General features: G+C 43.3%; 3 protein-coding genes across 13 annotated transcripts; 1 reads left to right on the top strand and 2 right to left on the bottom strand.

Moving 5' to 3' along the window:
- Positions 1–7245: 7245 nt before the first annotated feature.
- Positions 7246–9461, bottom strand: LOC149980680 (galactose-specific lectin nattectin-like). Its single transcript, XM_090185623.1, has 5 exons — positions 9392–9461; positions 8955–9049; positions 8042–8176; positions 7468–7606; positions 7246–7313 (listed from the first exon to the last, which is right to left on the bottom strand). The coding sequence occupies exons 1-5, from the start codon at positions 9459–9461 to the stop codon at positions 7246–7248; spliced, it is 507 nt and encodes a 168-aa protein (XP_090041749.1).
- Positions 9462–25879: 16418 nt separating this feature from the next.
- Positions 25880–30014, bottom strand: LOC110513992 (galactose-specific lectin nattectin). The gene is made up of 7 exons (XM_090185622.1): positions 29659–30014; positions 28579–28660; positions 28170–28436; positions 27576–27670; positions 26774–26908; positions 26184–26322; positions 25880–26033 (listed from the first exon to the last, which is right to left on the bottom strand). The coding sequence occupies exons 2-7, from the start codon at positions 28646–28648 to the stop codon at positions 25966–25968; spliced, it is 774 nt and encodes a 257-aa protein (XP_090041748.1). The 5' UTR covers positions 28649–28660; positions 29659–30014; the 3' UTR covers positions 25880–25965.
- A 17742-nt stretch (positions 30015–47756) lies between these two features.
- On the top strand, positions 47757–62061 carry LOC110513230 (arfaptin-1). 11 transcript variants are annotated; one of them, XR_016483494.1, is made up of 9 exons: positions 47757–47968; positions 50001–50096; positions 51557–51596; positions 53432–53538; positions 53991–54212; positions 56082–56239; positions 56391–56565; positions 57344–58453; positions 58614–62061. XR_016483494.1 is itself a non-coding variant. In XM_090185693.1 (8 exons), the coding sequence occupies exons 2-8, from the start codon at positions 50010–50012 to the stop codon at positions 57509–57511; spliced, it is 957 nt and encodes a 318-aa protein (XP_090041819.1). In that variant the 5' UTR covers positions 47757–47968; positions 50001–50009; the 3' UTR covers positions 57512–62061. The 11 variants fall into 11 exon arrangements, 6 of the variants coding, with proteins under 6 accessions (XP_090041819.1, XP_090041822.1, XP_090041824.1 ...); XR_016483493.1 differs by having other exon boundaries at positions 57344–59172; positions 59206–62061; XR_016483495.1 differs by having other exon boundaries at positions 57344–59352; positions 59413–62061.
- Positions 62062–72089: the final 10028 nt, after the last annotated feature.

Raw genomic sequence — 72089 nt, 5'->3', positions numbered from 1 at the left:
CAACTACACATACAGCCCTAATACTACTAACACAACTACACATACTACTAATACAACTACACATACAGCCCTATACTACTAATACAACTACACATACTACTAATACAACTACACATACAGCCCCATGCTACTAATACAACTACACATACAGCCCTATACTACTAATTCAACTACACACACAGCCCTATACTACCAATACAACTACACATACAGCCCCACTACTAATACAACTACACATACAGCCCCATACTACTAATACAACTACACACACAGCCCTATACTACTAATACAACTACACATACAGCCCTAAATTACTAATACAACTACACACACAGCCCCATACTACTAATACAACTACACACACAAATCAAATCAAATCAAATCAAATGTATTTATATAGCCCTTCGTACATCAGCTGATATCTCAAAGTGCTCTACAGAAACCCAGCCTAAAACCCCAAACAGCAAACAATGCAGGTGTAGAAGCACGGTGGCTAGGAAAAACTCCCTAGAAAGGCCAAAACCTAGGAAGAAACCTAGAGAGGAACCAGGCTATGTGGGGTGGCCAGTCCTCTTCTGGCTGTGCCGGGTGGAGATTTTAACAAAACATGTTCAAGATGTTCAAATGTTCATAAATGACCAGCATGGTCGAATTATAATAAGGCAGAATAGTTGAAACTGGAGCAGCAGCACAGTCAGGTGGACTGGGGACAGCAAGGAGTCATCATGTCAGGTATTCCTGGGGCATGGTCCTAGGGCTCAGGTCCTCCGAGAGAGAGAAAGAGAGAAGGAGAGAATTAGAGAACGCACACTTAGATTCACACAGGACACCGAATAGGACAGGAGAAGTACTCCAGATATAACAAACCTACCCTAGCCCCCCGACACATAAACTACTGCAGCATAAATACTGGAGGCTGAGACAGGAGGGGTCAGGAGACACTGTGGCCCACTCCGAGGACACCCCCGGACAGGGCCAAACAGGAAGGATATAACCCCACCCACTTTGCCAAAGCACAGCCCCCACACCACTATAGGGATATCTTCAACCACCAACTTACCATCCTGAGACAAGGCTGAGAGTCACTCAACCCACTCAGGTGACGCACCCCCTCCAGGGACGGCATGAGAGAGCCCCAGTAAAGCCAGAGACTCAGCCCTATAGTACTAATACAACTACACATACAGCCCTAAATTACTAATACAACTACACACACAGCCCCATACTGCTAATACAACTACACACACAGCCCCATACTACTAATACAACTACACACACAGCCCCATACTGCTAATACAACTACACACACAGCCCCATACTACTAATACAACTACACACACAGCCCCATACTACTAATACAACTACACACACAGCCCTATACTACTAATACAACTACATATACTACTAATACAACTACACACACAGCCCCATACTACTAATACAACTACATATACTACTAATACAACTACACACACAGCCCTATACTACTAATACAACTACACATACAGCCCTAAATTACTAATACAACTACACACACAGCCCCATACTGCTAATACAACTACACACACAGCCCCATACTACTAATACAACTACACACACAGCCCTATACTACTAATACAACTACACATACAGCCCTAAATTACTAATACAACTACACACACAGCCCCATACTGCTAATACAACTACACACACAGCCCTATACTACTAATACAACTACACATAGAGCCCCATACTACTAATACAACTACACACACAGCCCCATACTACTAATACAACTACACACACAGCCCCATACTACTAATACAACTACACACACAGCCCCATAGAACTAATTCAACTACACACACAGCCCTATACTACTAATACAACTACACACACAGCCCCATACTACTAATACAACTACACACACAGCCCCATACTACTAATACAACTACACACACAGCCCTATACTACTAATACAACGACACACACAGCCCTATACAACTAATACAACTACACACACAGCCCTATTTCTAATACAACTACACATTCAGCCCTATAATAATAACACAACTACTCAAACAGTCCTACTACTAATATCAAATCAAAAATCAAATGTATTTATATAGCCCTTCGTACATCATTTGATATTTCAAAGTGCTGTACAGAAACCCAGCCTAAAACCCCAAACAATGCAGGTGTAAAACAATACAACAACAACACACACAGCCCTATACTAATAACACACCAACACACACAGCCCCATACTACTAATACAACTACACATACAGCCCTATACTACTAATACAACTACACATACAGCCCCATACTACTAATACAACTACACATACAGCCCTATACTACTAATACAACTACATACACTACTAATACAACTACACATACTACTAATACAACTAAAAATATAGCCCTATACTACTAATACAACGACACACACAGCCCCATACTACTAATACAACTACACATACAGCCCTATACTACTAAGACAACTACACATACAGCCCTATACTACTAATACAACTACACATACTACTAATACAACTACACATACAGCCCTATACTACTAATACAACTACACATACAGCCCTAAATTACTAATACAACTACACACACAGCCCCATACTGCTAATACAACTACACACACAGCCACATACTACTAATACAACTACACACACAGCCCCATACTACTAATACAACTACACACACAGCCCTATACTACTAATACAACTACATATACTACTAATACAACTACACATACAGCCCTATACTACTAATACAGCGACACACACAGCCCCATACTACTAATACAACTACACATACAGCCCTATACTACTAATACAACTACACATACAGCCCTATACTACTAATACAACTACACATACTACTAATACAACTACACATACAGCCCTATACTACTAAGACAACTACACATACAGCCCTATACTACTAATACAACTACACATACTACTAATACAACTACACATACAGCCCTATACTACTAATACAACTACACATACAGCCCTAAATTACTAATACAACTACACACACAGCCCCATACTGCTAATACCACTACACACACAGCCCCATACTACTAATACAACTACACACAAAGCCCCATACTACTAATACAACTACATATACTACTAATACAACTACACACACAGCCCTAAATTACTAATACAACTACACACACAGCCCCATACTACAAATACAACTACACACACAGCCCTATACTACTAATACAACGACACACACAGCCCCATACTACTAATACAACTACACATACAGCCCTATACTACTAATACAACTACACACACAGCCCTATACTACCAATACAACTACACATACTACTAATACAACTACACATACAGCCCTATACTACCAATACAACTACACACACAGCCCTATACTACCAATACAACTACACATACAGCCCCATACTACTAATACAACGACACACACAGCCCTACTACTAATACAACTACACACACAGCCCTATTTCTAATACAACTACACATACAGCCCTATAATAATAACACAACTACTCAAACAGTCCTACTACTAATATCAAATCAAAAATCAAATGTATTTATATAGCCCTTCGTACATCATTTGATATTTCAAAGTGCTGTACAGAAACCCAGCCTAAAACCCCAAACAATGCAGGTGTAGAAGCACAGTGGCTAGGAAAACCTCCCTAGAAAGGCCAAAACCTAGGAAGAAACCTAGAGAGGAACCAGGCTATGAGGGGTGGTCAGTCCTCTTCTGGCTGTGCCGGGTGGAGATTATAACAGAACATGGCCAAGATGTTCAAATGTTCATAAATGACCAGCATGGTCAAATAATAATTATCACAGTAGTTGTCGAGGGTGCAGCAAGTCAGCACCTCAGGAGTTAATGTCAGTTGGCTTTTCATAGCCGATCATTCAGAGTATCTCTACCGCTCCTGCTGTCTCTAGAGAGTTGAAAACAGCAGGTCTGGGACAGGTAGCACGTCCGGTGAACAGGTCAGGGTTCCATAGCCGCAGGCAGAACAGTTTAAACTGGAGCAGCAGCACGACCAGGTGGACTGGGGACAGCAAGGAGTCATCATGCTAGGTAGTCCTGAGGCATGGTCCTAGGGCTCAGGTCCTCCGAGAGAGAGAAAGAAAGAGAGAAAGAGATAATTAGAGAGAGCATACTTAAATTAACGCAGGACACCGGATAAGACAGGAGAAGTACTCCAGATATAACAAACTGACCCTAGCCCCCCGACACATAAACTACTGCAGCATAAATACTGGAGGCTGAGACAGGAGGGGTCAGGAGACACTGTGGCCCCATCCGATGATACCCCCGGACAGGGCCGAACAGGAAGGTTATAACCCCACCCACTTTGCCAAAGCACAGCCCCCACAACACTAGAGGGACATCTTCAACCACCAACTTACCATCCTGAAATAATGCCGAGTTTCGCCCACAAAGAGGGGGGGGGGCACCAACCCAGTAATACAACTACGCACACAGCCCTACTACTAATACAACTACACATTCAGACCTACTACAAATATAACTACATATAAAGCTATATACTAATAACACAACTACACATACTACTGTTGCTACTAATTGTACATTAACAACATAGTAATACAGTTTTATCAACTAATCAACTACTCAACTAATCAACTACTCAACTAATCAACACTTCCTTTCAAAAACAATTGTCTTCTTGATCCCGTTAGCGGGATCATTTCCGTCAACATCCGCTGAATTGCAGCGGTCCAAATTTAAATTAAATTACTAAAAATATTTCATTTTCATGAAATCACAAGTGCAATATCGCAAAACACAGCTTAGCTTGTTGTTAATCTGACGTGTCAGATTTCAATAAAGCTTTTCGGCGAAAGCATTCCAAGCGTTTATGTAAGGACATCTCTCTCAGTAGACAAAATATTACAAACAGCTAGCAGCCAAGTAGATTGGTCACGAAAGTCAGAAAATCAATAAAATGAATCGCTTACCTTTGATGATCTTCGGATGTTTGCACTCACGAGACTCCCAGTTACACAATAAATGTTCCTTTTGTTACATAAAGATTATTTTTAAATCCAAAAAAAATCAATTTGGTTGGCGCGTTATGTTCAGAAATCCACAGGCTCGAGCAGGTCATGACAGGCAGACGGAAATTCCAAATAGTATCCGTAAAGTTCGTAGAAACATGTCAAACGTTTTTATAATCAATCCTCAGGTTGTTTTTACAATAAACAATTGATAATATTTCAACCGGACTGTAGCTTTTTCAATAGGAGAGAAAAGGTACGAGATACAATCTGCTCGCGCATGCAAAACTCTGAGGGCACCCAGCCATCCACTGAGGCGATGTGATCTTTCTCGCTCATTTTTCAGAATAAAAGCCTGAAACTATGTCTAAAGACTGTTCAGACCATGTGGAAGCCATAGGGAAAGGAATATGGTTGATATCCCTTTAAATGGAGGGAAGGCATGCAATGGAACAGGGAGCTTTCAAAATAGAAGGCACTTCCTCTTTGGATTTTTCTCAGGTTTTCACCTGCAATATCAGTTCTGTTATACTTACAGACAATATTTTGACCGTTTTGGAAACTGTAGAGTGTTTTCTATCCCAATCTGACATTATATGCATATTCTAGTTTCTGGGCCTGAGAAATAGGCAGTTTCATTTGGGTTCATCCAAACATCAAAATACTGCCCCCTACACTCAACAGGTTAAAATAACATCAAATTGATCAGAAATACAGTGTAGACATTGTTAGTGTTGTAAATGACTATTGTAGCTGGAAACAGCTGATTTTTTAATGGAATATCTACATAGGAGTAGAGAGGCCCATTATCAGCAACCATCACTCCTGTGTTCCAATGGCACGTTGTGTTAGCTAATCCAAGTTTATCATTTTGAAAGGCTAATTGATCAATTGAAAACCCTTTTGCAATTATGTTAGCACACCTGGCCTTCTTTAGACTAGTTGAGTATCTGGAGCATCAGCATTTGTGAGTTCAATTATAGGCTCAAAATAACCAGAAACAAAGACCTTTCTTCTGAAACTCGTCGGTCTATTCTTGTTCTGAGAAATGAAGGCTATTCCATGTGAGAAATTGACAAGAAACTTAAGATCTCGTACAATGCTGTGTACTACTCCCATCACAGAACAGCGCAAATTGGCTCTAACCAGAATAGAAAGAGGAGTGGGAGGCCCCGGTGCACAACTGATCAAGAAGACAAGTAACATTAGAGTGTCTAGTTTGAGAAACAGACACCTCACAAGTCCTCAACCAGCTTCATTAAACAGGACCTGCAAAACACCAGTCTCAACGTCAACAGTGAAGAGGCGACCCCGAGATGCTGGCAGTCATTTACAACATTAATCTACACTGTATTTCTGATCAGTGTGATGTTTTTTTTTTTATTGCAATTCTATCAACTGTATTTCTACAATTCATTTCCAGGAGGAGAAAGGAAAACCAGTGTGCTAATCTACTACAGACTCTCTGAGTTGGCTGTAATATAATAATAGCTGTAGACGAGGCTCCAGCTGAAATATCAACTTCTCTTCATTCATTCTAATACATACTATTTTACTGGTGTTGCTTACCTCTCCACGCTACTCCTCTCCTCCTTTCTGTCAACTATAGCAGCCCACTATTCTGTCATTGAATACCAGCAACAGTTGTGTGTGTGTGTGTGTGTGTGTGTTTGTGTGAGTGTTTTTAGGACTGATGAATGACCACCAGGTGGCAGTATTTGCTCATAGAACCACTAATGTTCAGTACATTATACCATTAACCCTGACCCCATTCTAAATCTAACTTACATCCTATAGGATATCTGACACGATTTTACAGGTGTACGAAATGTGTGTAAAGCAAATTTAAAACATGAATCAATATTTTTCATCCCCTCATTGACCTTTAAACATGAAGAAGATAGTGATGATGATGATGATGATGATTAACATCAATTGGTCATCTCTGATTTGACTTTGAAAATGTAGAAAATAATGACGATAACCAAACGTGTTACAAAAAGTGAAAAGCAACTCTTTAACATTTATTTTTTACCAAAGATGTTATTTACTTCACACTACAGAGTTTAATAGTTGGATCCAGCTGGTGTTTTGTTTTTTTGTATTAATGATCACTGAACAAAAGGTAATACTGTGCCTTTTATTTAAAACAATCTCATATGCTTTAGAGAGCTTCTCCAATGTTGTCTCTCCCAAAATGTGGACATCAGCGCTTTCTGGAACACAGGAAGGGACGTTTGTACCAGCAAGGGGCATCGTTCTGACCGCGAGAAGCTGGGAACGAGAGAAACACAGAGAGGTAGGTGTTATTTTTGTTTTATAAATATGTAGCTAAAAAAGGAACAAATTCCCTTTAAGATGTATTTTCCTAGTATCCAAATGTTTGATGTATAATGAGCAGGAGACTAGTCTGGTGACAGTATTGTACCTCCATAGTTCATCTCCATGCAATGCTCCCGGCTGTTCGTGTTGTCTTTCACAACAAAGTGGTCAGAGTTAGAGGGTTGACCCGGGGCCCAGTTCTGGTAGTTAAACCTGGACCCGTCGCTCCACAGCCAGAGACCCTCCTACAGAGCACACAGGACGATGCATCACTAGCAGACAGTAAACACTATATATACACACTGTAGTTACTGTCTTTAAAGAGGCAATCTGGGAATTGGGTAAAAAGCTGAGGGATGGGCCTGGAGAAATGTAACCACTCAGATTCCTAGACAGAGTTATGGATACCATGACTGACCATCTATGTGATAAGCATGAGACTGACCATCTATGTGATAAGCATGAGACTGACCATCTATGTGATAAGCATGAGACTGACCATCTATGAGATAAGCATGATGTAACCATGGCTTGAAGCTAGACAGTGTTTGTAATATTAGGTAACAAGCTTTGAAAACAAACGGATCTGTGGGTTAAACCAGGCCTTTATAGGTTCTATTCATAAAGAATCAATGCATCCTATATGTTTTCAGGAGTGTTGAACAGACGGTGCTTCTGACCTTGATGGCGTCGTTGGCTCCTATCCAGGTACGCTGGACTTTCCTGGTACTATTCCTGATGACAGACTGAAGGAAACGATACTGGGGAAGGCTGTGCACTGATGCCAGGTTACCTCCTAGGAGCAAACATTTCCTCTGGAGAGAGACAGAGGGGAGAAAGAGAGATGAGAGGGGGAGTGGTGAGAGAAAGGAGAGTGAGAGAGAGAAAGAGACAGAGAGGGGAGAGAGAGAGAGAGAGAGAGAGAGAGAGAGAGAGAGAGAGAGAGAGAGAGACAGAGAGAGAGAGACAGAGACATGGAGACAGAGACAGAGAGATAGAGACAGAGAGACAGAGACAGAGAGATAGAGACAGAGAGACAGAGAGACAGAGAGAGAGACACAGAGGGGAGAAAGAAAGAGAGACAGAGATGAGAGGGGGAGTGGTGAGAAAGGAGAGTGAGAGAGAGAGAGAGAGAGAGAGAGAGAGAGAGAGAGAGAGAGGGGGGGGGAGACGGAGAGAGAGAAACAGAGAGAGAGTGAGGGGTGGGGATAGAGGGGAGAGAGAGACAGAAAGAAAGAGACAGAGATACAGAGAGAAAGACAAAGAGAGGGGCGAGAGAGACAGACAGACAGACAGACAGACAGAGAAGGGAGAGAAGGGAGAGAAGGAAGAGAAGGGAGAGAAGGGAGAGAAGGGAGAGAAGGGAGAGAGAGAAAGAGAGATTAAACCTACAGAGTTGACTTACAGAGTCAACCTACAGAGTCAACTGCAACCCTGTACGACCCCCAGACAGGGATGGAAATAGCATCCCCTCTAGTCAACTATAGTGCTTTTCAGACCAGGCTTCTAGAAAATGTGTCCAACTAGCATAAGATGCAGGTAACATCATGCACACAGATCATCTCAATTTATGTACAGCAGACATCCAGGTACCTCTGCCTCTGGCCATGTGGTCATGATGGGGACGTAGTGATAGCAGTGTGTCGAATCGCTGGGCCAGCCAGGTGGGCAGGCTCTACGATCACAGTCTGTAGGGGGGAGATATCACAATAAATAACATTATGAAATGGTTAGTTCCCACCACAAAATCAAATTAGTCAAAAGTAACGCTGTCTCTGCTAAAGAGGGAACCTTTAAATTTCAAACTGATCGAACCGGATTGAATAGAGATTCAGAACTATGAATCCACAACAGATCTATATAGAATTATATTTTAGCGAATCTGACGGGAGCCCCAACCAGGAGCTCGGGGGTCCGGTGACTGTCGAGCCAAAACCTAGGTCACTGGGTGTTGGGTTAAGGTCGCGACAATAACATCAAATTGCATCTGATGAGTGTGAACAGGTCAACAAAACCTTCGGTCAGAATACCTCTCCTACCCCTTGCATCCCCCAGAGCAAAGACAGCGCTGAGAAGCAGAAGAGTGGTCAACATCGCCATGGGGATTGTCTCCTGGGGGGGGGGGTGGGGGGGGGCAGAAAGAGAGGGACAGAGAGTGAGAGACAGAGAGAGAGAGACAGAGAGTGAGAGACAAAGAGAGAGACAGAGAGAGAGAGACAGAGAGAGAGAGAGAGAGAGAGAGAGAGAGAGAGAGAGAGAGAGAGAGAGAGAGAGAGAGAGAGAGAAAATTAAGAGAGAGAGACAGAGAGAGGGACAGAGAGACAGAGAGAGACAGACAGACAGACAGACGCCATCAAGACACGTTCAGTGAGAAAACTCTGTCCTGGGGACCCCAATTCATGTGTACTAGGCTAATCTACTGTAATTAGTATTCCTTGAATTCCTGAGCACAACAGTTCCTAAACTCTGTCCAAAACGTTCACCCATTTGTGTCCCTAGTACCGAGTTTCCCTATGTAGTGCACTACTTTTGACCAGAGCTACATATAACCAGGGCCCTTGTCTAAAGTAGTGCTCTACAAAGGGAATGGGAGGTCAGTTGGGATGCAGTCAGGTACAGTATTGAATGAACAGATGTTGAAATCTCACCTTCTGAAGTCTTCAGTTGTAGCTTCACTTCTTCAGAGATCTTCAAAGGTTTTCACTATTTTCTCTCTGTCTGTCCTGCCTGTGAGTTGACTTCTAGTCTCTCTCTCTCTCTCTCTCTCTCTCCCTCTCTCTGTCTCTCTCTCTCTCTCTCTCTCTCTCTCTCTCGCTCTCTCTCTCTCTGTCTGTCCTGCCTGTGAGTTGAGTTCTTCCTCTCCCTCCTCTCCTTTTTAAGGACCCATCCAGTCAGACCCCTCCCTCTATTTTTCTATCTCTCTCTATCATCCTTTAACTTGAATGGCATTTAAATTAACTTCCTGAATTGACTGTGTACCGGGAATATTTAAAACAAATAAAGTGCATAATCATTTTAGAGATTAAAACAATATTCATCATATTTAAAAATGTGTTACCTTTCTGTAATACACACGATTTCCACTGTTCTGTTTGGGACATTTGGGTTGATTTCCACTCTTCTGTCTGGGACATTTGGGTTGATTTCCACTCTTCTGTCTGGGACATTTGGGTTGATTTCCACTCTTCTGTTTGGGACATTTGGGTTGATTTCCACTGTTCTGTTTGGGACATTTGGGTTGAAGGTCACTAGAATTGAATCAGAATGTTATGGGTTAAACTCCAATCTGTTGATAGTGATTGACGCCAGACTGGAAGGAACAAGGACAGAGGACCCTGATTATTATTGTAGTATCAAAACAGCAGGCGGCAAATTAACTCACTGCTTTCTGTTTTGACTTTTTACAAGCAACTTTGTGAAGAAATAGCTGTTTCTGGTGAATTGTAAATGGAAAACATGTCCACAACTGTCCTGATAATTTGGTCAATATATCCGAAACTCAACTGAAAAACCAACACTCTGTATTACTTAAAACCTTTGGTCTAATGCAAACAGTTCAGAAAGTTACCTTTAACTCAATTTAAATGTCATAACCCACAAATCTATTTGTGTGCCCTTCACCTGTATCCCATCTGTCATTCAGCATGATCACCTGTAGCCCACCTGTCATTCAGCATGATCACCTGTATCCCATCTGTTATTCAATATGATCACCTGTATCCCATCTGTCATTCAGCATGATCACCTGTATCCCATTTGTTATTCAATATGATCACCTGAATCCCACCTGTTATTAATCATGATCACCTGTGGCCCACCTGTCATTCAGCATGATCACCTGTATCCCATCTGTTATTCAATATGATCACCTGAATCCCACCTGTTATTAATCATGATCACCTGTATCCCATCTGTTATTAATCATGATCACCTGTAGCCCATCTGTTATTCAATATGATCACCTGTATCCCATCTGTCATTCATCATGATCACCTAAGGCGGATCTGTAATTCATCATGATCACCTGTATCCCATTTGTTATTCAGCATGATCACCTGTAGCCCATATGTTATTCAGCATGATCACCTGTATCCCATCTGTCATTCAGCATGATCACCTGTATCCCATCTGTTATTCAGCATGATCACCTGTATCCCATCTGTCATTCATCATGATCACCTGTATCCCATTTGTTATTCAGCATGATCACCTGTATCCCATCTGTTATTCAGCATGATCACCTGTAGCCCATATGTTATTCAGCATGATCACCTGTATCCCATCTGTCATTCAGCATGATCACCTGTAGCCCATATGTTATTTAACATGATCACCTGTATCCCATCTGTCATTCAGCACGATCACCTGTATCCCATCTGTCATTCAATATGATCACCTGTATCCCATCTGTTATTCAGCATGATCACCTGTATCCCATCTAGCATTCAGCATGATCACCTGTATCCCATCTGTCATTCAGCATGATCACCTGTATCCCACCTGTTATTCATCATGATCACCTGTATCCCATCTGTTATTCATCATGATCACCTGTATCCCATCTGTCATTCAGCATGATCACCTGTATCCCATCTGTCATTCAATATGATCACCTGTATCCCACCTGTTATTCATCATGATCACCTGTATCCCATCTGTCATTCAGCATGATCACCTGTAGCCCATATGTTATTCAGCATGATCACCTGTAGCCCATATGTTATTCAGCATTATCACCTGTATCCCATCTGTCATTCAGCATGATCACCTGTATCCCATCTGTTATTCAATATGATCACCTGAATCCCACCTGTTATTAATCATGATCACCTGTATCCCATCTGTTATTCAGCATGATCACCTGTATCCCATCTGTTTTTCATCATGATCACCTATAACCCATCTGTCATTCATCATGATCACCTGTATCCCATCTGTCATTCAGCATGATCACCTGTATCCCATCTGTCATTCAATATGATCACCTGTATCCCATCTGTTATTCATCATGATCACCTGTATCCAATCTGTTATTCAGCATGATCACCTGTTACCCATTTCCAATCTGTTATTCATCCTGATCACCTGTATCCCATCTGTTATTCATCATGATCACCTGTAGCCCATCTGTTATTCATCATGATCACCTGTATCCCATCTGTTATTCAGCATGATCACCTGTATCCCATCTGTTATTCAACATGATCACCTGTATCCCATCTGTTATTCAGCATGATCACCTGTTACCCATTTCCTGTTATTCATCCTGATCACCTGTATCCCATCTGTTATTCAATATGATCACCTGTATCCCACCTGTTATTCATCATGATCACCTGTATCCCATCTGTTATTCATCATGATCACCTGTATCCCATCTGTTATTCAGCATGATCACCTGTATCCCATCTGTTATTCAGCATGATCACCTGTTACCCATTTCCAATCTGTTATTCATCCTGATCACCTGTATCCCATCTGTTATTCATCATGATCACCTGTAGCCCATCTGTTATTCATCATGATCACCTGTATCCCATCTGTTATTCGGCATGATCACTTGTAGCCGGTCTGTTATTCATCATGATCACCTATAGCCGATCTGTTATTCATCATGATCACCTGTATCCCATATGTTATTCATCATGATCACCTGTTTCCAATCTGTTATTCAGCATGATCACCTGTATCCCATCTGTTATTCATCCTGATCACCTGTATCCCATCTGTTATTCGACATGATCACTTGTAGCCGGTCTGTTATTCATCATGATCACCTATAGCCGATCTGTTATTCATCATGATCACCTGTATCCCATCTGTTATTCAGCATGATCACCTGTATCCCATCTGTTATTCATCATGATCACCTGTATCCCATCTGTTATTCATCATGATCACCTGTAGTCCATCTGTTATTCATCATGATCACCTGTAGTCCATCTGTTATTCATCATGATCACCTGTAGCCGATCTGAAATTCAGCATGATCACCTGTATCCCATCTGTTATTCAGCATGATCACCTGTATCCCATCTGTTATTCATCTTGATCACCTGTATCCCATATGTTATTCATCATGATCACCTGTATCCCATCTGTCATTCAGCATGATCACCTGTAACCCATCTGTTATTCAGCATCATCATCTGTATCCCATCTGTTATTCATCATGATCACCTGTAGTCCATCTGTTATTCAATATGATCACCTGTATCTCATCTGTTATTCATCATGATCACCTGTAACCCATCTGAAATTCAGCATGATCACCTGTATCCCATCTGTTATTCAGCATGATCACCTGTAGTCCATGTGTTATTCAATATGATCACCTGTATCCCATATGTTATTCATCATGATCACCTGTATCCCATCTGTTATTCATCATGATCACCTGTAACCCATCTGAAGACTTGCTGTTGTGATTTAGTGAATAAGGACCAAGATCTTCTACTCTGAGACTCTTTGTGAATAAGGGCCAAGATCTTCTACTCTGAGACTCTTTGTGAATAAGGGCCAAGATCTTATACTCTGAGACTCTTTGTGAATAAGAGCCAAGACCTTATACTCTGAGACTCTTTGTGAATAAAGGTCAAGATCTTCTACTCTGAGACTCTTTGTGAATAAGGGCCAAGATCTTCTACTCTGAGACTCTTTGTGAATAAGGGCCAAGACCTTATACTCTGAGACTCTTTGTGAATAAGGACCAAGATTTTCTGCTCTGAGACTCGTTGTGAATAAGGGCCAAGATCTTCTACTCTGAGACTCTTTGTGAATAAGGCCCCAGATGTGCAGTGAGTGTATTGTAGTTCATAAGTACTGAATGCGTCAAACTGAACAGTTCAGTCGTCGATGTCATATTACACCAGACATGTTCAATCATTTCAATGTCAAGCCTGAAGAGGGGTATCTAACTGCAATGGGATCAAGGACCTCATTGTTTTGGTTCTGAGGTCTCCATTCCCTTGGAGCACAGGACCCGACGTTCCAGCCTTGAGGACGACCTGATGACAACAAAACTATCACATCAAACTTTCTGAAACAATTGGGATTGTTTACTCATCGTAACCTAGATAGAGTTAAAGAGGACAAACACAACATCTTTATTAAGGTGACACAATAACACTACTAATGCAACTACACATACAGCCCCATGCTACTAATACAACCACACATACAGCCCTATACTACTAATACAACTACACATACTACTAATACAACTACACATACAGCCCTATACTACTAATACAACTACACATACTACTAATACAACTACACATACAGCCCTATACTACTAATACAACTACACGTACTACTAATACAACTACACATACAGCCCCATACTACTAATACAACTACACACACAGCCCTATACTACTAATACCTCTACACATACAGCCCCATACTACTAATACAACTACAAACACAGCCCCATACTACTAATACAACTACACACACAGCCCCATACTACTAATACAACTACACACACAGCCCCATACTACTAATACAACTACACATACAGCCCCATACTACTAATACAACTACACACACAGCCCCATACTACTAATACAACTACACATACAGCCCTATACTACTAATACAACTACACATACAGCCCCATACTACTAATACAACTACACACACAGCCCCATACTACTAATACAACTACACATACAGCCCTATACTACTAATACAACTACACACACAGCCCCATGCTACTAATACAACTACACACACAGCCCTACTACTAATACAACTACACACACAGCCCTACACTACTAATACAACGACACACACAGCCCTACACTACAAATACAACGACACACACAGCCCTATACTACTAATAAAACTACACATACTACTAATACAACTACATATACTACTAATACAACTACACATACAGCCCTATACTACTAATACAACTACACATACAGCCCTATACTACTAATACAACTACATACACAGCCCTATACTACTAATACAACTACACATACAGCCCCATACTACTAAAACAACTACATACACAGCCCTATACTACTAATACAACTACACATACAGCCCCATACTACTAATACAACTACACATACAGCCCTATACTACCAATACAACTACACATACAGCCCCATACTACTAATACAACTACATACACTACTAATTCAACTACACATACAGCCCCATACTACTAATACAACTACACACACAGCCCCATGCTACTAATACAACTACACATACAGCCCTATACTACTAATACAACTACATAAACTACTAATACAACTACACATACAGCCCCATACTACTAATACAACTACACATACAGCCCTAAATTACTAATACAACTACACTCAGCCCTATGCTACTAATACAACTACACACACAGCCCTATGCTACTAATACAACTACACATACAGCCCTACTACTAATACAACTACACATACAGCCCCATACTACTAATACAACTACTCAAACAACCCTACTACTAATACGACTACACACACAGCCCTATACTACTAATACAACTACACACACAGCCCTATACTACCAACACAACTACATATACTACTAATACAACTACACATACAGCCCTATACTACTAATACAACTACACATACAGCCCCATACTACTAATACAACTACTCAAACAGCCCTACTACTAATACGACTACACACACAGCCCTATACTACTAATACAACTACACATACAGCCCTATGCTACTAATAATACAACTACACACACAGCCATGTACTACTAATACAACTACACATACAGCCCTACTACTAAAACAACTGCACATACAGCCCCATACTACTAATACAACTACTCAAACAACCCTACTACTAATACGACTACACACACAGCCCTATACTACTAATACAACTACACATACAGCCATATACTACCAACACAACTACATATACTACTAATACAACTACACATACAGCCCTATACTACTAATACAACTACACATACAGCCCTATACTACTAATACAACTACACCCACAGCCCTATACTACTAATATAACTACACTCAGCCCTACACTACTAATACAACTACACATACAGCCCCATACTACTAATACAACTACACATACAGCCCTATACTACTAATACAACTACACATACAGCCCTATACTACTAATACAACTACATATACTACTAATACAACTATACATACAGCCCTATACTACTAATACAACTACACATACAGCCCCATACTACTAATACAACTACACACACAGCCCTAAATTACTAATACAACTACACATACAGCCCTAAATTACTAATACAACTACACATACAGCCCCATACTACTAATACAACTACATACACAGCCCTAAATTACTAATACAACTACACATACAGCCCTATACTACTAATACAACTACATACACTACTAATACAACTACACATACAGCCCTATACTACTAATACAACTACACACACAGCCCCATACTACTAATACAACTACACATACAGCCCTATACTACTAATAGAACTACACATACTACTAATACAACTACATATACTACTAATACAACTACATATACTACTAATACAACTACACACACAGCCCCATACTACCAATACAACTACACATACTACTAATACAACTACATATACTACTAATACAACTACACACACAGCCCCATGCTACTAATACAACTACACATATAGCCCTATACTACTAATACAACTACACACACAGCCCCATGCTACTAATACAACTACACATACAGCCCTATACTACTAATACAACTACACACACAGCCCCATACTACTAATACAACTACACACACAACCCTATACTACAAACACAACAACCTAGAGAGCCCTATACTACTAATACAACTTCACATACAGCCCCATACTACTAATACAACTACACACACAGCCCCATGCTACTAATACAACTACACACACAGCCCCATCTAACTCCGGACCGTAGATTGTCGCCGGAGACTCCGGACTGGGAACCCTCGCAGGAGGCTCTGGACTGGGAACCCCCGCTGGAGGCTCTGGACTGCAGACCCTTGCTGGAGACTTGCTGGGTCATCACTGGATGCTCCGGACTGTGGACCGTCGCTGGAAGCTCTGGACTGGGAACTGTCGCTGGAAGCTCTGGACTGGGAACTGTCGCTGGAAGCTCTGGACTGAGAACTGTCGCTGGAAGCTCTGGACTGTGAACTGTCGCCGGAAGCTCTGGACTGGGAACTGTCGCCGGAAGCTCTGGACTGGGAACTGTCGCTGGAATCTCTGGACTGGGAACTGTCGCTGGAAGCTCTGGACTGGGAACTGTCGCTGGAAGCTCTGGACTGGGAACTGTCGCCAGAAGCTCTGGACTGTGAACTGTCGCCGGAAGCTCTGGACTGGGAACTGTCGCCGGAAGCTCTGGACTGGGAACTGTCGCCGGAAGCTCTGGACTGGGAACTGTCGCCGGAAGCTCTGGACTGGGAACTGTCGCTGGAAGCTCTGGACTGGGAACTGTCGCTGGAAGCTCTGGACTGTGAACTGTCGCTGGAAGCTCTGGACTGAGAACTGTCGCTGGAAGCTCTGGACTGTGAACTGTCGCCGGAAGCTCTGGACTGGGAACTGTCGCTGGAAGCTCTGGACTGTGAACTGTCGCCGGAAGCTCTGGACTGTGAACTGTCGCCGGAAGCTCTGGACTGGGAACTGTCGCCGGAAGCTCTGGACTGGGAACTGTCGCTGGAAGCTCTGGACTGGGAACTGTCGCTGGAAGCTCTGGACTGGGAACTGTCGCCGGAAGGCTCTGGCACTCTCCCTCGGCTGACCACCCCGTGTTTTTCTGGGCTGTCCATTGGGCAGTCTTTGTGGACGCGAACCCCGGGGTTGTCGTTGTACATCGCTGCCTCACTTCCGGCCAGGGTCTCCTCCCACATCCAGGATGTTCCTCGCTGCTTGGTCCTTTGGTGGTGGGATCTTCTGTTACGTTCGTTGAAAGATGGATTGGACCAAGGCACAGCGTGCGTAGAGTTCCACATGATATTTAATAGTGAAACAACAAAGAGTATACCAAACGTGCAGTATTGCAGTGCTCAAGGCAACTATACAAAAACAAGATCCCACAAACTAAAGGGGGGAAAAAGGCTGCCTAAATATGAACCCCAATCGGAGAAAACCGATAGACAGCTGCCTCTGAATGGGGACCCGGCCAACAAAGAAATAGAAAAACTAGAATGCCCACCCCACATCACTCCCTGACCTAACCAAATAGAGGAATAAAACGGCTCTCTAAGGTCAGGGAGTGACAACTATTACTGCTATTTGTTCATTTTTATCAGCTAATTAACAACGTAGTTATACAGTTTTATCAGCTAATCAACAACGTAGTTATACATTTTTATCAGCTAATCAACAACGTAGTTATACAGTTTCATCAGCTAATCAACAACGTAGTTATACAGTTTTATCAGCTAATCAACAACGTAGTTATACAGTTTTATCAGCTAATCAACAACGTAGTTATACAGTTTCATCAGCTAATCAACAACGTAGTTATACAGTTTTATCAGCTAATCAACAACGTAGTTATACAGTTTTATCAGCTAATCAACAACGTAGTTATACAGTTTTATCAGCTAATCAACCATATAGTTATACAGTTTTATCAGCTAATCAACCATATAGTTATACAGTTTCATCAGCTAATTAACAACGTAGTTATACAGTTTTATCAGCTAATCAACCATATAGTTATACAGTTTTATCAGCTAATCAACCATATAGTTATACAGTTTTATCAGCTAATCAACAACGTAGTTATACAGTTTTATCAGCTAATCAACAACGTAGTTATACAGTTTTATCAGCTAATTAACAACGTAGTTATACAGTTTTATCAGCTAATCAACAACGTAGTTATACAGTTTTATCAGCTAATCAACAACGTAGTTATACAGTTTTATCAGCTAATCAACCATATAGTTATACAGTTTTATCAGCTAATCAACAACGTAGTTATACAGTTTTATCAGCTAATCAACAACGTAGTTATACAGTTTTATCAGCTAATCAACCATATAGTTATACAGTTTTATCAGCTAATCAACAACGTAGTTATACAGTTTCATCAGCTAATCAACAACGTAGTTATACAGTTTTATCAGCTAATCAACCATATAGTTATACAGTTTTATCAGCTAATCAACCATATAGTTATACAGTTTTATCAGCTAATCAACAACGTAGTTATACAGTTTTATCAGCTAATCAACAACGTAGTTATACAGTTTTATCAGCTAATTAACAACGTAGTTATACAGTTTTATCAGCTAATCAACCATATAGTTATACAGTTTTATCAGCTAATCAACAATGTAGTTATACAGTTTCATCAGCTAATCAACCATATAGTTATACAGTTTTATCAGCTAATCAACAACGTAGTTATACAGTTTTATCAGCTAATCAACAACGTAGTTATACAGTTTTATCAGCTAATCAACAACGTAGTTATACAGTTTTATCAGCTAATCAACAACGTAGTTATACAGTTTTATCAGCTAATCAACCACGTAGTTATACAGTTTTATCAGCTAATCAACAACGTAGTTATACAGTTTTATCAGCTAATCAACCATATAGTTATACAGTTTTATCAGCTAATTAACCATATAGTTATACAGTTTTATCAGCTAATCAACCATATAGTTATACAGTTTTATCAGCTAATCAACAACGTAGTTATACAGTTTTATCAGCTAATCAACAACGTAGTTATACAGTTTTATCAGCTAATCAACAACGTAGTTATACAGTTTTATCAGCTAATCAACCATATAGTTATACAGTTTTATCAGCTAATTAACAACGTAGTTATACAGTTTTATCAGCTAATCAACAACGTAGTTATACAGTTTTATCAGCTAATCAACAACGTAGTTATACAGTTTTATCAGCTAATCAACAACGTAGTTATACAGTTTTATCAGCTAATCAACCATATAGTTATACAGTTTTATCAGCTAATCAACCATATAGTTATACAGTTTTATCAGATAATCAACAACGTAGTTATACAGTTTTATCAGCTAATCAACCATATAGTTATACAGTTTCATCAGCTAATTAACAACGTAGTTATACAGTTTTATCAGCTAATCAACAACGTAGTTATACAGTTTTATCAGCTAATCAACAACGTAGTTATACAGTTTTATCAGCTAATCAACAACGTAGTTATACAGTTTTATCAGCTAATCAACAACGTAGTTATACAGTTTTATCAGCTAATCAACAACGTAGTTATACAGTTTCATCAGCTAATCAACAACGTAGTTATACAGTTTTATCAGCTAATCAACAACGTAGTTATACAGTTTTATCAGCTAATCAACAACGTAGTTATACAGTTTTATCAGCTAATCAACCATATAGTTATACAGTTTTATCAGCTAATCAACCATATAGTTATACAGTTTCATCAGCTAATTAACAACGTAGTTATACAGTTTTATCAGCTAATCAACCATATAGTTATACAGTTTTATCAGCTAATCAACCATATAGTTATACAGTTTTATCAGCTAATCAACAACGTAGTTATACAGTTTTATCAGCTAATCAACAACGTAGTTATACAGTTTTATCAGCTAATTAACAACGTAGTTATACAGTTTTATCAGCTAATCAACAACGTAGTTATACAGTTTTATCAGCTAATCAACAACGTAGTTATACAGTTTTATCAGCTAATCAACCATATAGTTATACAGTTTTATCAGCTAATCAACAACGTAGTTATACAGTTTTATCAGCTAATCAACAACGTAGTTATACAGTTTTATCAGCTAATCAACCATATAGTTATACAGTTTTATCAGCTAATCAACAACGTAGTTATACAGTTTCATCAGCTAATCAACAACGTAGTTATACAGTTTTATCAGCTAATCAACCATATAGTTATACAGTTTTATCAGCTAATCAACCATATAGTTATACAGTTTTATCAGCTAATCAACAACGTAGTTATACAGTTTTATCAGCTAATCAACAACGTAGTTATACAGTTTTATCAGCTAATTAACAACGTAGTTATACAGTTTTATCAGCTAATCAACCATATAGTTATACAGTTTTATCAGCTAATCAACAATGTAGTTATACAGTTTCATCAGCTAATCAACCATATAGTTATACAGTTTTATCAGCTAATCAACAACGTAGTTATACAGTTTTATCAGCTAATCAACAACGTAGTTATACAGTTTTATCAGCTAATCAACAACGTAGTTATACAGTTTTATCAGCTAATCAACAACGTAGTTATACAGTTTTATCAGCTAATCAACCACGTAGTTATACAGTTTTATCAGCTAATCAACAACGTAGTTATACAGTTTTATCAGCTAATCAACCATATAGTTATACAGTTTTATCAGCTAATTAACCATATAGTTATACAGTTTTATCAGCTAATCAACCATATAGTTATACAGTTTTATCAGCTAATCAACAACGTAGTTATACAGTTTTATCAGCTAATCAACAACGTAGTTATACAGTTTTATCAGCTAATCAACAACGTAGTTATACAGTTTTATCAGCTAATCAACCATATAGTTATACAGTTTTATCAGCTAATTAACAACGTAGTTATACAGTTTTATCAGCTAATCAACAACGTAGTTATACAGTTTTATCAGCTAATCAACAACGTAGTTATACAGTTTTATCAGCTAATCAACAACGTAGTTATACAGTTTTATCAGCTAATCAACAATGTAGTTATACAGTTTTATCAGCTAATCAACAATGTAGTTATACAGTTTTATCAGCTAATCAACCATATAGTTATACAGTTTTATCAGCTAATCAACAACGTAGTTATACAGTTTTATCAGCTAATCAACAATGTAGTTATACAGTTTTATCAGCTAATCAACCATATAGTTATACAGTTTTATCAGCTAATCAACCATATAGTTATACAGTTTTATCAGCTAATCAACAACGTAGTTATACAGTTTTATCAGCTAATCAACAACGTAGTTATACAGTTTCATCAGCTAATCAACAACGTAGTTATACAGTTTTATCAGCTAATCAACCATATAGTTATACAGTTTTATCAGCTAATCAACCATATAGTTATACAGTTTTATCAGCTAATTAACAACGTAGTTATACAGTTTTATCAGCTAATCAACAACGTAGTTATACAGTTTTATCAGCTAATCAACAACGTAGTTATACAGTTTTATCAGCTAATCAACAACGTAGTTATACAGTTTCATCAGCTAATCAACAACGTAGTTATACAGTTTTATCAGCTAATCAACAACGTAGTTATACAGTTTTATCAGCTAATCAACAACGTAGTTATACAGTTTCATCAGCTAATCAACCATATAGTTATACAGTTTTATCAGCTAATCAACCACGTAGTTATACAGTTTTATCAGCTAATCAACCATATAGTTATACAGTTTTATCAGCTAATCAACAACGTAGTTATACAGTTTCATCAGCAAATTAACAACGTAGTTATACAGTTTTATCAGCAAATTAACAACGTAGTTATACAGTTTCATCAGCAAATTAACCACGTAGTTATACAGTTTTATCAGCTAATCAACAACGTAGTTATACAGTTTCATCAGCAAATTAACAACGTAGTTATACAGTTTTATCAGCAAATTAACAACGTAGTTATACAGTTTCATCAGCTAATCAACAACGTAGTTATACAGTTTTATCAGCTAATTAACAACGTAGTTATACAGTTTTATCAGCTAATCAACCATATAGTTATACAGTTTTATCAGCTAATCAACAACGTAGTTATACAGTTTTATCAGCTAATTAACAACGTAGTTATACAGTTTTATCAGCTAATCAACAACGTAGTTATACAGTTTTATCAGCTAATCAACAACGTAGTTATGCAGTTTTATCAGCTAATCAACAACGTAGTTATACAGTTTTATCAGCTAATCAACAACGTAGTTATACAGTTTTATCAGCTAATCAACAACGTAGTTATACAGTTTTATCAGCTAATCAACAACGTAGTTATGCAGTTTTATCAGCTAATCAACCATATAGTTATACAGTTTTATCAGCTAATCAACCATATAGTTATACAGTTTTATCAGCTAATCAACCATATAGTTATACAGTTTTATCAGCTAATCAACCATATAGTTATACAGTTTCATCAGCTAATTAACAACGTAGTTATACAGTTTTATCAGCTAATCAACAACGTAGTTATACAGTTTTATCAGCTAATCAACCATATAGTTATCCAGTTTTATCAGCTACTCAACAACGTAGTTATACAGTTTTATCAGCTAATCAACCATATAGTTATACAGTTTTATCAGCTAATCAACAACGTAGTTATACAGTTTTATCAGCTAATCAACAACGTAGTTATACAGTTTTATCAGCTAATCAACCATATAGTTATACAGTTTTATCAGCTAATTAACAACGTAGTTATACAGTTTTATCAGCTAATCAACAACGTAGTTATACAGTTTTATCAGCTAATTAACAACGTAGTTATACAGTTTTATCAGCTAATTAACAACGTAGTTATACAGTTTCATCAGCTAATCAACCATATAGTTATACAGTTTTATCAGCTAATCAACAACGTAGTTATACAGTTTTATCAGCTAATCAACAACGTAGTTATACAGTTTTATCAGCTAATCAACAACGTAGTTATACAGTTTTATCAGCTAATTAACAACGTAGTTATACAGTTTTATCAGCTAATCAACCATATAGTTATACAGTTTTATCAGCTAATCAACAACGTAGTTATACAGTTTTATCAGCTAATCAACAACGTAGTTATACAGTTTTATCAGCTAATCAACAACGTGGTTATACAGTTTTATCAGCTAATCAACAACGTAGTTATACAGTTTTATCAGCTAATCAACAACGTAGTTATACAGTTTTATCAGCTAATCAACAACGTAGTTATACAGTTTTATCAGCTAATTAACAACGTAGTTATACAGTTTTATCAGCTAATCAACCATATAGTTATACAGTTTTATCAGCTAATCAACAACGTAGTTATACAGTTTTATCAGCTAATCAACAACGTAGTTATACAGTTTTATCAGCTAATCAACAACGTAGTTATACAGTTTTATCAGCTAATCAACCATATAGTTATACAGTTTTATCAGCTAATCAACAACGTAGTTATACAGTTTTATCAGCTAATCAACCATATACTTATACAGTTTTATCAGCTAATCAACAACGTACACTACTGTTCAAAGGTTTGGGGTCACTTAGAAATGTCTATTTTTTTCGTCCATTAAAATAGCATCAAATTGATCAGAAATCCAGTGTAGACATTGTTAATGTTGTAAATGACTATTGTAGCTGGAAACGGCTGATTTATGTATGGAATATCTACAGAGGCCCGTTATCAACAACCATCACTCCTGTTGTGTTAGCTAATCCAAGTTGATCATTTTAAAAGGCTAATTAATCATTATAAAACCCTTTTGCAATTATGTTAGAACAGCTGAAAACTGGTGTCCTGATTAAAGAAGCAATAAAACTGGCCTTCTTTAGACTAGTTGAGTATCTGGAGCATCAGCATTTGTGAGTTCAATTATAGGCTCAAAATGACCAGAAACAAAAACATTGTACCTTGTAGTTTCATCAACTAATCAACAGATATACAGAATTATTAGGTAATCAGGTAATCAACAACGTAGCTGTGCAGTTCTATCAACTGTATTTCTACAATTAAATTCCAGGAGGAGAAAGGAAAACCAGTGTGCTAATCTACTACAGACTCTCTGAGTTGGCTGTAATATAATAATAGCTGTAGACGAGGCTCCAGCTGAAATATCAACTTCTCTTCATTCATTCTAATACATACTATTTTACCGGTGTTGCTTACCTCTCCACGCTACTCCTCTCCTCCTTTCTGTCAACTATAGCAGACCACTATTCTGTCATTGAATACCAGCAACAGTTGTGTGTGTGTGTGTGTGTGTGTGTGTGTGTGTGTGTGTGTGTGTGTGTGTGCGTGTGTGTGTTTGTGTGAGTGTTTTTAGGACTGATGAATGACCACCAGGTGGCAGTATTTGCTCATAGAACCACTAATGTTCAGTACATTAAACCATTAACCCTGACCCTATTCTAAATCTAACTTACATCCTATAGGATATCTGACACGATTTTACAGGTGTACAAAATGTGTGTAAAGCAATTTGAAAAACGTCATGAATCAATATTCTTTCAGCCCCTCATTGACCTTTAAACATGAAGATGGTAGTGATGATGATGATGATGATGATGATGATGATGATGATTAACATCAATTGGTCATCTCTGATTTGACTTTGAAAATGTAGAAAATAATGACGATAACCAAACGTGTTACAAAAAGTGAAAAGCAACTCTTTAACATTTATTTTTTACCAAAGATGTTATTTACTTCACACTACAGAGTTTAATAGTTGGATCCAGCTGGTGTTTTGTTTTGTATAAGTGACCACTGAACAAAAGGTAACATTTCAGATGGTGCCTTTATTTAAAACAATCTCATATGCTTTAGAGAGCTTCTCCAACGTCGTCTCTCCCAAAATGTGGACATCACAACTTTCTGCAACACAGGAAGGGAAATGTAAACCAGCAAGGGGCATCGTTCTGGCAGCGAGAAGCTGGGAACGAGAGAAACACAGAGAGGTAGGTGTTATTTTAGTTTTATAAATATGTAGCTAAGGAACAAATTCCCTTTAAGATGTATTTTACTAATATCCAAATGTTTGATGTATATTGAGCAGGAGACTAGTCTGGTGACAGGATTGTACCTCCATAGTTCATCTCCATGCAATGCTCCCGGCCGTTCGTGTTATCCTTAATAACACCATGGTTATAGTTAGAGGGTTGACCCGGGCCCCAGTTCTGGTAGTTAAACCTGGACCCGTCGCTCCACAGCCAGAGACCCTCCTATGAGAGCACACAGGACGATGCATCACTAGCAGACAGTAAACACTATATATACACACTGTAGTTACTGTCTTTAAAGAGGCAATCTGGGAATTGGGTAAAAAGCTGAGGGATGGGTCAGGAGAAATGTAACCACTCAGATTCCTAGACAGAGTTATGGATACCAGGACTGACCATCTATGAGATAAGCATGATGTAACCATGGCTTGAAACTAGACAGTGTTTGTAATATTAGGTAACAAGCTTTGAAAACAAACGGATCTGTGGGTTAAACCAGGCCTTTATAGGTTCTATTCATAAAGAATCAATGCATCCTATATGTTAAGCATCCCACAGACCCTAGGTTAACTTCAATAGGGTAGAGGGCAGCATTCAGAATTTGTGGGTTAAGGTTCTGTAGTCAATGCATCCTATATGTTTTCAGGAGTGTTGAACAGACGGTGCTTCTGACCTTGATGGCGTCGTTGGCTCCTATCCAGGTACGCTGGACTTTCCTGGTACTCTTCCTGATGACAGACTGAAGGAAACGATACTGGGGAAGGCTGTGCACTGATGCCAGGTTACCTCCCAAGCGCAAACATTTCCTCTGGAGAGAGACAGAGGGGAGAAAGAGAGAAAGAGAGAGAGAGAGAGAGGGGAGAGAAGAAGTGAGAGAGAGAGAGACAGAGAGAGGGGACAGAGAGAGAGAGAGAGAGAGAGAGAGAGAGAGAGAGACACACAGAGAGACACAGAGAGACGGAGAGACACACAGAGAGAGGGGAGAGGTACACAGAGAGAGGGGAGAGAGAGAGAGACACACAGAGAGACACAGAGAGACACAGAGAGAGGGGAGAGAGAAACAGAGGTAGAATATAAAGATAAATAGAAGGAACAGCACGTCATGATATAGTTTCTCAACCCTGTTGAACACAGATTAAACCTACAGAGTCAACTGCAACCCTGTATGACCCCCAGACAGGGATGGAAATAGCATCCCCTCTAGCCAACTATAGTGCTTTTCAGACCAGGCTTCTAGAAAATGGTTCCAACTAGCATAATATGCAGGTCAATTATTGTTTTTCCATTATCCCATGGCACATTTTGGATCCTGGCTAGTAGAAATTGCTATCTACTAACCCGGCTGGCCAGTGTCCAAAATCCTTCAATTCCATCACTGCTACCAGATTCTAACCTGCTGATCTCTCATTAAACCACCAATACTTAACATCATGCACACAGATCATCTCAATTATGTACAGCAGACATCCAGGTACCTCTGCCTCTGGCCATGTGGTCATGAAGGGGACGTAGTGATAGCAGTGTGTCTTATATCTGTGCCAGCCGTTTGGGCAGACTCTGTGATGCCACTCTGTAAGGGGGAGAGAGATCATAGAGAGATCATATTAAATTAAATTATGAAATGGTTTGTTCCCACCAGACAATCTGATCCGTCAACAGTGCGTTCCAGCTGTGACGTTGCTGAGCAACACACCGCGGCTAACCGTGTGTTGTGGAAAAATAACCGATTCACTTTGAAATGTAACTTTTCGGGCAACATGACCAAATTCACATAGAAATGTGTGTCATAGATCTGTAATTCTCATTGAAAGCCAGTCTAAGAAGCGGTAGATCTATGTGCGCTAGCCGTTATAACATTTTGTGTTTGTGTGTTTTACTTTTGGTTTTGTACACTTCAAACAGCTAAACAATATTTTATATATTATATTTTAATATTTGTGGTTATTTAAAATATATTTCATAGCAGTTTAGATTAGTACAATGATTCTCTACACGCTTGTTTTCTAACATAAACTGTCATTTCACCGCAGTTTGCAGATCAGGTTGTTTATACATAATATGTTTCTCACCTTTCCGGGGAGGAATGTTTTCTTCTGAATCAGACCGATCTTTCGGAGGATGAATGTGTTCCTTTGAATCAGACCGATCTTTCGGAGGATGAATGTGTTCCTTTGAATCAGACCGATCTTTCGGAGGATGAAAGTGTTCCTTTGAATCAGACCAATCTTTCGGAGGAGGAATGTGTTCCTCCGAAGGAGAACTGTTTTCCTCTGAGTCGTACGGATCTTTCGGAGGAGGAATGATTTCCTCAGAGTCACAGTGATTATGCCGATCCCCTACAACAAAAAGAGAGACACAGAGAGAGGGAATATTGAGACACGTGCTTGTTAAAAGTCTTGGGGATTTATTGAATCAGCATTACAGATTCCATGATAGAAATTAAAAGGTACAGGTCAACAAAACCTTCGGTCAGAATACCTCTGCTACCCCTTGCATCTCCCAGAGCAAAGACAGCGCTGAGAAGCAGAAGAGTGGTCAACATCGCCATGGTGATTGTCTCCTGAGAGAGAGAGAGAGAGAGAGAGAGAGAGAGAGAGAGAGACAGACAGAAACAAAGAGAGAGAGAGAGAGAGAGAGAGAGACAGAAACAAAGAGAGAGAGAGAGACATAGAGAGAGAGAGACAAAGAGAGAGAGACAGAGACAGAGAGAGGGACAAAGAGAGAAGCCGTCAAGACAAATTCAGTGAGTACTTCAGAGTGTAGGGGAGTGCAGTGTTTCAAAGACCTCTCAAAGTACATCCAGCCATTCTACCTGGAACCAAAAGGGTTCTACCTGGAACCAAAAAGGTTCTACCTGGAACCATCCAGCCATTCTACCTGGAACCAAAAGGGTTCTACCTGGAACCATCCAGCCATTCTACCTGGAACCAAAAGGGTTCTACCTGGAACCAAAAAGGTTCTACCTGGAACCATCCAGCCATTCTACCTGGAACCAAAAGGGTTCTACCTGGAACCATCCAGCCATTCTACCTGGAACCAAAAGGGTTCTACCTGGAACCAAAAGGGTTCTACCTGGAACCAAAAGGGTTCTACCTGGAACCAAAAGGGTTCTACCTGGAACCAAAAATGGATCTTCAAAGGGTTGTCCTATGGGGAAGAAGAACCCTTTTGGAACCTCCCGCCGTTCCACAGATGTATTCCAGTACGATCAGAGCAGATTCAACTAATGAACGGCTTGGTGATTTACTTGACAAGGCAGCGTTTTCCAAACTCGGTCCTGGGGACCCCAATCTGTGAGTACATATTCATGTGTACTAGGCTAATCTACTGTAATTAGTATTCCTTGAATTCCTTAGCACAGCAGTTCCTAAACTCGGTCCAAAACGTTCACCCATTTGTGTCCCTAGTACCGAGTTTCCCTATGTAGTGCACTACTTTTGACCAGAGCTACATATAACCAGGGCCCTTGTCTAAAGTAGTGCTCTACAAAGGAAAAACATGGTTATATTTGAGGTGCACTCAAGTACAGTATTAGATGAACAGATGTTGAAATCTCACCTTCTGAAGTCTTTAGTTGTAGCTTCACTTCTTCAGAGATCTTCAAAGGTTTTCACTATTTTCTCTCTCTCTGTCCTGCCTGTAAGTTGACTTCTAGTCTCTCTCTCTCTGTCTGTCCTGCCTGTGAGTTGACTTCTAGTCTCTCTCTCTCTCTCTGTCTGTCCTGCCTGTGAGTTGAGTTCTAGTCTCTCTCTCTCTCTCTCTCTCTCTCTCTCTCTGTCCTGCCTGTGAGTTGAGTTCTAGTCTCTCTCTCTGTCTGTCCTGCCTGTGAGTTGACTTCTAGTCTCTCTCTCTCTGTCTGTCCTGCCTGTGAGTTGAGTTCTAGTCTCTCTCTCTCTCTGTCCTGCCTGTGAGTTGAGTTCTTCCTCTCCCTCCTCTCCTTTTTAAGGACCCATCCAGTCAGACCCCTCCCTCTATTTTTCTATCTCTCTCTATTATCCTTTAAGTTGAAATGGAATTTAAATTTAAACTTCCTGAATTGACTTTGTACCGGGAATATTTAAAATTAATAAAGTGCATAATCATTTTAGAGATTAAAACAATATTCATCATATTTAATCGTAATACCCACGATTTCCACTGTTCTGTTTGTGACATTTGGGTTGATGGTCACTAGAATTGAATCAGAATGTTATGGGTTAAACTCCAATCCGTTGATAGTGATTGACGCCAGACTGGAGGAACAAGGACAGAGGACCCTGATATCTACTGTAGTCTCTGAACACTGTGATTCTGTAGCGGCAAATGAAGTCACAGAGGTTCAGAGAAACAAGCTTGTTTGGGCCCTACTGCCTGATGTTTAGAGAAACAAGCTTGTTTGGGCCCTACTGCCTCAGGTTTAGAGAAACAAGCTTGTTTGAGCCCTACTGACCCAGGTTTAGAGAAACATCTCTCCTCTATAATTCTATAGCCTACAAGATACCAGATATTGTAAGGTTAATAACACTACCAAAGTTGTCTTTGAAGTCTAAACATGGAGCCCAATATAACAAGTAGGAATTATCACTCACTTTGACAACTTGTGGTCACACAGTAGATAGCATCTGTCACTTCCCAATAGAAACTTATTCTATGGAACAACATCATTTTCTATATAATGTAATATAATTCTTCCTCGTGCGTTATGAATTGACCATGCTGCAGTATTTTATTTGTCCCAAGTTAGCTCACAGATTTGACCGTTTTCTAAAGGAAAGTTTCACCCATTTTGAATGTTATCGTTTTTGTGCATCTCTGAGCGATGTTCTCTCTTTCCCAGGGGGTCATTTGATGTTTTCCTTTTGTAGTTGCAGCCTGGTCTCAGTGACTAGACGTAACATACAGTAAATAGTACACTAGGCCCAAAACCAAAGGAGAGTGGTTAGTTGTAGTGCATGGTTGGGGCGTATAACGCGAATGTCTAACAACCCAACTGTTGCTTGTTCAAATCTCATCATGGACAATTTTAGCTAATTAGCTACTAAACCTAACCCTTTGTTTCTACTTTACAACTAATTAGCATGTTAGCTAACCCTTCCCCCAACCCTAACCTTAATGTTATTTAACCCTTCCCCCAACCCCAACCTTAATGTTAGCTAACCCTTCCCCCAACCCTAACCTTAATGTTAGCTAACCCTTCCCACAACCCTAACCTTAATGTTAGCTAACCCTTCCCCCAACCCTAACCTTAATGTTAGCTAACCCTTCCCCCAACCCTAACCTTAATGTTAGCTAACCCTTCCCCCAACCCCAACCTTAATGTTAGCTAACCCTTCCCCCAACCCTAACCTTATTGTTAGCTAACCCTTCCCCCAACCACAACCTTAATGTTAGCAAACCCTTCCCCCAACCCTAACCTTAATGTTAGCTAACCCTTCCCCCAACCACAACCTTAATGTTAGCTAACCCTTCCCCCAACCCTAACCTTAATGTTAGTTAAACCTTCCCCCAACCCTAACCTTAATGTTAGCTAACCCTTCCCCCAACCCTAACCTTAATGTTAGCTAACCCTTCCCCCAACCACAACCTTAATGTTAGCTAACCCTTCCCCCAACCCTAACCTTAATGTTAGTTAACCCTTCCCCCAACCCTAACCTTAATGTTAGCTAACCCTTCCCCCAACCCTAACCTTAATGTTAGCTAACCCTTCCCCCAACCCTAACCTTAATGTTAGCTAACCCTTCCCCCAACCCTAACCTTAATGTTAGATAACCCTTCCCCCAACCCTAACATTAATGTTAGCTAACCCTTCCCCCAACCCCAACCTTAATGTTAGCTAACCCATCCCCCAACCCTAACCTTAATGTTAGCTAACCCTTCCCCCAACCACAACCTTAATGTTAGCTAACCCTTCCCCCAACCCTAACCTTAATGTTAGTTAACCCTTCCCCCAACCCTAACCTTAATGTTAGCTAACCCTTCCCCCAACCCTAACCTTAATGTTAGCTAACCCTTCCCCCAAACCCAACCTTAATGTTAGCTAACCCATCCCCCAACCCTAACCTTAATGTTAGCTAACCCTTCCCCCAACCACAACCTTAATGTTAGCTAACCCTTCCCCCAACCCTAACCTTAATGTTAGCTAACCCTTCCCCCAACCCTAACCTTAATGTTAGCTAACCCTTTCCCTAACCTTAATGTTAGCTAACCCTTCCCCCAACCCTAACCTTAATAATAGCTAACCCTTCCCCCAACCCTAACCTTAATGTTAGCTAACCATTCCCCCAACCCCAACCTTAATGTTAGCTAACCCTTCCCCCAACCCTAACCTTAATGTTAGCTAACCCTTCCCCCAACCCCAACCTTAATGTTAGCTAACCCTTCCCCTAACCCCAACCTTAATGTTAGCCAACCCTTCCCCCAACCCCAATCTTAATGTGAGCTAACCCTTCCCCCAACCCCAACCTTAATGTCAGCCAACCCTTCCCCTAACCTTAATGTTAGCTAACCCTTCCCCCAACCCTAACCTTAATGTTAGCTAACCCTTCCCCCAGCCCTAATCTTAATGTTAGCTAACCCTTCCCCCAACCCTAACCTTAATGTTAGCTAACCCTTCCCCCAACCCTAACCTTAATGTTAGCTAACCATTCCCCCAACCCCAACCTTAATGTTAGCTAACCCTTCCCCTAACCTTCATGTTAGCTAACCCTTCCCCCAACCCCAACCTTAATGTTAGCTAACCCTTCCCCCAACCCTAACCTTAATGTTAGCTAACCCTTCCCCCAGCCCTAATCTTAATGTTAGCTAACCCTTCCCCCAACCCTAACCTTAATGTTAGCTAACCCTTCCCCCAACCACAACCTTAATGTTAGCTAACCCTTCCCCCAACCCTAACCTTAATGTTAGCTAACCCTTCCCACAACCCTAACCTTAATGTTAGCTAACCCTTCCCCCAACCCTAAACGTAATGTTAGCTAACCCTTCCCCCAACCCTAACCTTAATGTTAGCTAACCCTTCCCCCAACCCTAACCTTAATGTTAGCTAACCCTTCCCCCAACCCCAACCTTAATGTTAGCTAACCCTTCCCCCAACCCTAACCTTATTGTTACCTAACCCTTCCCCCAACCACAACCTTAATGTTAGCAAACCCTTCCCCCAACCCTAACCTTAATGTTAGCTAACCCTTACCCCAACCCTAACCTTAATGTTAGCTAACCCTTCCCCCAACCACAACCTTAATGTTAGCTAACCCTTCCCCCAACCCTAACCTTAATGTTAGTTAAACCTTCCCCCAACCCTAACCTTAATGTTAGCTAACCCTTCCCCCAACCCTAACCTTAATGTTAGCTAACCCTTCCCCCAACCACAACCTTAATGTTAGCTAACCCTTCCCCCAACCCTAACCTTAATGTTAGTTAACCCTTCCCCCAACCCTAACCTTAATGTTAGCTAACCCTTCCCCCAACCCTAACCTTAATGTTAGCTAACCCTTCCCCCAACCCTAACCTTAATGTTAGCTAACCCTTCCCCCAACCCTAACCTTAATGTTAGATAACCCTTCCCCCAACCCTAACCTTAATGTTAGCTAACCCTTCCCCCAACCCCAACCTTAATGTTAGCTAACCCATCCCCCAACCCTAACCTTAATGTTAGCTAACCCTTCCCCCAACCACAACCTTAATGTTAGCTAACCCTTCCCCCAACCCTAACCTTAATGTTAGTGAACCCTTCCCCCAACCCTAACCTTATTGTTAGCTAACCCTTCCCCCAACCCTAACCTTAATGTTAGCTAACCCTTCCCCCAAACCCAACCTTAATGTTAGCTAACCCATCCCCCAACCCTAACCTTAATGTTAGCTAACCCTTCCCCCAACCACAACCTTAATGTTAGCTAACCCTTCCCCCAACCCTAACCTTAATGTTAGCTAACCCTTCCCCCAACCCTAACCTTAATGTTAGCTAACCCTTTCCCTAACCTTAATGTTAGCTAACCCTTCCCCCAACCCTAACCTTAATAATAGCTAACCCTTCCCCCAACCCTAACCTTAATGTTAGCTAACCATTCCCCCAACCCCAACCTTAATGTTAGCTAACCCTTCCCCCAACCCTAACCTTAATGTTAGCTAACCCTTCCCCCAACCCCAACCTTAATGTTAGCTAACCCTTCCCCTAACCCCAACCTTAATGTTAGCCAACCCTTCCCCCAACCCCAATCTTAATGTGAGCTAACCCTTCCCCCAACCCCAACCTTAATGTCAGCCAACCCTTCCCCTAACCTTAATGTTAGCTAACCCTTCCCCCAACCCTAACCTTAATGTTAGCTAACCCTTCCCCCAGCCCTAATCTTAATGTTAGCTAACCCTTCCCCCAACCCTAACCTTAATGTTAGCTAACCCTTCCCCCAACCCTAACCTTAATGTTAGCTAACCATTCCCCCAACCCCAACCTTAATGTTAGCTAACCCTTCCCCTAACCTTCATGTTAGCTAACCCTTCCCCCAACCCCAACCTTAATGTTAGCTAACCCTTCCCCCAACCCTAACCTTAATGTTAGCTAACCCTTCCCCTAACCTTCATGTTAGCTAACCCTTCCCCCAACCATAACCTTAATGTTAGCTAACCCTTCCCCCAACCCCAACCTTAATGTTAGCTAACCCTTTCCCTAACCTTAATGTTAGCTAACCCTTCCCCCAACCCTAACCTTAATGTTAGCTAACCCTTCCACCAACCCTAACCTTAATGTTAGCTAACCATTCCCCCAACCCCAACCTTAATGTTAGCTAACCCTTCCCCCAACCCTAACCTTAATGTTAGCTAACCCTTACCCCAACCCCAACCTTAATGTTAGCTAACCCTTCCCCTAACCCCAACCTTAATGTTAGCCAACCCTTCCCCCAACCCCAATCTTAATGTGAGCTAACCCTTCCCCCAACCCCAACCTTAATGTCAGCCAACCCTTCCCCTAACCTTAATGTTAGCTAACCATTCCCCCAACCCTAACCTTAATGTTAGCTAACCCTTCCCCCAACCCTAATCTTAATGTTAGCTAACCCTTCCCCAACCCTAACCTTAATGTTAGCTAACCCTTCCCCCAACCCTAACCTTAATGTTAGCTAACCATTCCCCCAACCCCAACCTTAATGTTAGCTAACCCTTCCCCAAACCTAACCTTAATGTTAGCCAACCCTTCCCCCAACCCCAATCTTAATGTCAGCTAACCCTTCCCCCAACCTTAATGTCAGCTAACCCTTCCCCTAACCTTAATGTTAGCTAACCCTTCCCCCAACCCTAACCTTAATGTTAGCTAACCCTTCCCCCAACCTTAATGTTAGCTAACCCTTCCCCCAACCCCAACCTTAATGTTAGCTAACCCTTCCCCCAACCCTAATCTTAATGTTAGCTAACCCTTCCCCCAACCCTAACCTAAATGTTAGCTAACCCTTCCCCCAACCCCAACCTTTATTTTATCTAACCCTTCCCCCAACCCTAACCTTAATGTTAGCTAACCCTTCCCCTAACCTTCATGTTAGCTAACCCTTCCCCCAACCATAACCTTAATGTTAGCTAACCCTTCCCCCAATCCTAACCTTAATGTTAGCTAACCCTTCCCCCAACCCCAACCTTAATGTTAGCTAACCCTTCCCCTAACCCCAACCTTAATGTTAGCCAACCCTTCCCCCAACCCCAATCTTAATGTGAGCTAACCCTTCCCCCAACCCCAACCTTAATGTCAGCCAACCCTTCCCCTAACCTTAATGTTAGCTAACCCTTCCCCCAACCCTAACCTTAATGTTAGCTAACCCTTCCCCCAACCCTAATCTTAATGTTAGCTAACCCTTCCCCCAACCCTAACCTTAATGTTAGCTAACCCTTCCCCCAACCCTAACCTTAATGTTAGCTAACCATTCCCCCAACCCCAACCTTAATGTTAGCTAACCCTTCCCCCAACCCTAACCTTAATGTTAGCTAACCCTTCCCCCAACCCTAACCTTAATGTTAGCTAACCCTTCCCCCAACCCTAACCTTAATGTTAGCTAACCCTTCCCCCAACCCTAACCTTAATGTTAGCTATCCCTTCCCCCAACCCTAACCTTAATGTTAGCCAACCCTTCCCCCAACCCCAATCTTAATGTCAGCTAACCCTTCCCCCAACCTTAATGTCAGCTAACCCTTCCCCTAACCTTAATGTTAGCTAACCCTTCCCCCAACCCTAACCTTAATGTTAGCTAACCCTTCCCCCAACCCTAACCTAAATGTTAGCTAACCCTTCCCCCAACCCCAACCTTTATTTTATCTAACCCTTCCCCCAACCCTAACCTTAATGTTAGCTAACCCTTCCCCTAACCTTCATGTTAGCTAACCCTTCCCCCAACCATAACCTTAATGTTAGCTAACCCTTCCCCCAACCCTAACCTTAATGTTAGCTAACCCTTCCCCCAACCCCAACCTTTATTTTATCTAACCCTTCCCCCAACCCTAACCTTAATGTTAGCTAACCCTTCCCCTAACCTTAATGTTAGGTATCCCTTGCCCCAACCCCAACCTTAATGTTAGCTAACCCTTCCCCTAACCTTAATGTTAGCTAACCCTTCCCCCAACCCTAACCTTAATGTTAGCTAACCCTTCCCCCAACCCTAACCTTAATGTTAGCTAACCCTTCCCCCAACCCTAACCTTAATGTTAGCTAACCCTTCCCCCAACCCTAACCTTAATGTTAGCTAACCCTTCCCCCAAACCCAACCTTAATGTTAGCTAACCCTTCCCCCAACCTTAATGTTAGCTAACCCTTCCCCCAACCCCAACCTTAATGTTAGCTAACCCTTCCCCCAACCCTAATCTTAATGTTAGCTAACCCTTCCCCCAACCCTAACCTTAATGTTAGCTAACCCTTCCCCCAACCCCAACCTTTATTTTATCTAACCCTTCCCCCAACCCTAACCTTAATGTTAGCTAACCCTTCCCCTAACCTTCATGTTAGCTAACCCTTCCCCCAACCATAACCTTAATGTTAGCTAACCCTTCCCCCAACCCTAACCTTAATGTTAGCTAACCCTTCCCCCAACCCCAACCTTAATGTTAGCTAACCCTTCCCCTAACCTTAATGTTAGGTAACCCTTGCCCCAACCCCAACCTTAATGTTAGCTAACCCTTCCCCTAACCTTAATGTTAGCTAACCCTTCCCCCAACCCTAACCTTAATGTTAGCTTACCCTTCCCCCAACCCTAACCTTAATGTTAGCTAACCCTTCCCCCAACCTTAATGTTAGCTAACCCTTCCCCCAACCCCAACCTTAATGTTAGCTAACCCTTCCCCCAACCCTAATCTTAATGCTAGCTAACCCTTCCCCCAACCCTAACCTTAATGTTAGCCAACCCTTCCCCCAACCCCAACCTTTATTTTATCTAACCCTTCCCCCAACCCTAACCTTAATGTTAGCTAACCCTTCCCCTAACCTTCATGTTAGCTAACCCTTCCCCCAACCATAACCTTAATGTTAGCTAACCCTTCCCCCAACCCTAACCTTAATGTTAGCTAACCCTTCCCCCAACCCCAACCTTAATGTTAGCTAACCCTTCCCCTAACCTTAATGTTAGCTAACCCTTCCCCCAACCCTAACCTTAATGTTAGCTAACCCTTCCCCCAACCCCAACCTTAATGTTAGCTAACCCTTCCCCCAACCCTAACCTTAATGTTAGCTAACCCTTCCCCCAACCCTAACCTTAATGTTAGCTAACCCTTCCCCCAACCCTAACCTTAATGTTAGCTAACCCTTCCCCCAACCACAACCTTAATGTTAGCTAACCCTTCCCCCAACCCTAACCTTAATGTTAGCTAACCCTTCCCCCAACCCTAACCTTAATGTTAGCTAACCCTTCCCCCAACCCTAACCTTAACGTTAGCTAGTGTGGTTTTCCACTTTAATTTTGAGTGTGACTCCAAATCCAGACCTCCATGGGTTGATACATTTTATTTCCATTGATCATTTTTGTGTGATTTTGTCGTCGGCACATTCAACTATGTAAAGAAAAAAGTATTTCATGAGAATATTTCATTCATTCAGATCTAGGATGTGTTATTTTAGTTTTCCCTTTATATTTTTGAGCAGTGTATATATTCTGAGGGCTACAACCTATCTGTCTGTCCTAACGGATTCTGCAGTTGAACAAACTTTGGCCCCTTTTTGTTTTGTGATGATGTTTTGGGTCATCTTTATAGTTGCTGTCACAATCTTAGTTCCTGAAAAGATACCACTACTTGACTGACTCCTGCACAGCTTAGCCAATGTTTGTAGTGACGATGAATAACGGACATGTCATCGCTAATTAGACTGCTTGTTTGTGTTCCACCTCTGGGCTCACTAAAGTTTCAGGGGGCCGAGCAACTATGAAGACCGGTGAAAAGAGTCTGACACTGGGGCGGGATCGTTTTGTATCGCCCGGCGCCATAGTTTTGCCATATATGCTAATATCTTGGCGAGAGTAAATAGTTGCATGTAACTCAGCAGCTGAGAAGAACATTAAATCGTTATTACGTTTGCAATACTGACCACAAAGTTTGTACGAACATGTCGACAAAAGTATTTTGTGTAAAACATGTAAATAGCTGCATTGTAGCCTATAACCAACCCCTCCTGAAGGAAAAAAACGACAGGAAGTCGCGTTTGTGCAACTCCTTGATCACACCGCTTCATTGCGCAATATGGTACACAGTATGTGCTCAACAAAAGTTCAACATTCACCTGCCAATATTTATTTAAAGCCGTCTATGAATAACGTTTGGTGCATAATGACTCGATCACAACGGCGGCGTCAGGTCATTGCGTTTCTGCACACCTCAAATACATTCATTTCCAATGGAAGCTGCGTTGCTTTATGTGTGTTGCTTAAATGGGATTTATGTGTAGACGGTTTGACAGAAATGGTCGCAGAAGGTGAATGTTGAACTTTTGTTGCTGACATATCCAGATGATGCTGCGTGGCATTTTGTGCGATAATGCTGTAGACTTTTTTGCGACGTGTAAATTTGATAAACCCAACCTATGCACCACACAGAACACACTGCACCTGCCTCTTCAAGGCAAACGACAGCGTTCCATAGAGTACCACAGTATGAGTCATAATACCCATAAGACCTAGCGGTCGAACAGGGAAATGGTACCAATAATTTTTCCACCATTCATTTTTCGCCATAGGGGATTTTAGAAACACTTAAAATAAAGGCTGTTTCATTATTTTATGTAAAAAAAAATTACATAACATTTTGATAACCATGTAAATCCCTATTTGACAAGGTGACTTTATGCTAATTATGCTAATTAGCTGCTAATGAGGCTATCATAAATAACTACAAATACCATGATGATCTGGACGAGACTGCTGAATCGAGGCAAAGGTAAGAATCTCTGGATTGACTATCTAATGTTTGCTTAATGTAGTGATTAATAAATTGGCAAGTTATTTAAAAAAAAAAGAATTTCCAAGCGGCCTCCCGCTAACCAGGCCAGACTATGACCAGGTGTGTCAGGGTTGTTTGGCCACAAGCTTATTGTTTTTTTTACCCCGTTTTGTCCCTTGGCTTAAATTTGCAACTCCTCAATGGTCTCCGGGAGAGGCTAAGGTAAATAAGGGCCCAGATAACATACTCTGAGACTCTTTGTGAATAAGGGCCCAGATCTTCTACTCTGAGACTCTTTGTGAATAAGGGCCCAGATCTTCTACTCTGAGACTCTTTGTGAATAAGGGCCCAGATCTTCTACTCTGAGACTCTTCGTGAATAAACACCAAGATGTTCAGTGAGTGTATTGCAGTTCATAAGTACTGAATGCGTCAAACTGAACAGTTCAGTCGTCGATGTCATATTACACCAGACATGTTCAATCATTTCAATGTCAAGCCTGAAGAGGGGTATCTAACTGCAATGGGATCAAGGACCTCATTGTTTTGGTTCTGAGGTCTCCATTCCCTTGGAGCACAGGACCCGATGTTCCAGCCTTGAGGACGACCTGATGACAACAAAACTATCACATCAAACTTTCTGAAACAATTGGGATTGTTTACTCATCGTAACCTAGATAGAGTTAAAGAGGACAAACACAACATCGTTATTAAGGTGACACAATAACACTACTAATACAACTACAAACACAGCCCCATGCTACTAATACAACTACACACACAGCCCGATGCTACTAATACAACTACATATACTACTAATACAACTACACATACAGCCCCATACTACTAATACAACTACACACACAGCCCGATGCTACTAATACAACTACATATACTACTAATACAACTACACATACAGCCCCATGCTACTAATACAACTACACATTCTACTAATACAACTACACACACAGCCCTAAATTACTAATACAACTACACACACAGCCCCATACTACTAATACAACTACACACACAGCCCCATACTACTAATACAACTACACACACAGCCCCATACTACTAATACAACTACACATACTACTAATACAACTACATATACTACTAATACAACTACATATACTACTAATACAACTACACACACAGCCCTAAATTACTAATACAACTACACACACAGCCCCATACTACTAATACAACTACACATACTACTAATACAACTACACACACAGCCCTAAAGTACTAATACAACAACACATACAGCCCTAAATTACTAATACAACTACACACACAGCCCTATACTACTAATACAACAATACACAAAACCCTATACTACTAATATATGTTAGCTGTTGATAAAACTCTGTCACAGGGAGACTGGGGAAAATGTACTGTAGAACTTGATGTAGAACTTGATTTATTTGGGTCACAAAGGTGGGTCATTGCCTAATAATAAACCAGGTGATGAGAGTAATATTTAGTTAAGGGAAATAAATAGTACATATAAATCGTATATAGCAGATGAGTAGCTTTTGAAACTCCTTCCTCGGCCTGACGTGTTGCGCCTAGTTGAAGAAGGCTAAGGGCGCGACGGGGTAGAGACTCTTCAGGAGGACGGACGGGTCACGTTGTGTTTAGGTAGGCAGAGCGGGGTTCAGAGTTTCAGCGGAATCAGGAGGAAAGCGGTACTCGCCACACATGTACCACAAACGTCCTTTACAGTAAACATGAAGCAGTTGACTGCAACGTTTACATAGCTTCTTCTGATATGTCTGATTGAAATGACTCAAACATTCACGACTGTGCGCTTTTGATAGTAGCATGTGTTTTAAACTGTTCATTTTAGGTTGTTAAATGTACTGAATAATTGTTCTGAGAATTGTGCTCATTCTTCCAATTCCCTGGACATCAGCGGGCTGCCATGTAGCCCGAAATGGCTCTGTATATAGCGCACTACTTATACCTGGGGCCTATAGGTTTCAGTGAAAAGTGGTGCACTATGTAGGGATTAGGGAGCCATTTGTAACAAAGCCAATGGACAATGATAATTCAATGTCCTTATTTAATTTGTTCTAGGTTCATTTTGTTTTGAATGTCATAAGGAAGTGTGATTAGAATGTTCTCGTCACGTACCGTTCTCTCTAGATAAAGATGGAAAGCTGCCGACTGCAATGTAAACAGATTCTTCTGGCATCACTACTGCGCGTTGATAAAATACCCCAATCAAACGAGTAGTCTAAGCTATGGCAGACTCTGTGGCTTGAGTTGGCTGCAATAGATCGCTTTTCGGTCAACTATACCAAAAAACTATTCTGTCATTAAATGTGACTCCCGAGTAGCGCAGCGGTCTAAGGCACTTCAGCTCAGTGCTAGAGGTGTCACTACAGACACTCTGGTTCGAATCCAGGCTGAATCCAGGCTGTATTGCAACCGGCCGTCCCATAAGGCGGCACGCAATTGTCCCAGTATCGTCCGAGTTTGGCCGGTATAGGCAGTCATTGTAAATAAGAATTTGTTCTTTATTTTATTTCACCTTTATTAAACCAGGTAGGCTTGTTGAGAACAAGCTCTCATTTGCAACTGCGACCTGGCCAAGATAAAGCATTGCAGTGTGAACAGACAACACAGAGTTACACAGGGAGTAAACTCTTAACTGACTTGCCTAGTTAAAGAAAGGTTCAATTTAAACCAGTAGAAGCAACAGTGTGTGTAGGACTAATGAATGACCACAAGGTGGAAGTACATGCTCACCAAACCAAACTGTTCTAGTGTAACAGTACTGCTTCATTGCCACCACCTGGGCTCAAACCAGGGATCCTTTGAACTCATCAGCAACCATCACCCACAAAGAATTACCTGTCTATCGCTCCCCATGTGGAGTAAAGGAAACAACTAGGTCTCAGAGCGAGTGACGTCACCGATTGAATGCTACTAGCACACCGCTAACTGGCTAGTCATTTCACACCGCTAACTGGCTAGTCATTTCACACCGCTAACTGGCTAGTCATTTCACACCGCTAACTGGCTAGTCATTTCACACTGCTAACTAGCTAGTGTTAAGCTCAGAGAGATGCAAGGGGAAGCTGGTCTCTAAAAAGCTGTTCCTATAGCAGGGTCTCTAAGCAGCTGTTCCTATTGTAGGGTCTCTAAGGAGCTGTTCCTATTGCAAGGTCTCTAAGGAGCTGTTCCTATAGCAGGGTCTCTAAAGAGCTGTTCCTATAGCAGGGTCTCTAAGGAGCTGTTCCTATTGTAGGGTCTCTAAGGAGCTGTTCCTATAGAAGGGTCTCTAAGGAGCTGTTCCTATAGCAGGGTCTCTAGTCTCTAAGGAGCTGTTCCTATAGCAGGGTCTCTAAGGAGTTGTTCCTATAGCAGGGTCTCTAGTCTCTAAGGAGCTGTTCCTATAGCAGGGTCTCTAAGGAGCTGTTCCTATAGCAGGGTCTCTAAGGAGCTGTTCATATTGTAGAGTCTCTAAGGAGCTGTTCCTATAGCAGGGTCTCTAAGGAGCTGTTCCTATAGCAGGGTCTCTAAGGAGCTGTTCCTATAGCAGGGTCTCTAGTCTCTAAGGAGCTGTTCCTATTGCAGGGTCTCTAAGGAGCTGTTCCTATAGCAGGGTCTCTAAGGAGCTGTTCCTATAGTAGGGTCTCTAAGGAGCTGTTCCTATAGCAGGGTCTCTAAGGAGCTGCTCCTATAGCAGGGTCTCTAAGGCGCTGTTCCTATTGTAGGGTCTCTAAGGAGCTGTTCCTATAGCATGGTCTCTAAGGAGCTGTTCCTATAGCAGAGTCTCTAAGGAGCTGTTCCTATAGCAGGGTCTCTAGTCTCTAAGGAGCTGTTCCTATAGCAGGGTCTCTAAGGAACTGTTCCTATAGCAGGGTCTCTAAGGAGCTGTTCCTATAGCAGGGTCTCTAAGGAGCTGTTCCTATAGCAGGGTCTCTAAGGAGCTGTTCCTATTGTAGGGTCTCTAAGGAGCTGCTCCTATAGCAGGGTCTCTAGTCTCTAAGGAGCTGTTCCTATTGTAGGGTCTCTAAGGAGCTGCTCCTATAGCAGGGTCTCTAGTCTCTAAGGAGCTGTTCCTATTGTAGGGTCTCTAAGGAGCTGTTCCTATAGCAGGGTCTCTAAGGAGCTGTTCCTATAGCAGAGTCTCTAAGGAGCTGTTCCTATAGCAGGGTCTCTAGTCTCTAAGGAGCTGTTCCTATAGCAGGGTCTCTAAGGAACTGTTCCTATAGCAGGGTCTCTAAGGAGCTGTTCCTATTGTAGGGTTCTAGTCTCTAAGGAGCTGTTCCTATTGTAGGGTCTCTAAGGAACTGTTCCTATAGCAGGGTCTCTAAGGAGCTGTTCCTATAGCAGGGTCTCTAGTCTCTAAGGAGCTGTTCCTATTGTAGGGTCTCTAAGGAGCTGTTAATATAGCAGGGTCTCTAAGGAACTGTTCCTATAGCAGGGTCTCTAAGGAGCTGTTCCTATTGTAGGGTCTCTAAGGAGCTGTTCCTATAGCAGGGTCTCTAGTCTCTAAGGAGCTGTTCCTATAGCAGGGTCTCGAAGGAGCTGTTCCTATTGTAGGGTATCTAGTCTCTAAGGAGCTGTTCCTATTGTAGGGTCTCTAAGGAGCTGTTCCCATAGCATTGTCTCTAAGGGGAAGCTGTTCCCATAGCATTGTCTCTAAGGGGAAGCTGTTCCCATAGCATTGTCTCTAAGGGGAAACTGTTCCCATAGCATTGTCTCTAAGGGGAAACTGTTCCCATAGCATTGTCTCTAAGGGGAAGCTGGTCCCATAGCATTGTCTCTAATGGGAAGCTGGTCCCATAGCATTGTCTCTAAGGGGAAACTGTTCCCATAGCATTGTCTCTAAGGGGAAACTGTTCCCATAGCATTGTCTCTAAGGGGAAGCTGGTCCCATAGCATTGTCTCTAATGGGAAGCTGGTCCCATAGCATTGTCTCTGATGGGAAGCTGTTCCTATAGCAGGGTCTCTAAGGGGAAGCTGGTCCCATAGCATTGTCTCTAATGGGAAGCTGGTCCCATAGCATTGTCTCTGATGGGAAGCTGTTCCTATAGCAGGGTCTCTAAGGGGAAGCTGGTCCCATAGCATTGTCTCTAATGGGAAGCTGGTCCCATAGCATTGTCTCTGATGGGAAGCTGTTCCTATAGCAGGGTCTCTAAGGGGAACCTGGTCCCATAGCATTGTCTCTGATGGGAAGCTGTTCCTATAGCAGGGTCTCTAAGGGGAAGCTGGTCCCATAGCATTGTCTCTAATGGGAAGCTGGTCCCATAGCATTGTCTCTGATGGGAAGCTGTTCCTATAGCAGGGTCTCTAAGGAGCTGTTCCTATAGCAGGGTCTCTAAGGAGCTGTTCCTATAGCAGGGTCTCTAGTCTCTAAGGAGCTGTTCCTATTGCAGGGTCTCTAAGGAGCTGTTCCTATAGCAGGGTCTCTAAGGAGCTGTTCCTATAGTAGGGTCTCTAAGGAGCTGTTCCTATAGCAGGGTCTCTAAGGAGCTGCTCCTATAGCAGGGTCTCTAAGGCGCTGTTCCTATTGTAGGGTCTCTAAGGAGCTGTTCCTATAGCAGGGTCTCTAAGGAGCTGTTCCTATAGCAGAGTCTCTAAGGAGCTGTTCCTATAGCAGGGTCTCTAGTCTCTAAGGAGCTGTTCCTATAGCAGGGTCTCTAAGGAACTGTTCCTATAGCAGGGTCTCTAAGGAGCTGTTCCTATAGCAGGGTCTCTAAGGAGCTGTTCCTATAGCAGGGTCTCTAAGGAGCTGTTCCTATTGTAGGGTCTCTAAGGAGCTGCTCCTATAGCAGGGTCTCTAGTCTCTAAGGAGCTGTTCCTATTGTAGGGTCTCTAAGGAGCTGCTCCTATAGCAGGGTCTCTAGTCTCTAAGGAGCTGTTCCTATTGTAGGGTCTCTAAGGAGCTGTTCCTATAGCAGGGTCTCTAAGGAGCTGTTCCTATAGCAGAGTCTCTAAGGAGCTGTTCCTATAGCAGGGTCTCTAGTCTCTAAGGAGCTGTTCCTATAGCAGGGTCTCTAAGGAACTGTTCCTATAGCAGGGTCTCTAAGGAGCTGTTCCTATTGTAGGGTTCTAGTCTCTAAGGAGCTGTTCCTATTGTAGGGTCTCTAAGGAACTGTTCCTATAGCAGGGTCTCTAAGGAGCTGTTCCTATAGCAGGGTCTCTAGTCTCTAAGGAGCTGTTCCTATTGTAGGGTCTCTAAGGAGCTGTTAATATAGCAGGGTCTCTAAGGAACTGTTCCTATAGCAGGGTCTCTAAGGAGCTGTTCCTATAGCAGGGTCTCTAGTCTCTAAGGAGCTGTTCCTATAGCAGGGTCTCGAAGGAGCTGTTCCTATTGTAGGGTATCTAGTCTCTAAGGAGCTGTTCCTATTGTAGGGTCTCTAAGGAGCTGTTCCCATAGCATTGTCTCTAAGGGGAAGCTGTTCCCATAGCATTGTCTCTAAGGGGAAGCTGTTCCCATAGCATTGTCTCTAAGGGGAAACTGTTCCCATAGCATTGTCTCTAAGGGGAAACTGTTCCCATAGCATTGTCTCTAAGGGGAAGCTGGTCCCATAGCATTGTCTCTAATGGGAAGCTGGTCCCATAGCATTGTCTCTAAGGGGAAACTGTTCCCATAGCATTGTCTCTAAGGGGAAACTGTTCCCATAGCATTGTCTCTAAGGGGAAGCTGGTCCCATAGCATTGTCTCTAATGGGAAGCTGGTCCCATAGCATTGTCTCTGATGGGAAGCTGTTCCTATAGCAGGGTCTCTAAGGGGAAGCTGGTCCCATAGCATTGTCTCTAATGGGAAGCTGGTCCCATAGCATTGTCTCTGATGGGAAGCTGTTCCTATAGCAGGGTCTCTAAGGGGAACCTGGTCCCATAGCATTGTCTCTGATGGGAAGCTGTTCCTATAGCAGGGTCTCTAAGGGGAAGCTGGTCCCATAGCATTGTCTCTAATGGGAAGCTGGTCCCATAGCATTGTCTCTGATGGGAAGCTGTTCCTATAGCAGGGTCTCTAAGGGGAACCTGGTCCCATAGCATTGTCTCTGATGGGAAGCCGTTCCTATAGCAGGGTCTCTAATTCCTGGTGGGCTGTGTCCTTTGTCTGCATATTTTTTCTATTTCCTTTCGACAACCAGGTGAAAGGAGTCCCTAACTAATCAATGACCTTAATTGATCAATCAAGTATAAGGGAGGAGCGAAAACCCTCAGAAACGCGGCCCTCCAGAAACTAATGTGCCACCCCTAAAGGATTTATCCCACTGTAAAGTGTTCAACTTCTTACTTAGACACCAGCAGACCAAAAAACGAGCATCTCAACGGCCGTTTTTTTTTTTTTTAACTTTATTAAAACAGGAAGTCCCATTGAAGTCAAAAGTGCTAGCCTGGTCCCAGATCAGTTTTGGGGTAAATACCTTTCAGATTAATATCTGTACAATTTATTGACAGTATTCTGCTAATAACCTATCTAGGTTGGGAGATTAGTTGTTTACAGGAAGAATAACAACATGTATTTATTGAAATGTGGTGACACATGTAACGGATGTGAAACGGCTAGCTTAGTTAGCGGTGGTGCGCGCTAAATGGCGTTTCAATCGGTGACGTCACTTGCTCTGAGCCCTTGAAGTAGTAGTTCCCTTTGCTCTGCAAGGACCGAGGCTTTTGTGGAGCGATGGGTAACGATACTTCGTGGGTGACTGTTGTTGATGTGTGCAGAGGGTCCCTGGTTCGCGCCCGGGTATGGGCGAGGGGACGGTCTAGAGTTATGCTGTTACATGGTCCTATGATAGGTGATCGAGCAACTCTGGAGCCTAGTTTTTCTAACGTGATCTATCTGGATTTCGCCCGATCAGATACATAGAAATGGAATGAATAGATCGGAAGTCTCCATTCAGTTCAATGATTTGTCCGTTCTATTCATGTAATCCTATTTGAAAGACGAAATCCAGATACTTTTAGATCAACTGGGCCCTGGTGAACCTTTGGGTTCACATTGATGATGATTTAAATAATAAAAAAGAAGAAGAAATGTAGTCTCAGATTATTCAGGAAAAAAAACGTCCCTTGACGCTTCTCCTACATTGTGGCTACGCACAGATCCCCACTAGATAGCACAGCCACAAAGTCAACATTTGGCGATAGTAATAATTCTAGAAAACAAAACTTAGTTTTTTAAAATCTTAATTTAAGTTTAGGATTAGACATAAAGTTGTCAGTGTGGTTAAGGTTCGATTTAAAATCCGATTTTTAGAAGATCAATTCTAGAAATAGTCGGTTTGTTAATGACTTTGTGGCTGTGTTGACTAGTTACGACCTTGCGCACAGCAAGGTAGAAATACTTCCGGGATTTGAATGTAGTTTTGATATTTTGTTTTACATTTCCGGTTTTCAGAAAAGTTCCAATTGTACTTTTGTCCCAAAGTCTCTAATAGTTTCCTGGCGCAGTTTTACATTGATCTAGAGATTAAATCCAAAGAAAACGGACGAAGAAATACATCTGAAAGAAATAGAAGGTAAAACTTTGCAAACTTTTCTGGTCGTTGTTTACGTTTTTTTCGCCAGGAGACATTCATAACTAACAACGAGTAAGTAGCCTACAAGTTGTACTTTAAACAGGCCTAACTTATACTTCTAATCACGGAAACAGCGGATGTTGTATAGAGAAATGGATTGTGAATGATTTCTAATTGATATGACTATCTGTCCGTCGTGTGACTAGTAGTCAGATGAGAGGAAGACAACGAAACCTCTCACTGCCCTGGCCAACTTGTTGTATAATATGAATGGCCAGTAACTATGTGTGTTGTGAATGTTTATTGGGGGGCTATTTGCAATGGGCCAAGCTTATTATACTAGAATTATAGACATTTTATCCGGTTGTTATAAAAAATGATTTACGAGACAACTATTGTGTGTTTGTAGTGTTGGTGAATAACCGCAGGTGGCAGTGTATGCTAACCAAACCAGCTGAAGGGGAGAGGGGAGAGTAGGAAGGCTCAGTCAGAGAGGAGGAGGAGGAGGAGGAGGAGAGTAAAGCTCAGTCAGAGAGGAGGAGGAGGAGGAGAGTAAAGCTCAGTCAGAGAGGAGGAGGAGAGTAAAGCTCAGTCAGAGAGGAGGAGGAGAGTAAAGCTCAGTCAGAGAGGAGGAGGAGGAGGAGAGTAAAGCTCAGTCAGAGAGGAGGAGGAGAGTAAAGCTCAGTCAGAGAGGAGGAGGAGGAGAGTAAAGCTCAGTCAGAGAGGAGGAGGAGGAGAGTAAAGCTCAGTCAGAGAGGAGGAGGAGGAGGAGGAGGAGAGTAAAGCTCAGTCAGAGAGGAGGAGGAGGAGGAGGGGGAGAGTAAAGCTCAGTCAGAGAGGAGGAGGAGGAGGAGAGTAAAGCTCAGTCAGAGAGGAGGAGGAGGAGGAGGAGAGTAAAGCTCAGTCAGAGAGGAGGAGGAGGAGAGTAAAGCTCAGTCAGAGAGGAGGAGGAGGAGGAGAGTAAAGCTCAGTCAGAGAGGAGGAGGAGGAGGAGAGTAAAGCTCAGTCAGAGGAGGAGAGTAAAGCTCAGTCAGAGGAGGTGAGTAAAGCTCAGTCAGAGGAGGAGAGTAAAGCTCAGTCAGAGAGGAGGAGAGTAAAGCTCAGTCAGAGAGGAGGAGAGTAAAGCTCAGTCAGAGAGGAGGAGAGTAAAGCTCAGTCAGAGAGGAGGAGAGTAAAGCTCAGTCAGAGAGGAGGAGGAGGAGAGTAAAGCTCAGTCAGAGAGGAGGAGGAGGAGAGTAAAGCTCAGTCAGAGGGGAGGAGGAGAGTAAAGCTCAGTCAGAGAGGAGGAGGAGGAGAGTAAAGCTCAGTCAGAGAGGAGGAGGAGGAGGAGAGTACAGCTCAGTCAGAGGAGGAGAGTAAAGCTCAGTCAGAGAGGAGGAGAGTAAAGCTCAGTCAGAGGAGGAGAGTAAAGCTCAGTCAGAGAGGAGGGGAGTAAAGCTCAGTCAGAGAGGAGGGGAGTAAAGCTCAGTCAGAGAGGAGGAGAGTAAAGCTCAGTCAGAGAGGAGGAGAGTAAAGCTCAGTCAGAGAGGAGGAGGAGGAGAGTAAAGCTCAGTCAGAGAGGAGGAGGAGGAGGAGAGTAAAGCTCAGTCAGAGAGGAGGAGGAGGAGGAGGAGGAGGAGAGTACAGCTCAGTCAGAGAGGAGGAGGAGGAGGAGGAGAGTACAGCTCAGTCAGAGAGGAGGAGGAGAGTACAGCTCAGTCAGAGAGGAGGAGGAGAGTACAGCTCAGTCAGAGAGGAGGAGGAGAGTAAAGCTCAGTCAGAGAGGAGGAGGAGGAGCAGGAGCGTACAGCTCAGTCAGAGAGGAGGAGGAGGAGAGTAAAGCTCAGTCAGAGAGGAGGAGGAGAGGATTAAAGCTCAGTCAGAGAGGAGGAGGAGGAGGAGAGGATTAAAGCTCAGTCAGAGAGGAGGGGCACGGCAGTCAAAAGGGAAGTGTTCAGCTCGAAATGAAAGGAAGTAGAATCTAATATTTATATTTCCATGTTTCAACTTCTCCGGGTTTGACTGTCTGTAAAAATGTGTATTCTGTACAAAGAAAGGTAGGATGATGGTGGAGGTGGAGAACCAGAGAGGGGAGACCCTCATACCCAGCGAGGGAGAGGGGTCTGGTGGACAGGAGGCCATCGACATGGTAAGAACTACCAGGTATCCAGGACACTACTGAGTGTTGATGATAATATGTTTGGGACAAGAAGAGAACATATATATAAAAACAGCATTCTGTGATTTGAAAAACAACAAAACCCGGACTCTCTCTGTGGTCTCCTCTGGATATTCTTCCAGAATCAATTTGGGTAAATAGAAAAAGATTTAAAAGTGACCATTGGAGAGGTTTCCAGATCCCTGAGTCTACTTTAACAGTATGAACAATGTGTTATGTTAAATATAGTATGTAATATACAATAGTAATATTATTATAACACTGTATCATGTCAAGGATATCGGATGGGTAACGTCACTGGTTCGTTCAGCCTGTCTACTGTTCTGATCAGTGTATTTATGAGATAAGAGTACCATTGTCCAGCTGACTAAGTGATTTGTCCAGTGACATGTCAGGTAAAGGGTGTGGCACAATGATGTCATCAACAGGTGACTCACCTGTGGCACGGAAGTAGCAAACGCACACACACACACACACCTCCCCGTCTCTCTGTCTGCTAAACCTCCCCGTCTCTCTGTCTGCTAACCTCCCCGTCTCTCTGTCTGCTAACCTCCCCGTCTCTCTGTCTGCTAACCTCCCCGTCTCTCTGTCTGCTAACCTCCCCGTCTCTCTGTCTGCTAACCTCCCTGTCTCTCTGTCTGCTAACCTCCCCGTCTCTCTGTCTGCTAACCTCTCCGTCTCTCTGTCTGCTAACCTCTCCGTCTCTCTGTCTGCTAACCTCCCCGTCTCTCTGTCTGCTAACCTCCCCGTCTCTCTGTCTGCTAACCTCCCCGTCTCTCTGTCTGCTAACCTCCCCGTCTCTCTGTCTGCTAACCTCCCCGTCTCTCTGTCTGCTAACCTCCCAGTCTCTCTGTCTGCTAACCTCCCTGTCTCTCTGTCTGCTAACCTCCCTGTCTCTCTGTCTGCTAACCTCCCCGTCTCTCTGTCTGCTAACCTCTCCGTCTCTCTGTCTGCTAACCTCTCCGTCTCTCTGTCTGCTAACCTCCCCGTCTCTCTGTCTGCTAACCTCCCTGTCTCTCTGTCTGCTAACCTCCCCGTCTCTCTGTCTGCTAACCTCTCCGTCTCTCTGTCTGCTAACCTCCCTGTCTCTCTGTCTGCTAACCTCCCCGTCTCTCTGTCTGCTAACCTCCCTGTCTCTCTGTCTACTAACCTCCCCGTCTCTCTGTCTGCTAACCTCCCCGTCTCTCTGTCTACTAACCTCCCCGTCTCTCTGTCTACTCTCTCTCTGTTTTGTCTTTCTTCTTTTTGCTTACACACACACACACACACACACACACACACACACACACACACACATACACACAGCAGTGTTTGTCCAAGGTGACGTTACTGTGTGCAGCAGGTAGAGGTGACTCAGTGTGTCCGGACTGCAAGGTGACTCAGCACAGGTGTTCTATTCTTTCATTCTGTCTGTTTTCACTTCCTACCAGAAGGAGTCCGTTGTCGAGGACAACACAGAACCCGATGAGGGTAAGGCAGCAATAAAATCAATGAATCACCCTCTCACCCCTGACCTCTCACCCCAGACCCTATAGCGGTGGTCCCAAACTAGTGGCCCGTGGGCCGAATTTGGCACTTTTTAATTTGGACCCCCAGGTTTTCTAAGCAAAAATAATTACAATAATACTTTTATTTTTGCAACAATGCAGAAAATAGAGAAATAATAGAAAAGTAAGACGCGTAATAATGAATCCACAAAGAGTAACGATGTAACTTGGCTATATAAAATATACTATACTACTACTACTACTACACTATACTACTACTACTAATACTAATATACTATACTACTACTACTACTAATACTACTATACTACTACTACTAATAGTACTATACTACTAATACTACTATACTACTACTACTAATACTAATATACTACTACTACTACTACTACTAATATACTATACTACTACTACTAATACTAATATACTATACTACTACTAATATACTATACTACTACTAATACTAATATACTATACTACTACTACTACAAATATACTATACTACTACTACTAATATACTATACTACTACTACTACTAATATACTATACTACTACTAATACTAATATACTACTACTACTACTACTACTATACTATACTACTACTACTACTAATACTACAAATATACTATACTACTACTACTACTACTAATATACTATACTACTACTACTACTACTACTAATATACTATACTACTACTACTACTAATACAAATATACTATACTACTAATACTAATATGCTATACTACTACTACTACTACTACTACTACTAATATACTATACTACTACTACTACTAATATACTATACTACTACTACTAATACTAATACTAATATAATATACTACTACTAATACAAATATATTATACTAATACTAATACTAATATACTATACTACTACTATTACTAATACTAATATACTATACTACTACTAATACTAATATACTATACTACTACTACTACTACTAATATACTATACTACTACTACTACTAATACTAATATACTATACTACTACCACTAATACTACTATACTACTACTACTAATATTACTATACTACTACTATTACTAATACACTATACTACTACTAATACACTATACTACTACTATTACTAATACTAATATACTATACTACTACTACTACTACTAATATACTATACTACTACTATTACTAATACTAATCTACTACTACTACTACTAATATACTATACTACTAATACTAATATACTATACTACTACTATTACTAATACTAATATACTATACTACTACTACTACTACTAATATACTATACTACTACTACTACTAATACTAATATACTATACTACTACTATTACTAATACTAATATACTATACTACTACTACTACCAATATGCTATACTACTACTACTAATACTACTATACTACTATTACTAATACTAATATACTATACTACTACTACTACTACTAATATACTATACTACTACTACTACTAATATACTATACTACTACTATTACTAATATTAATATACTATACTACTACTATTACTAATACTGATATACTATACTACTACTAATACTAATATACTATACTACTACTACTACTAATACTAATATACTATACTACTACTACTACTACTACTAATATACTATACTACTACTAATATACTATACTCTATACAACAGCAAATCAGCTCCAAGTGATTTTTAATTTTGGTCATCTGTTCAAAACTCTTCCCACGCATTCCAGAGATATGTGATGGTAAACAAATGTACGTTTTTAAATGATGTTTTCGTCTAATATTATATCTGTTTGGGTCTCTACCATCTAGGTCCACGGAAGCCAACCACAGGACCAGTGGTTGTCACGGGAAACCAGAAAATGCCCGCCATTGAGAAACTGGACCAGGTTCGCAAATGGAGCATCACTACTTATAAGGTGAGAGAGGGGAAGGGAGGGGGGGAGGGAGGGGGAGGAGAGAGAGAGAGAGGGGAGGGAGGGGGGAGAGGGATGGAGAGGGAGGGGGGAGAGGGATGGAGAGATGAGGGAGAGGGATGGAGAGATGAGGGAGAGGGATGGAGAGATGAGGGGGAGGGAGGAGGGAGAGGGATGGAGAGATGAGGGGGAGAGAGGAGGGAGAGGGATGGAGGGAGGAGGGAGAGGGATGGAGAGATGAGGGGAAGAGATGAGGGGGAGGGGGAGGGAGGAGGGAGAGGGATGGAGAGATGAGTGGGAGAGATGAGGGGGAGGGAGGAGGGAGAGAGATGGAGGGGAAACTCCTTTCTCTGCTTGTCTTGCATGTTACATCTCTCTCTTCCTCTCTTCCCTCCCTCTCCATTCCTTACTCCCCCTTCTGCCCTTCCCTCATCTCCCCTCCCCCTCCTCCCCAGTGTACTAAGCAGGTTCTGTCAGAGAAGATGGGTCGTGGATCCCGTACGGTCGACCCAGAACTCGAGGCCCGCATCGACATTCTCCGTGATGACCGCCGTCGTTATGATCACGTGACCTGCCTAGCCCAGACACTCGCCACGCAGCTCGCCCAGGTCACACAGACGCAAAGGACTCTGGGCGATGCCTTCACCGAGCTCAGCCTCAAAACGCCGCCACTACACGTGAGAGATTTTAATACATTTTATTTTGAAAGAACATTCCTCTAGTCTGGGTACCAGTCCTCTAGTCTGGGTTCCAGTCCTCTAGTCTGGGTTCCAGTCCTCTAGTCTGGGTTCCAGTCCTCTAGTCTGGGTACCAGTCCTCTAGTCTGGGTTCCAGTCCTCTAGTCTGGGTTCCAGTCCTCTAGTCTGGGTTCCAGTCCTCTAGTCTGGGTTCCAGTCCTCTAGTCTGGGTTCCAGTCCTCTAGTCTGGGTTCCAGTCCTCTAGTCTGGGTTCCAGTCCTCTAGTCTGGGTTCCAGTCCTCTAGTCTGGGTTCCAGTCCTCTAGTCTGGGTACCAGTCCTCTAGTCTGGGTTCCAGTCCTCTAGTCTGGGTACCAGTCCTCTAGTCTGGGTTCCAGTCCTCTAGTCTGGGTTCCAGTCCTCTAGTCTGGGTTCCAGTCCTCTAGTCTGGGTTCCAGTCCTCTAGTCTGGGTTCCAGTCCTCTAGTCTGGGTTCCAGTCCTCTAGTCTGGGTACCAGTCCTCTAGTCTGGGTTCCAGTCCTCTAGTCTGGGTTCCAGTCCTCTAGTCTGGGTTCCAGTCCTCTAGTCTGGGTTCCAGTCCTCTAGTCTGGGTTCCAGTCCTCTAGTCTGGGTTCCAGTCCTCTAGTCTGGGTTCCAGTCCTCTAGTCTGGGTTCCAGTCCTCTAGTCTGGGTTCCAGTCCTCTAGTCTGGGTTCCAGTCCTCTAGTCTGGGTTCCAGTCCTCTAGTCTGGGTTCCAGTCCTCTAGTCTGGGTTCCAGTCCTCTAGTCTGGGTTCCAGTCCTCTAGTCTGGGTTCCAGTCCTCTAGTCTGGGTTCCAGTCCTCTAGTCTGGGTTCCAGTCCTCTAGTCTGGGTTCCAGTCCTCTAGTCTGGGTACCAGTCCTCTAGTCTGGGTTCCAGTCCTCTAGTCTGGGTACCAGTCCTCTTGTTTGGGCACCAGTCTGTTAAGATAACATGCCTCTAGTCTGGGTTCCAGTCCTCTAGTCTGGGTACCAGTCTGTTTAGATAACATTCCTCTAGTCTGGGTTCCAGTCCTCTAGTCTGGGTTCCAGTCTTCTAGTCTTGGTACCAGTCTTCTAGTCTGGGTACCAGTCTTCTAGTCTGGGTACCAGTCCTCTAGTCTGGGTTCCAGTCCTCTAGTCTGGGTACCAGTCCTCTTGTTTGGGCACCAGTCTGTTAAGATAACATGCCTCTAGTCTGGGTTCCAGTCCTCTAGTCTGGGTACCAGTCTGTTTAGATAACATTCCTCTAGTCTGGGTTCCAGTCCTCTAGTCTGGGTTCCAGTCCTCTAGTCTGGGTTCCAGTCTTCTAGTCTTGGTACCAGTCTTCTAGTCTGGGTACCAGTCTTCTAGTCTGGGTACCAGTCCTCTAGTCTGGGTACCAGTCCTCTAGTCTGGGTACCAGTCCTCTAGTCTGGGTTCCAGTCCTCTAGTCTGGGCTCCAGTCCTCTAGCCTGGGTGCCAGTCCTCTAGCCTGGGCGCCAGTCCTCTAGCCTGGGCGCCAGGGACAGCAAGGAGTCATCAAGCCAGATGGTTCTCTAGTCTGGGGAGGGAGGGAGAGAGGGAGGGAGAGGGAGAGGGAGAGAGGGAGGGAGAGAGAGAGAGAGAGCGAGAGAGAGAGAGAGAGATACTTAAATTGTAATCTGTACATGTAGATAGATATAGATAGATAGATAGATATAGATCATGTAGATAGGGGTGAAATGACCAGCACCGTCCTCAGACAATTGCTTTTATTGTTGGTTTAATTCTAATTTCTGGATAAGGCTTAAAATACAGACTTGAATGTTTTCAACAGTTTTTGTGTGCAAATTGTCCTCTCAAATCCTCTTGTTCTGGTCTGTATTTCTCAGGTAGAGTTTGGTCTGAACGGGGACACCCAGCGGTTCCTGTCGAAGAGCGGAGAGGTCATGGTCTCGGCTATGAACTCTTTCACCTCCGATATGAACACACTGATTAACAAAACTATAGAAGACACCATGGTTAACGTGAAACACTACGAGACAGCCAGGTAACACACACATACACACACACACACACACACCCAACAGAGAGAGACCAGGCAACACAACAACCTTTGTGTCATCTCGCTAGGCCAGCGACCATTTTGGCTCGAGGGCCACATCGGGATGTAAAAATTTAACAGAACTAATGTCTTACAGGATAGAGTACGATGCGTACCGTTGTGACCTGGAGGACTTGAACCTGGGACCTCGAGACACCGCCACCCTCCCCAAACTAGAGCAGGCCCAGAGAACCTTCCAGAACCAGAGAGAGAAGTATGAGAAGAGCCGAAACGACCTGTCAGTCAAACTCAAACTACTGGAGGAGAATAAGGTAAGGAGACGAGGTCAAATAGGGGGTGCATTTATGACCAGGGATCACTTCCTACTGAGTCACCCTCAGAGAGTGGGGTCGTGACCTGAGATCACTTCCTACTGAGTCACCCTCAGAGAGTGGGGTCATGGCCAGGGATCACTTCCTACTGAGTCACCCTCAGAGAGTGGGGTCGTGACCTGAGATCACTTCCTACTGAGTCACCCTCAGAGAGTGGGGTCATGGCCAGGGATCACTTCCTACTGAGTCACCCTCAGAGAGTGGGGTCATGGCCAGGGATCACTTCCTACTGAGTCACCCTCAGAGAGTGGGGTCGTGACCAGGGATCACTTCCTACTGAGTCACCCTCAGAGAGTGGGGTCATGGCCAGGGATCACTTCCTACTGAGTCACCCTCAGAGAGTGGGGTCACGGCCAGGGATCACTTCCTACTGAGTCACCCTCAGAGAGTGGGGTCGTGACCAGGGATCACTTCCTACTGAGTCACCCTCAGAGAGTGGGGTCATGGCCAGGGATCACTTCCTACTGAGTCACCCTCAGAGAGTGGGGTCATGGCCAGGGATCACTTCCTACTGAGTCACCCTCAGAGAGTGGGGTCACGGCCAGGGATCACTTCCTACTGAGTCACCCTCAGAGAGTGGGGTCACGGCCAGGGATCAGACATTATTGACTGCCACCCTGGAGGGAGAGGGGGGTGGGGTGGATTTGGATGGAACACACTCATTCACTCCTCTCCCTCCGTCATTTTCCCACTCCCCCCCCCTCCTCCTCTCCCCCAGGTAAAGGTTCTCCAGCATCAGTTGGTATTGTTCCATGGTGCTGTAGCCTCCAACAGCACCTCCAACCACCAGCACCTGGAGCTCAGCTTGCAGCAGGCAAGCACCAAGCTACCCATGCCCGGCACGGAGCCTCCTTCCTGGCTAGAGGAGAGCTCATCACCCCAATGACCATCCACCATATCTGGGGGTCCATGAAACTTTCCAGTATCTTAATGCAAGTTGGGGCCTCTCAACTGCCACATCTGTGGGCCAAAACAGAGGGTATTGTCGACACTCCTGTTCTCTTATCCTATAGATCCTATAGGTTCTTCTCTTACCCTATAGGTTCTCCTCTTACCCTATAGGTTCTCCTCTTAACCTATAGGTTCTCCTCTTACCATATAGGTTCTTCTCTTACCCTATATGTCCTATAGGTTCTTCTCTTACCCTATAGAACCTATAGGTTCTCCTCTTACCCTGTAGAACCTCTAGGTTCTCTTCTTACCATATAGGTCCTCCTCTTACCCTATAGGTTCTCCTCTTACCCTATAGGTTCTTCTTTTACCCTATAGAACCTATAGGTTCTCCTCTTACCCTATAGAACCTATAGGTTCTTCTCTTACCCTATAGAACCTATAGGTTCTCCTCTTACCCTATAGGACCTCTAGGTTCTCCTCTTACCCTATAGGTTCTCCTCTTACCCTATAGAACCTATAGGTTCTCCTCTTACCCTGTAGGACCTCTAGGTTCTCCTCTTACCCCATAGAACCTATAGGTTCTCCTCTTACCCTATAGAACCTATAGGTTCTCCTCTTACCCTGTAGAACCTATAGGTTCTCCTCTTACCCTATAGGTTCTTCTCTTACCCTATAGGTTATTATCTTACCCTATAGGTCCTATAGGTTCTCCTCTTACCCTATAGGACCTCTAGGTTCTCCTCTTACCCTATAGGTCCTCATCTTAGGTTCTCCTCTTACCCTATAGAACCTATAGGTTCTCCTCTTACCCTATAGGTTCTCCTCTTACCCTACAGATTATCCTCTTACCCTATAGATCCTATAGGTTCTCATCTTACCCTATAGGTCCTCCTCTTACCCTATAGATCCTATAGGTTCTCCTCTTACCCTATAGGTTCTCCTCTTACCCTATAGGTTCTTCTCTTACCCTATAGGTTATTCTCTTACCCTATAGGTCCTATAGGTTCTCCTCTTACCCTATAGGACCTCTAGGTTCTCCTCTTACCCTATAGGTCCTCATCTTAGGTTCTCCTCTTACCCTATAGAACCTATAGGTTCTCCTCTTACCCTACAGATTATCCTCTTACCCTATAGATCCTATAGGTTCTCATCTTACCCTATAGGTCCTCCTCTTACCCTATAGATCCTATAGGTTCTCCTCTTACCCTATAGGTTCTTCTCTTACCCTATAGGTTCTTCTCTTACCCTATAGGTTCTCCTCTTACCCTATAGGACCTCTAGGTTCTCCTCTTACCCTATAGAACCTATAGGTTCTCCTCTTACCCTATAGGACCTCTAGGTTCTCCTCTTACCCTATAGGTTCTCCTCTTACCCTATAGGTTCTCCTCTTACCCTATAGGTTCTTCTCTTACCCTATAGGTTCTCCTCTTACCCTATAGGACCTCTAGGTTCTCCTCTTACCCTATAGGTTCTCCTCTTACCCTATAGAACCTATAGGTTATCCTCTTACCCTATATAACCTATATGTTATCCTCTTACCCTATAGGTTCTTCTCTTACCCTATATTTCCTATAGGTTCTTCTCTTACCCTATATGTCCTATAGGTTCTTCTCTTACCCTATAGGTCCTATAGGTTCTCCTCTTACCCTATAGGTCCTCATCTTAGGTTCTCCTCTTACCCTATAGAACCTATAGGTTCTCCTCTTACCCTATAGGTTCTCCTCTTACCCTACAGATTATCCTCTTACCCTACAGATCCTATAGGTTCTCATCTTACCCTATAGGTCCTCCTCTTACCCTATAGATCCTATAGGTTCTCCTCTTACCCTATAGGTTCTCCTCTTACCCTATAGATTCTCCTCTTACCCTATAGGTTCTCCTCTTACCCTATAGGTTCTTCTCTTACCCTATAGGTTCTTCTCTTACCCTATAGGTTCTCCTCTTACCCTATAGGACCTCTAGGTTCTCCTCTTACCCTATAGGTTCTCCTCTTACCCTATAGAACCTATAGGTTATCCTCTTACCCTATAGAACCTATATGTTCTCCTCTTACCCTATAGGTTCTTCTCTTACCCTATATTTCCTATAGGTTCTTCTCTTACCCTATATGTCCTATAGATTCTTCTCTTACCCTATAGGTCCTATAGGTTCTCCTCTTACCCTATAGGTCCTATAGGTTCTTCTCTTACCCTATAGGTTCTTCTCTTACCCTATAGGTTCTCCTCTTACCCTATAGGACCTCTAGGTTCTCCTCTTACCCTATAGGTTCTCCTCTTACCCTATAGAACCTATAGGTTATCCTCTTACCCTATAGAACCTATATGTTCTCCTCTTACCCTATAGGTTCTTCTCTTACCCTATATTTCCTATAGGTTCTTCTCTTACCCTATATGTCCTATAGATTCTTCTCTTACCCTATAGGTCCTATAGGTTCTCCTCTTACCCTATAGGTCCTATAGGTTCTCCTCTTACCCTATAGGACCTCTAGGTTATCCTCTTACCCTATAGGTCCTCATCTTAGGTTCTCCTCTTACCCTATAGAACCTATAGGTTCTCCTCTTACCCTATAGGTCCTCATCTTAGGTTCTCCTCTTACCCTATAGAACCTATAGGTTCTCCTCTTACCCTATAGGTTTTCCTCTTACCCTACAGATTATCCTCTTACCCTATAGATCCTATAGGTTCTCCTCTTACCCTATAGGTTCTCCTCTTACCCTATAGATCCTATAGGTTATCCTCTTACTCTATAGGTTCTCCTCTTACCCTATAGGTTCTCCTTCTACCCTTCTCTTCCTGTAATACCTCTCACTCTGTTTCACCTACTTGTATACAGTGTTGTGACCTGACTATAGACTGTTGTTCACTCTGTTTCTGCTACTTGACTATAGACTGTTGTTCACTCTGTTTCTCCTACTTGACTATAGACTGTTGTTCACTCTGTTTCTCCTATTCACTGCCTGTATAGGAGTTCTGTTTGGCAGTAGCATTGTTACTATCACAGCATTTCTGTTTATTATTATGTATACAGCATGTACAGTTCTCCTGTATTGACTAATGCTGTGTCCAAAATGTCACCCTGTTCACTACGTCGTTCACTACCTTTGGAGCTCTATAAAGGGAGGTGCGTAGCATGTGGGGACGCAGCCTACAACTAAAGGACCAAACTAACGTGCGGTGCTGAGACGTGGAACCAAAGCCAGAGACCGTAGAATGTTCGAGACCGTTAGAACCTTTGACACTCTAGAACCTTCTTGGACTTTTTTTTAAGGATCTTTTAGATTCCTACCAGAATCAACTATACTGAGCAAAAATATTTAAAAAAATAAGCACAAAACAATTTCAAAGATTTTACCGAGTTGCAATTCATATAAAGGAAATCAGTCGATGTAAATCAATTCATTAGGTCGCTAATCTATGGATTTCACATGACTGTACAGGGGTGCAGCTGTGGAGGGCATAGGCCCACAGAAATACTCCTCAGCACCCCCCCCCCCCCCCCCCCCCCGATCCTGCAGGTGATGAAGCCAGATGTGAGGTCCTGGGTTGTCGTGGTTACATGTGGTCTGCAGTTGTGAGGCCGGTTGGATGTACTGCCAAATTATCTAAAACGACATTGGAGGTGGCTTATAGTAGAGAAATGAACATTCAATTATCTGGCAACAACTATGGTGGACATTCCTGCTATCAACATGCCAATTGCACTCTCCTTCAGCTTGAGACATCTGTAGCATTTTTAGAGTGGCCTTTTATTGTCCCCGGCACAAGGTGCACCTATGTACTGATCATGCTGTTTTTAATCAGATTCTTGATTATGCCACACCTGTCAGGTGGATGGATTATCTTGACAAAGGAGAAATACTCACTAACAGGGATGTAAACAAATTTGTGCACAAAATTTGGGAGAAATAAGCTTTTTGTGCGTAAGGAACATTTCGGGGATCTTTTATTTCTGGCTCATGAAACATGGGACCAACACTTTTTCCATGTTGCGTTTATATTTTTGTTCGGTGTATTTCCAAACGCATCTTTTGCACTTGTCTATCTACCAAAAAATAACAATTGTGTATAATTGTGTGTTTTTTTAATATAAACACAATTTAATGCCAAATATCGAGATCAACATTTATTCTTCGTGTATAATGTACGTGTTTTTGATTCTTTAAAATAGGAAATTCAAAAAAGCACATCTGAGTTATCTTCGTTGCAGGTGCGTGATAACAGTTGAATAAAACGAGACAAAAAGGAGAAACCTGCACACTGCTCTTTAAGCTTTACAAATCGACCTCCCGTCCAATCAGAGGCTGACACATATTACAGAGCAGTGAGCGGGTTTCCCTTTTCACATGGCACTTGCACATCGGAGTGGGCTTGTTGCAGGTGCGTGGGAATCATTTGTGGCGATTTTTAAAGAAAATGACTTGCACACACTGCTCTTGCCAGTGTTACTTTAGATTTGTTAAGCTTTTATGTATTGACCTGTCGGCTTTCCTCAGAGCTTTTGGTGTGATTTTGAATCTTGCCCATTAAAATGTTTGTGAACAATTTGTTTTATCGTGTCTTTGTCATGTCAGAAAATAGAGTGTTTGAATGTTTAATGTTTATTTACTTATTTACTTTTTATAGTCCCAGTCAGTGTTTTTCCAGTCATGTGATCAGCTCATTAACATAACGTAATATAATATATATATATATATATATTGTATTTACATGACTGTTATGTTAATGAGCTATATATATATATATATTTTTTTTTTAGATCAGCATTTATGACATCACTCACTATGACATCATTTTTCCTTCTCAGGGTTCCAGAGGCAGTGTTCTAGAATGTCTCATTGTACTGTGTGTTTACTTAGCATCCGTCAGATGCCTAAACACAGTGACTAGGGGCTATTCTCTCCACAGAGCTAATGGTCTGTTTTTTTCAGCCTCGCTAGTTCCCAACGCTAAGGCTTCAATCCCGTTTCTCCACCCTTCTCCCAAAGTGCACACTTGCGGACTTCCCGTCATGGATTTAACAAGGGTGGAAACTCCGTCCAGCCAATGCTTACACTAATCCAATGCTTTTAAATCCATTGTTGGGATTGTGTAAGTGCACACTTTGGGTGAAAGGTGGAGAATGTTGTTTCTATGTCATTTCAATGAAACGTGGAATAGACGTTGAATTGATGTCTGCCCAGTGGGTAAGGTCTGGTTTCAGGCACAGTCTCGGACTGTCCAGCTATTTCCCATTCATTAAAAACTGCTGGGAGATATAGTAATTGGAGAGTTGATTAGCCAATTGAGAACAAAATGTCTTCACTGCTAAACCTGTGTTGACGATCTGCTGTGTGGCCGCGTCGGTGTGTGTCCGTATCTAGGGTCATTTTGACAAAAATCTCTCCGGAGAGCAGGAGGAGCTCTGTCCACTGGGCAGCGAGGACTGACTCACTGTCGGACTAATCTAGGATACTGACAGCTCTATTCTCTACACTGACTTTACCCGGCTAAGTGTTTTCAAGATTACTTAAAGGGTGATCTGTGGTTGAACTAAGTTCATGAGGCATTCATAAGTTATTATTTTAACAATCAATGGCTATTTGATTCAAATGCTTGTACCAATTGCAGATTGCCCCTTTAATTGTGACTGATACAGTGGCACACACTGCAGCTAATTACTGGGAGAGAATTCAAAGACCAAGTGCCAAGGGAGGGACAGGCTGAGCTGTTATCTACCCTTAACACACTCCCTTCACACACAGCCTGCCCACAGCATGACGACATGGCACACAGAGGCTGCATCATATTGTAGGCAACCCTTTTCATTCATCTGATATTGCTTTTCCTCTGTACTGTACAGTCAATATAGGGCTATCAACAATAATCTATTCCACTCTCTCTCTCTGTCTCATCACACCTGAGCGAGCAGCGTTGGGGGTGTCCACGCATGCGCACCACTCTCCCTACGCACTCGCGCTCAACCGGTGTCGGGAGAAGCTCGTGCCCGTTCTACGGGTAGGTCCGTTCTGTGTACACTGGCAAAGGATCCGTTTCTTCTCCTGCTATACCGAACTCCATTCTCCTCGGTTTGATTAGGAATATATCTGCGTGTGCATGCTCCGTTTTTTAACGGTAAGTTTTTAGGGACAATAAACGGTATTTGCATTATTTTTTTGTTGTCGCCAACGGGTTTGGAATTGGAACTATACTCATCTCACACTCGGTCATGTGGTTAGCGGTGCCTACCGTGTCATAAAACGATGACACTTCAGGGGATTGTAGTGTATACCTAGCGTGAGTAATCAAACTGTCATCCTCAGCTGTCCTTTTTTGGCGTTAGTTTGGTTCAATAATAGTGACCATGTGCAGCCGGATTTCTATCCTCCAGCTCTAGTTGCGGTGATCTGCGTTTGCTTAATTAGCTTCATTTTTAAATTATATTTTTCTTGTAAAATAATTGTCACCGCAGGTCTCAATATGGTGTAATTGCAGACCGCAATTCGGGGCGTTTCTTGATATCAGGGAACAACCATTGATACCTACCATCGGTCAGTTCCGGTGTTATGAGATTGATTGTTTCTCGACACATATTATTTGTTTACATAGCAGGTTAGGTGATTTAGCATGGCAGGTCAGGACAATGAGGTTAAGGTTAGGAAAAAGGGTTAGGCTTACCTACGATCATACACGAAAGAAACGCCCACAGACCAATGGCGAGCGTCAATGGGTGTAACTTCCCATCAATAAACAGCGATATCAGAAAACATCCCTAATTGCGGTCTGCAATTACACCCTTCTCGTGATCTGACCAATGAAGTATATAAACCCTGTATTGCTGATGCTATGTTTTAGCCAATGAGAGGCTTTGAAGCCAGCACGCGGCCATCCAGTCGGAAGAATAGGGATGAATGGGATTCTACAGTATTTAATTTAAATGCTTCAAGGACGAAATTAAATGTATTTAAGTATTTTGTTGTTGTTGTTGTTGTGGGGACAGTAACATTAGAACTTCCAAACAAATTATACTTTAATAAGGAAATGTTGTAAAGTTTATTGTAAATGTTTTACTCACCTCATAATATAATGTTTTAAAGTACACATTAAGGTGTCTATAATAGAATAAACAAATGTAGACATTAATAACTGCATTTCTATAACTTCCTCAATATGTTTACAATGGAGGAGGAGAACCAAGATGGTGGCGCGGTGGCTTCAAAACAGCACTCCCTGTCAGTCATCTAGTGTGTATAAATCACTGAATCTGACTGTAATATTGTTGTCAGTGGCCAGCCTCTGTATGGAGTCCACAGGGCCAACATTATCGGCGGGCCTTAGGGGGCCTGGCGCGCCCGCCCAAATAAAATATTGATCATTTATTAGACTGAGACGTGCCCCGACAGAAAACACATCAATCTCTGATAAGAGTGAAACAGCACCTCTCTGTCTCAGTATGTGTAGACCATGTATCTGATGCTGTCTGGACAGTGAAACAGCATCTCTCTGTCTCAGTGTGTGTAGACCATGTATCTGATGCTGTCTGGACAGTGAAACAGCACCTCTCTGTCTCAGTATGTGTAGACCATGTATCTGATGCTGTCTGGACAGTGAAACAGCACCTCTGTATATAGACCATGTATCTGATGCTGTCTGGACAGTGAAACAGCACCTCTGTATATAGACCATGTATCTGATGCTGTCTCAGTGTGTGTACACCATGTATCTGATGCTGTCTCAGGGTGTGTAGACCATGTATCTGATGCTGTCTCAGTGTGTGTACAACATGTATCTGATGCTGTCTCAGTATGTGTACAACATGTATCTGATGCTGTCTCAGTGTGTGTACACCATGTATCTGATGCTGTATCAGTGTGTGTACACCATGTATCTGATGCTGTCTCAGTGTGTGTAGACCATGTATCTGATGCTGTCTCAGTGTGTGTAGACCATGTATCTGATGCTGTATCAGTGTGTGTACACCATGTATCTGATGCTGTCTCAGTGTGTGTAGACCATGTATCTGATGCTGTCTGCACCAAAAGAGTATGGTGTGTCGTACTAGAGGGGAGAGGGCTCAATCTCATTGAAATGGGTTCAGATTAAGGCCCTTGTGTTTCTCTGGGTATGCTATGCAGCCCTATGCTTGTCGCCTGCTTGCGCGAGGTAACGTCGTACTCTACGGATATTGTAGAGCGTGAACCTACAGGAACGAGTCACTGCTTCGTTATCAGAGAACGACAGGGTGTGGTCCAGAGTCACGCCAAGTTTCTTTGCATTCTGGGGAGGGGGACAATATGGAGTTGTCAACCATGATGGAGAGTTCTTGTTGCGGGAAGACCTTCCCCGGGAGGAAGAGCAGCTCCATCTTGTTCAGCTTGAGGTGGTGGGCTGACAAAGAAGCGTGTTGCTACCTGGGTGTCAGAAGGTGGGGGGGGGGTGGGGGTGGGAGAAAAGTAGCTGTGTCATCCACATAGCAATGACAGGAGAGACCATGTGAGGATATGACAGAGCCAAATTACTAAAACTATAAAGAGGAGAGGACCTAGAACCGAGCCCTGGGGGACACCAATAGTGAGAGTACGTGGTGCAGACACAAATCCTCTCCACGTCACCTGGTAGGAACGGACTGCCAGGTAGGATGCAATCCAAGAACGCCCAGCTCTGAGAGGGTGGAGAGGAGGATCTGATAGATCCTGAGACACCCAGCCCTGAGAGGGTGAAGAGGAGGATCTGATAGAGCCTGAGACGCCCAGCCCTGAGAGGGTGGAGAGGAGGATCTGATAGATCCTGAGACACCCAGCCCTGAGAGGGTGGAGAGGAGGATCTGATAGATCCTGAGACACCCAGCCCTGAGAGGGTGGAGAGGAGGATCTGATAGATCCTGAGACGCCCAGCCCTGAGAGGGTGGAGCGGAGGCAGAGCCTGAGACGCCCAGCCCCGAGAAGGTGGAGAGGAGGATCTGATAGAGCCTGAGACACCCAGCTCTGAGAGGGTGGAGAGGAGGATCTGATAGAGCCTGAGACGCCCAGCCCTGAGAGGGTGGAGAGGAGGATCTGATAGATCCTGAGACACCCAGCCCTGAGAGGGTGGAGAGGAGGATCTGATAGATCCTGAGACACCCAGCCCTGAGAGGGTGGAGAGGAGGATCTGATAGATCCTGAGACACCCAGCCCTGAGAGGGTGGAGAGGAGGATCTGATAGATCCTGAGACGCCCAGCCCTGAGAGGGTGGAGCGGAGGCAGAGCCTGAGACGCCCAGCCCCGAGAAGGTGGAGAGGAGGATCTGATAGAGCCTGAGACGCCCAGCCCCGAGAAGGTGGAGAGGAGGATCTGATAGAGCCTGAGACACCCAGCTCTGAGAGGGTGGAGAGGAGAATCTGATAGAGCCTGAGACGCTCAGCCCTGAGAGGGTGGAGAGGAGGTTCTGATGGTTCTAGGAGGATGAGAACAGAGGAGAGTCAGCTTTGGCAGAGTGGAGAACCTCCATGACACAAAGAAGAAGAAGAAAGACGAGCAGTCTCGGTTGAGTTGACCCGTCTTGAAGCCTGATTGGGTAGAGTCCAGAAGATTGTGACTGGTTAGAGTCCAGAAGATTGTGATTGGGTAGAGTCCAGAAGATTGTGACTGGGTAGAGTCCAGAAGATTGTGACTGGTTAGAGTCCAGAAGATTGTGACTGGTTAGAGTCCAGAAGATTGTGACTGGTTAGAGTCCAGAAGATTGTGACTGGTTAGAGTCCAGAAGATTGTGATTGGTTAGAGTCCAGAAGATTGTGATTGGGTAGAGTCCAGAAGATTGTGACTGGTTAGAGTCCAGAAGATTGTGACTGGTTAGAGTCCAGAAGATTGTGATTGGGTAGAGTCCAGAAGATTGTGACTGGTTAGAGTCCAGAAGATTGTGACTGGTTAGAGTCCAGAAGATTGTGACTGGTTAGAGTCCAGAAGATTGTGACTGGTTAGAGTCCAGAAGATTGTGACTGGTTAGAGTCCAGAAGATTGTGACTGGTTAGAGTCCAGAAGATTGTGACTGGTTAGAGTCCAGAAGATTGTGACTGGTTAGAGTCCAGAAGATTGTGACTGGTTAGAGTCCAGAAGATTGTGACTGGTTAGAGTCCAGAAGATTGTGACTGGTTAGAGTCCAGAAGATTGTGATTGGTTAGAGTCCAGAAGATTGTTCTGAGAGAGATACTGAGAGAGAGTTGGTCAGAGACAGAACAGTCAAGTGGGGGTGGAAGGGGATACTGGTCTGTGGTTTCCTGAGGAGAGGAGCTGGAGTCTGAAGGAGGGGATACTGGTCTGTGGTTTCCTGGGGAGAGGAGCTGGAGTCTGGATGAGGGGATACTGGTCTGTGGTTTCCTGGGGAGAGGAGCTGGAGTCTGGATGAGGGGATACTGGTCTGTGGTTTCCTGGGGAGAGGAGCTGGAGTCTGGAGGAGGGGATACTGGTCTGTGGTTTCCTGGGGAGAGGAGCTGGAGTCTGGAGGAGGGGATACTGGTCTGTGGTTTCCTGGGGAGAGGAGCTGGAGTCTGGATGAGGGGATACTGGTCTGTGGTTTCCTGGGGAGAGGAGCTGGAGTCTGGAGGAGGGGATACTGGTCTGTGGTTTCCTGGGGAGAGGAGCTGGAGTCTGGAGGAGGGGAGACTGGTCTGTGGTGTTTTTGAAGTCAGAGGGGATGCAGCCAGTGGGCAGGGATGAGTTGATGAGGAATGGGAGATGGTCTGGAGGAGGGGATGGGGTCGAGTGGTCAGGGATGAGTTGAGGGAAGTGAGGAATGGGAGATGGTCTGGAGGAGGGGATGGGGTCGAGTGGGCAGGGATGAGTTGAGGGAAGTGAGGAATGGGAGATGGTCTGGAGGAGGGGATGGGGTCGAGTGGGCAGGGATGAGTTGAGGGAAGTGAGGAATGGGAGATGGTCTGAAGGAGGGGATGGGGTCGAGTGGGCAGGGATGAGTTGATGAGGAATGGGAGATGGTCTGGAGGAGGGAATGGGGTCGAGTGGGCAGGGATGAGTTGATGAGGAATGGGAGATGGTCTGGAGGAGGGATGGGGTCGAGTGGGCAGGGATGAGTTGATGAGGAATGGGAGATGGTCTGGAGAAGGGGATGGGGTCGAGTGGGCAGGGATGAGTTGATGAGGAATGGGAGATGGTCTGGAGGAGGGGATGGGGTCCAGTGGGCAGGTTGCCGGGCAACCAGACCTCACATCGTCACAGGATTTCATCTGGAGAGAGAGAGAGAGGAGAAAGAGGTCAGGACGTAGGGTAGTTCTGTGTGAGTGAGACCAGAGAGCGGGAGGGAGGAGGAGGGTGGAAAGAGTTTGAGTGGACAAGTGACCGTGACAACATGGAATTCCAATAGGCAGACAGGTGAGAGGGGGAGAAAAGAGGGAGAAATGAGTAGCCCCGTGCCACCACGGTGACGACCAGATGCTCTCGGACTATAAGAGAAAACATAGTCCGATGAAGAGAGAGCAGCTGGAGTGTTCTCTGGGGTGATCCATGTCTCCATCAGGGACAAAAAGGTCAGGGGACTGAAGGGCAGCCTGGGCTGAAATGAACTCGGCGTCCTCGACCACATGTCGTTCCAAACGCTGTCGGAGACCAGCCGCTCACATTGATTACCCAAACCACAACCGTCGCAAATGGCCCTGTCCCTTAATCCTGGTCAAGTTATACGCAGTCAGCAGTTTAATTCACCCGCCAAGTGGGCTACTGTACTGGGCTCTACTGTACTGGGCTCTACTGTACTGGGCTCTACTGTACTGGGCTCTACTGTACTGGGCTCTACTGTACTGGGCACTACTGTACTGGGCTCTACTGTACTGAGCTCTACTGTACTGGGCTCTACTGTACTGGGCACTACTGTACTGGGCTCTACTCTGCTGAGCTCTACTGTACTAAGCTCTACTGTACTGGGCTCTACTGTACTGGGCTCTACTGTACTGGGCTCTACTGTACTGGACTCTACTGTACTGGGCTCTACTCTACTGAGCTCTACTGTACTGGGCTCTACTGTACTGGGCTCTACTGTACTGGGCTCTACTGTACTGGGCTCTACTGTACTGGGCTCTACTCTGCTGAGCTCTACTGTACTGAGCTCTTCTGTACTGGGCTCTACTGTACTGAGCTCTACTGAGCTCTACTGTACTGAGCTGTACTGAGCAATACTGTAGTGAGCTCTACTGTACTGAGCTCTACTGTACTGGGCTCTACTGTACTGGGCTCTACTGTACTGGGCTCTACTGTACTGGGCTCTACGGCACTGAGCTCTACTGTACTGAGCTCTACTGTACTGAGCTGTGCTGAGCTCTACTGTGCTGAGCTCTACTGTACTGGGCTCTACTGTACTGAGCTCTACTGTGCTGAGCTCTACTGTGCTGGACTGTGCTGGGCTCTACTGTGCTGGGCTCTACTGTGCTGGGCTCTACTGTGCTGGGCTCTACTGTGCTGAGCTCTACTGTGCTGGGCTCTACTGTACTGGGCTCTACTGTGCTGGGCTCTACTGTACTGGGCTCTACTGTGCTTAGCTCTACTGTACTGAGCTGTACTGAGCTCTACTGTACTGGGCTCTACTGTACTGGGCTCTACTGTACTGGGCACTACTGTACTGGGCTCTACTGTACTGGGCTCTACTGTACTGAGCTCTACTGTACTGGGCTCTACTGTACTGGGCACTACTGTACTGGGCTCTACTCTGCTGAGCTCTACTGTACTAAGCTCTACTGTACTGGGCTCTATTGTACTGGGCTCTACTGTACTGGGCTCTACTGTACTGGGCTCTACTGTACTGGACTCTACTGTACTGAGCTCTACTCTACTGAGCTCTACTGTACTGGGCTCTACTGTACTGGGCTCTACTGTACTGGGCTCTACTGTACTGGGCTCTATTCTGCTGAGCTCTACTGTACTGAGCTCTACTGTACTGGGCTCTACTGTACTGAGCTCTACTGAGCTCTACTGTACTGAGCTGTACTGAGCTCTACTGTAGTGAGCTCTACTGTACTGAGCTCTACTGTACTGGGCTCTACTGTACTGGGCTCTACTGTACTGGGCTCTACTGTACTGAGCTGTGCTGAGCTCTACTGTGCTGAGATCTACTGTACTGGGCACTACTGTACTGGGCTCTACTGTGCTGGGCTCTACTGTGCTGGGCTCTACTGTGCTGAGCTCTACTTTACTGGGCTCTACTGTGCTGGGCTCTACTGTGCTGGGCTCTACTGTGCTGGGCTCTACTGTGCTGGGCTCTACTGTACTGGGCTCTACTGTGCTGGGCTCTACTGTACTGAGCTGTGCTGAGCTCTACTGTACTGGGCTCTACTGTACTGAGCTCTACTGTGCTGAGCTCTACTGTGCTGGGCTCTACTGTGCTGGGCTCTACTGTGCTGAGCTCTACTGTACTGGGCTCTACTGTGCTGGGCTCTACTGTGCTGGGCTCTACTGTACTGGGCTCTACTGTGCTGGGCTCTACTGTGCTGGGCTCTAATGTACTGGGCTCTACTGTGCTTAGCTCTACTGTACTGAGCTGTACTGAGCTCTACTGTGCTGGGCTCTACTGTGCTGAGCTCTACTGTACTGAGCTCTACTGTACTGGGCTCTACTGTGCTGGGCTCTACTGTACTGAGCTCTACTGTGCTGGGCTCTACTGTGCTGGGCTCTACTGTACTGAGCTCTACTGTGCTGAGCTCTACTGTACTGAGCTCTACTGTGCTGGGCTCTACTGTACTGAGCTCTACTGTGCTGGGCTCTACTGTACTGGGCTCTACTGTGCTGGGCTCTACTGTACTGAGCTCTACTGTACTGGGCTCTACTGTACTGAGCTCTACTGTACTGAGCTCTACTGTACTGAGCTCTACTGTGCTCTACTGTACTGAGCTCTACTGAGCTCTACTGTACTGTGCTCTACTGTGCTGAGCTCTACTGTGCTGGGCTCTACTATGCTGAGCTCTACTGTACTGAGCTCTACTGTACTGTGCTCTACTGTACTGAGCTCTACTGTACTGAGCTCTACTCTACTGAGCTCTACTGTGCTGAGCTCTACTGTACTGAGCTCTACTGTGCTGAGCTCTACTGTACTGGGCTCTACTGTACTGAGCTGTACTGAGCTGTACTGAGCTCTACTGTACTGAGCTCTACTGTACTGAGCTCTACTGTACTGAGCTCTACTGAGCTCTACTGAGCTCTACTGTACTGAGCTCTACTGAGCTCTACTGTACTGAGCTCTACTGTACTGAGCTCTACTGTGCTGAGCTCTACTGTGCTGAGCTCTACTGTGCTGAGCTCTACTGTACTGAGCTCTACTGTGCTGAGCTCTATTGTACTGGGCTCTACTGTACTGAGCTCTACTGTGCTGAGCTCTACTGTGCTGGGCTCTACTGTGCTGGGCTCTACTGTGCTGGGCTCTACTGTACTGAGCTCTACTGTGCTGAGCTCTACTGTGCTGAGCTCTACTGTACTGAGCTCTACTGTACTGAGCTCTACTGTACTGAGCTCTACTGTACTGAGCTCTACTCTACTGAGCTCTACTGTGCTGAGCTCTACTGTACTGAGCTCTACTGTGCTGAGCTCTACTGTACTGGGCTCTACTGTACTGAGCTGTACTGA

This window comes from Oncorhynchus mykiss, chromosome 9 (genome assembly GCF_057628025.1).
Source record: "Oncorhynchus mykiss isolate SJ-2025 chromosome 9, ASM5762802v1, whole genome shotgun sequence".
Classification (NCBI taxonomy): domain Eukaryota; kingdom Metazoa; phylum Chordata; class Actinopteri; order Salmoniformes; family Salmonidae; genus Oncorhynchus; species Oncorhynchus mykiss.
Note: the sequence above shows the minus strand (reverse complement) of the source record. Positions and strands in the feature narration are given on the sequence as shown.

Excerpts from the sequence above, each read along its gene's own strand:
- LOC149980680 (XM_090185623.1), bottom strand. The coding sequence starts at position 9,461 with ATGGCGATGTTGACCACTCTTCTGCTTCTCAGCGCTGTCTTTGCTCTG. Across the intron at positions 9,050-9,391 it reads GGATGCAAGGGGTAGGAGAG|ACTGTGATCGTAGAGCCTGC; the intron begins GTATTCTGACCG and ends TCCCCCCTACAG. Across the intron at positions 7,607-8,041 it reads GAGCCAACGACGCCATCAAG|GAGGGTCTCTGGCTGTGGAG; the intron begins GTCAGAAGCACC and ends TGTGCTCTGTAG.
- LOC110513992 (XM_090185622.1), bottom strand. The coding sequence starts at position 28,648 with ATGGCGATGTTGACCACTCTTCTGCTTCTCAGCGCTGTCTTTGCTCTG. Across the intron at positions 28,437-28,578 it reads AGATGCAAGGGGTAGCAGAG|GGGATCGGCATAATCACTGT; the intron begins GTATTCTGACCG and ends TTTTTGTTGTAG. Across the intron at positions 26,034-26,183 it reads CATGGAGATGAACTATGGAG|CTTCTCGCTGCCAGAACGAT; the intron begins GTACAATCCTGT and ends TCTCGTTCCCAG.
- LOC110513230 (XM_090185693.1), top strand. The coding sequence starts at position 50,010 with ATGATGGTGGAGGTGGAGAACCAGAGAGGGGAGACCCTCATACCCAGC. Across the intron at positions 51,597-53,431 it reads CAACACAGAACCCGATGAGG|GTCCACGGAAGCCAACCACA; the intron begins GTAAGGCAGCAA and ends TCTACCATCTAG. Across the intron at positions 53,539-53,990 it reads GGAGCATCACTACTTATAAG|TGTACTAAGCAGGTTCTGTC; the intron begins GTGAGAGAGGGG and ends CCTCCTCCCCAG.